Below are 72,089 nucleotides of genomic sequence, written 5' to 3'. Positions count from 1 at the left end.
AGAGGACTCAGTCCCTTCATCCAGATCATTGATAAAGACGTTAAACAAGACCAGTCCCAATACCGAGCCCTGGGGGACACCACTTGTGACAAGCCACCAGCTGGATTTCACTCCATTCGCCACAAACTCTCTGTGCTCGGCTGTCCAGCCAGTTTTTAACCCAGCTTAGAGTGCACCTGTCTAGGCCATGAGCCACCAGCTTTCTTAGGAGAATGCCATGGGAGACTGTGTCAAAGGCTTTACTAAAGTCCAGGTAGATGACATCTACAGCCTTCCCCTCATCAACTAGGCGGGTCATCTGGTCATAGAAGGAGATCAGGTTGGTTAACAGGACCTGCCTTTCATGAACCCATGCTGGCTGGGCCTGAGTCCCTGGTTGTCCTGCACGTGCCATGTGAGCACCCTCAAGATGAATTGCTGCATAATATTCCCTGGTACTGAGGTCAAGACGATGGGCCTGTAGTTCCCTGGATCCTCCTTCCAGGTGGCCCTTTTTGTAGACAGGCATCATACTAGCAAGCCTCCAGTCATCTGGGACCTCTGCTGTTGACCAGGACTTCTGATAAATGATGGAGAGTGGTTTGGCCAGCTCCTCCATCAGCTCCCTCAGTACTCTCGGGTGGATCCCATCCGGCCCAATAGACTTGTGAATGTCCAGGTGGCAAAGCAGGTCATTACCTGCTTCCTCCTGAATTACGGGGGGGGTTATTCTGCTCTCCGTCCCCATCTTCCATCTCCAGGCACTAATTACATTGCGGATTGCTTGTCTGCCCATTAAAGACTGAGGTAAATGAGGCATTAAGTACCTCAGCCTTTTCATCCTCCTTAGTGGCAATGTTCCCCCTTACATCCAATAGAGAATGGAGATTCTCCTTGCCTCTCTTTTTGTTGTTAAAGTATTTCTAAAAACATTTATTGTTGTCTCTCGACAGCGGCCAGATTGAGTTCTAGTTGGGCTTTTGCATCTCTAGTTTTCTCTCTGTATGAGCTAACGAGATCCCTGCACTCCTTTTAAGTTGCCTGCTCTTTCTTCCAAAAGTGACAAACTCTCCTTTTTCTCCTAAGTTCTGGCAAAAGCTCCCTGTTCAGCTAAGCTGGTCATCTTCCTCACCGGTTTGTCTTCTGGCACATGGGGACAAGCCTGCTCCTGCACCTTTAAGACTTCCTCCTGGAAGAGTGTCCAGCCTTCCTGGACCCTCTTGCCCTTCAGGACTATCTCCCAAGGGACTCTCTTGACCAGTGTCCTGAAGAGACCAAACTCAGCCCTCTGGAAGTCCATGGTTGCGATTTGGCTGACCCCCCTCCTTACTTGACCAAGAATAGAGAACTCTCATCATTTTGTGGCCGCTAAGACCAAGATGGCCTCTGACCACCACATTTCCCACCAGTCCTTCTCTGTTTGTAAACACCAGGTCGAGCGAGGCACCTCCCCTGGTAGGCTTCCTTACCAGCTGTGTCAGGAAGTTATCTTCCACACACTCCAGGAACCTCCTAGACTGTTTCCTCTCTGCTGTGTTCTATTTCCAGCAGACATCTGGTGAGTTGAAGTGCCCCACAACGACAAGCGATAACAATTGCAAGACTTCTGCCAGCTGCTTGTAGAATGTCTCATCTGCCTCTTCCTCCTGGTTGGGTGGTCTATAACAGACTCCCAGCAGGATATCTGCCTTGTTGGCCTTCCCCCTCATCCCTACCCACAAGCACCCGACCTTGTCATCACAATCGTTAAGCTCTACACAATCAAAACACTCCCTAACGTACAAAGCCACCCCATCGATTCTCCTTCCATGTCTATACCTTCTGAAGAGCTTATAGCCATCCATTGCAGTCCTCCAGTCATGAGAGCTGTCCCAGAGCCATCCCTGTCTTTCTCAGCTTGCGCAGGACCTCTTTCCCCAGAGCTGAGCACCATGGGAGCTGGCCCTGGGTCATGCAGGGACTCTGTCCTGATTCAAATGCCTTGCCAATGTAGATGCCAAGCCCCATGGCAGCCAGGGCAGGCAAAAGCAGCCCTGCCTGAATAGAGTAAGAACCCAAATTCACTTTTGGGTCACCAAGTACACCAGTAGGACTGGCAGGAAAAATGTATGCCTGGATTTCAGGAGAGCAAAGCTTGGCCTCTTCAAAGATCTACTTGGAAAAGTCTCATACTGAAGGGCCTGGAGGGAGGGCACAAACATCTCTGGTCTGCGTGATCCAGGATTTGGCAAAAAAACCCACCAAAACCAAAACCCAAACCAAAGCCAGACCAAAACCTAAACCCAAAAACCTCCAAACCTCCTAATGTCTAGATATCAATTTAATCATGTTTGTATATAGTTTCTTGGATAAAACAGAGAAAAAATTAATTAATATTTTCAGGTAGAAAAATTAAAATTTGTAGTAAGAAATAAATATTTTACTTTGTCCACAGTCAAATGATGCAGCTTACTAGCATGTGACATCTTTTGGATAAATAACTACATCCTTTTTCTTAAAAAGTTAGGTGTGTCTTGTGATCAGCAAGCATGTTGACCAAGGCAGATTAAGTTTTAAAAGCGTTAAAACTTCATGATAAGTCTCAAGCCAATCTCTCTAATGAGATACGATGAAATATTTGTGGGAATGAACATGCTTTCATTTCTGGTTGTTCTTATGCCTGGAAGCGTGCAGTGCTGGAATACTGGACTTACCATGATGGACAACAAAACTATTTTGGTTTTTAAGAAGTGAAGCACTCTTGCAAGAATACCATTTGTGTAAAGGAAAATCTAAACCATTAGATTAGATCTAGTTCCTGTGCTAATTACTTAATGAGATCCTACAGAACTACTAAGAAGTAGCTGTCAAAGAGTATAAAGTGATGTTACCAGATTTTTCAATTCAGGCAGTGTGAGATTCATAGAGACAGATCAAAAATGTATTCAATCCCATCTTCCTTGACCTTAGGAACAAGCCACTCTTCTGTGTTTTGAACATGTTTGATTGTAAGCAGAACAAGATGTCTGGAGATGACCAAGCTGAAAGTTTACAAGAAGAATCCATCAGCAATGCTTACTGTCTGAGAAACCATGTTAGAAAACTCAAAAGCAAAGGCACAGCTTGCACTGAAAAAACCCATGCTATGGCAGAAGCACAAATCTCAGTACTGGGTGATAGTATCTGCCATTTTAGCACTTAACATTTTTCCAATTCTTATCATCAACCAGACTCTCTTTACATTCCTCTTCTATATTTGCCTGAACAGCCTGAATTATTACAAAGCCTCACAAAATCAAGAACTGCTGTGATATTTGTACTCCATGATTGTCCTAGCAAACATACAAAGAATCATTATCTTTTACTACTTCTGTTCATGCTGTGGGGTACAAAGTCCTCAAGAACATTAGGGGCAGAGAACTTTTTGTGAGTTAGTGATTTACAAATGCTGCTAGTCTTAGAGTGGGAGTTACGTGCCCTTTACCTAGATCATAGAACTATAGAACAGTTTCAGTTGGAAGAGACCTTCAAGATCATAGAGTCCAACCCTTGTCCTAGCTCTATCAACACCACTAAACCACGTCCCTAAGTACAACATCTACCCATCTCTTAAACACCTCCAGGGATGATGACTCCACCACCTCCCTGGGCAGTCGCTCCAATGCCTGACAACCCTTTCAGTAAAGAATTTCTTCCTAATACCCAGCCTGAACCTCCCCTGGTGCAGCATAGGGCCATTTCCCCTTGTTCTATCGTTTGTTATCTTGCAGAGAAGTTGTGCTTCAGCAACTAATTGCTGGAATTAGCAAATTCCATGCTAACTTTTCTTTCTTTTTCTAACCAGAGGTATCCATTAAGAGATGTTCTTTTCTACTCATGACAAAACTGGTAAATTTATGATTCAAAGTACATTAGTCATAATATACAGTATGACATATAATAAGGGTATGTTTGAGGCACGATGAAGAGTCTCAGGAACGTCGTTTCGCCAGCTCTGAGTCAACCACCAAACTGTCAAATCAGAACCTTTGCAAAATTTTGTTTTGGTAACAACTTTCACTTGACAAACGGAAATAAATATTTTGTGCCTGAAAGTCTCAAACCAATTGTAACATGCTACTCTGGCCTGGAACTTCTTTTTTTGACTTCCTGAAGTGACTAGATTACCTAGGGTATATCCAAGTCCCTGTGAGTAAGTGCTGAGAAAATACTGAGATAACTTTGACCCCAGTGTCATAACCCTAGTCCTCAGAAACATACTTTCACATTACTCCTATAAGTCCCCAGTAAACAAAGGATTTAAGCATATGCCTCTTAAGCAAGGCATATTAAGTCAAAGGTACTTGAACTCTTATTTAGCTCTGTCAAACAAGGATCAAGAATGCAATGTTGAATTAGGGATGTACAGTCCTTCTTTGGCTGTCTCTCAGCAGTGGAACACATTTCACAGACAGAGATGAGATGACCTTCCTGTCCTACGGTCAATGGCCTGCCTTCTAAAGCTAGTGGGGAAATTGTCAAAACCCTTGACTGATCTCAGATGGCTAAATCTTTGCTGCAATAAATACTGTTGCAGGTGTGTCTTTCACAAAGTGCTGCTAGCCATTCCATGAGTACTTGGTCATGGTTTATTTAAAAGCAAGTAAAATATTTGCATAAAAATTATATATATAATTGAAATATGAGTTCAGTTCACCCATTGGAAGCTTTAATTTCTGCTGGGTAGAATTTCCTCCCTGGATCTTTTAAAGAATGTAGAAATGTAAAGAACAAGTGCTGACTCCTGGAAAGAGGCGTTATTTCCTTGTGCTGTTGACACAAATATGCAGTAAGTGTTGACCTTAAAATACCTGAGGGCAAACTCAGATACTTCCAACCCTTCATTACAGAAATACCACTGTACTCCATTGCAATAACAGACCAGATGTTATGCTAAGCAAGTAACTTCTGTAACTACATTAGCTTTCCATTCGGTGCAGCAAAAGGCTTCGGGTATGGAAACTATTACAGAAAGTTTGTTTTGTCGCTCTTACTGAAAAATAAGTGTATGGCACTTAACCTTTCAGCAGAGAGCAGCACTTTGTCATTCTGCACAGTGTCACTGAACACGGCACATGGCTGCACATACAGGAACAAGCATTGCAATGTTATTCCCTTCATAGGCTTCCTTTTCCCATGTGTCATGGCTATTTTTGTCAGGCATTGAAATGGAAGTGGTTTCTCAGTCCCTTAAGGCAGCCAGTGCACTTAAGGGAAAGACTGGATATATTTTTCAAGTCGGGAGCTTTCACATATGCTTCTACTATTCATTGACGTGCCTTGCAGAGTCAACCAGAGCCCAAAGAAATATGACAAAGTGACTCCCTGGCAGTGAAGCTAGTGACAGGGAGCAGCTTCCTTTGCCCCTGTGATCCAGACAGTAACCCACAGGGGTGGATCTGGTGCCACAGGGTGCTCCACTGATAGCAGCGGTGTCAAGACCTGCTCTTCTGCAGAGTGGACAGAAAAAGTTATACAAAAAAAATTTGTTGCAGCCATTAGACCTTTCTAGAATTTCTCAGGTTTACTGTCTTTCAAGCATTTCTAAACTACTTGTACCAATGAATGGGATGACATTCATTCTGCAAATCTTACATTTACAAGTTCAGTTTTAAGAGGTTTATTCATTGAGTTCTGAGCTTTGAGTATTCTGAACAGGCTTTAATAAAAGTTTGATTTCAAGTAAAAGTATACGGTATGCTCTAAGTACACACTTTGTTCTGTTCAAATTAGAGTGTTTGCTCCAATGCATTGTGATTGAGATTTATTTTACCTTGTTCTGCTATTTCAGTTTGTCTTTCGTGGATTTATCTGATTAAATTTTAAATCATTTATGGATAGTGCTTGCTTTCCATTTCATGAGCCCTTATGTTGGGTACATTTCACATTTAAATTTACTTCTAGCCTGGAGAGAAAAGGAATGCATGCACTTCAGAGTCATCATCTAGTGTTTTCCATACTCTAAACATTTGTGTTAGCACTTTTGTTCGTTAATTATTTTTAAAAAGAGGAATTGGATGCTTCTCCATTGTTTATTTTCTCAGTGGCAAAAGTCTCAAAAAAATTGTGGGTTTATTGCTTTTTGGAAGAGCATCTTTCAACTTTATGAACTCTGTGTCAAACCGTTCCTTTAGTACAGAAGAAAAGGACAGATTATATTAATACGAAGCCGACGACGTGCAGATACTTCTCTACTCTTTTGTTAACAGCCACATGGAAATGAACTATGCCGGCGCTTCCTAAAGGTCAAAATGTTCCAAATAGCTCAAACCAAAGCTGAGGTTTTCAGTACCGTATACAGAGGTTTCATTTACAAATGTGCATTCAGAAAGATCAATACCACTGGGTAAACTAGCAGGGACTGATTCCTAGCACCCTGATCTGTATGGGCATCCTCCTTGCCTGTTGGGGCAGCCGGAGAAGTGGTGGGGGTGCATCTGCTCCTCTGGGAAGAACCTCTTTTGCTTGTAAAGTCGCCAGGTTGTTCCAACAGCACAACTGCATTTTCAGCTGCTCTGTGTGCAGCAGTTCCTACTCCAGTTCCCAAGAGCCATCCCAGGGTAGGGTGTGTGGCACAGATCCCTCTTTTCACAGTATTTGCTGAGTCTGTACCAGAACATCTGAACTGGACAAACGGTTTTGGGAAATGTGTGTGCTTTCTGGTCACACTAGAGTCACAAGCAGTTCTTCTACCATCCCTAATGGGGAAAGAGCCGAGGAACTGAAGAAACTGAAGCTGCAGGAACTGGAGATTTTGATAGTTTAGCACACCAGGTGCACCAACCTTATCACTGCCATCTCTTTTACATGTTTTTAGTTCACACTGTGTAGGAAAAAAAACCTCTTGAAATACAGACATTTACGAATTGTCCTATGAGCTTAAGTAGTTCCCCCAATAATAACTTCTTCTTTATTACTTGAAGTGCAGTGTTTATGCGACTGGCATCAGCTATTAATTACTCGCTCGCCCTGTCATGGTGCATCAAGGAATTGGAGCCACTATTGACTCCCTGTGTTGGCTTCACTCAAACCTGACTGCAATTACAGTGCCTGCCCCAACATCTGGACAGCCAAATCATGAAGCTTTCTCCATTGATTTCAGTGAACCTTGCAGCAGATCCTTGGGGTTCTTTTCTGATAAAATAGGACTTTACCAGCACAGGGCAAGCTCCTGATTAACCAAAATGACTGGAGAGAGTAACAGGAACAAAGGCTCAAAACAACTCAAAATTAGATCCCCGCCATGCAGTTCACAGGGCTATTCTGCACACTTCTACAGACAGTTACTATTGACTGCTGCAGCAGCAGCAAACTGACCCAGTCAAAACCAGGACTACTACCACAGGGTAATAAACACTCTGCAGACAATGGGCTGTCTCACACTACAGCCCTGCAATCTGCACAAGGCAGAGTCACGCAGTTTGAGAAAGTTTCCAATGAGGCAGCCAAAGTGCTCGTATTAATACTGATCCTGGGCTGAAACCATAATTAGCAAATCATCCAGGAGAGGCTGACTTCACAGAATCATAGAATCATTCAGGTTGGAAAAGACCCTTAAGATCATCAAGTCCAACCATCAACCCTACTCCCCTAAACCATATCTCCAAGCACCGCATCCAAACGACCCTTAAACACATTAAGGGATGGTGACTCAAACACCTCCCTGGGCAGCCTGTTCCAATGTCTGACAACCCTTTCAGCGAAAAAATTTTTCCTAATGTCTAGCTGTCACGGTCCACTCAGTGGACTCACGATTGTTCGTTTGCTGTGATCTCAAAGTGCAAAATTAAGGCAACCACACCAAAGGGGTTTGCTACAATCAAACAGTGAAACTTCATTGTATGCCAGTAAAGCGGCATGCGATAAGTAAAGAGGATGAAAGGAAAGGAGAAAGTCAAGTGAAAAGAGGAAAGAGATCAATAGCTACCACCACGGGTCCAAGGCATTCCTATGGTCCCAGGTCCAGGCAGTGTCCCGCCAGTCCTAACAATCGTCGTGATCCTTGGTGGGGGAAGCTTCCGAAGTTCGGGCACTGAGGAGCCCCTTTTTATGCCAAATACCACCCCTTGTTCCTCCTCTGTATCTCCGCCTCTTCTTGGCTCCATCGATGCTGATCGATCCCTCCTGATAACAGTTCTCAGTCTTGTCCCTGGCACCGGAGAACAGCACAGTACTCTTTAGCCAAAACAGGGCCGACTTGCCTCCGCAAGGCTCCCTCCTTCGGCTGTTATCTCCCCCAACAAGATTTCTAGAAGGGAGAAGCAGATAGCAACGTCTCTTATCCTTTTGCTATTTTTGGCCAAATGAACAAATTGCTCAGTTCTCGTCCTTGCTCTGTCCAGGGCATAATGACCTCATAAGCCTGGCATTCAGGATCAGCAATTGTGTCTCAGGCAGGCTGCTGCAGACTCATGTCCAGATGTTAGCCTAACTTTCAGAGTCCATATTCCTGATGACAAGGTTGAGACAACGCTGTTTTCGGACAGACGCTTACGCTAGCCTAAACCTGCCCTGGTGCAGCTTGAGTCTTTTCCCTCTTTTTCTATCATTAACTACCTCTGAGAAGAGATCAGCACCTAGCTCTCTACAACGTCCTCTCAGGTAGTTGTAGCGAGGAATACAGTCTCCCCTCAGCCTCCTTTTCTTAAGACTAAATAGCCCGAGTTCCCTCAGTTGCTCTTCATAAGACTTGTTCTCCAGGCCTTTCACCAGCTTTGTTGCCCTTCTCTGCACTCTCTCCAGCACCTCAGTGTTTTTCTTGTATTGAGGTGCCCAGAACTGAACGCAGTACTCGAGGTGTGGCCTCACCAATGCCGAGTACAGGGCGACAATCACCTCCCTACTCCTGCTGGCCACACTATTCCTAACACAAGCCAGGATGCCCTTGGCTTTTTTGGCCACCTGGGCACACTGCTGACTCATATTCAGTTACTTGTCAATCAGTACCCCAAATTCTTATAATGATTCATCCTCACTGATCAAACTACAGGGAACAGATCAAACTACTATTGGTTGTTAAAAAAAAAAAAAAGAAAAAAAAAAGTCAAAATCCATTTGATTGTTTGCAAAGACTAAGAGTCAGTTAAAAAAACATTCATGTGTAAGTAGTACAAATTTCACCTGAGGGTAAGGGATAGGCATTTAGTTCACTTAACGAGTTAAAAATGGGAGGATGATCAGGAGTTAAGTCAGAGATCACATATGAGGAATCCTAGAAATGTTGCTGAAGTCAAGAAATAAAGCTATAGTCACAGAAGTAGATTAGAGGGGGATTTCTCAACGCAAAGAGAAGAGACACAAATAAAAAACTGGTTCAAATTTGATAGTTTTTCAAATGCAGTTTCAAGAAAACATTAAAGAAATTAAATCCCAAGCCCAGCACTTTGCTGAAAAGAACCAGTTTTAAAGAAATGTTTTAAGGTAAACAGAACACATTGGGGGGTCGGATAAGCCAGATCAGGGAAATCTTGAGAAAGGTTACCAAATGAAAAGCAAGAATCAAAAGGCAAAAAATCGAGGAGAGGATTGCAAACCAATAACCAGAGCCCTTTGCTCAGGAATGACCTTCTGGAGCTGCTGCCTCCATCTCTGCGCCCCAGAGGTCATACTACCAGATACGTGGCTAAACTCTGACTATTTTTAACAAAACAAGTACAAAGAGTCAGCAGTGTCATGGTGAAAGCTTCTCCTCTGGGCGCTTGATTTGAGCCAAAAAATCTTTTCCTTGTTCACATTAAGCTAGTCCTAACCTCAGATGCAACCTGGCCTGTCAGTAATTCACATTCAGTGCACAAGGGACTGCACAAGGCCATTACTTCAGCAGTAGTGTGATCTTCTTCGAGGAGGAAATTGTGCTGAGGAACAGAACTTGACCTAAAACTTGCACCCAGCAATATGCAAAGGGGAAAAAAAATAAGGGAATGCAAGACATGGAGTGTGGGAGGTAAAGCAGCAATGTCATTTCAATCCATTAGTCTATAAGGACAGAGGTCAGGCACTGAAACTGTTTTCTCTTTCTAAATGTGAAAATGCCTGAAAAGTTGAATAACTGATAAAGAGCTGAGAGGGAAAGGCCAGGAAATGAAAAACGCAAAAGGTTCCTGTTAGGAGTTGCTGATTCTGGCAGCCTGTCGGAGGCAAGGCTGCCATGGTTTCATACCACAGGTCCAACCAGTAGCGAGGCCAAACATGCATTCCCAGCAGATGCACACACGGAAACACATCTGTATAACATACAGATACATGCGCATGCGGCCAGATGTGCAGTTCAAGACAGAGACAAAACAGAGAAAACAGGCAGACCAAGGAACGAGGGCAGGCTCTCAGAGGGATTGTGTAGGAGCATTCCTTCATATATGGGGAAAAAAGTGCAGCCTCAGTTAAGATGCTGTCCTGGTTTGGGCTAAATCAGAACTAATTCTGTTTTAGTGCTTTAACTTTTCAGTTAAGTCTCCTCTAACTAACAGCACTTTCTGAAACAGCAGCATGTTTTTCCAGACAGTGACTGCTCCCAGCAGTGATAAGGCCTGATGTTTATAGTTCGTACCAAGGAATGGTATGCAGAGAGGCCCTTGCTTATACTTGTTCTTATGGCGACCAAGGTGACTGTTACATCTTGTACTTCGTGTTGGGGTGCCAGGAGTGAAAACGGTCGCACCTACATGGAGGAACGAACCGGACAGGTGGCCCAAACCTGACCAACAGAGTATTCCATCCCCTATACGTCATATTCAGTATAAAGCTGAGAGATCACAAGGGTCTCTCTCTCTTCTTCTACGGCCGACATCCAAGGAGGACTCTGTTCTTCTGTCGATCCCAATGCGTGTATCCCTGAATCCAGTGCCTGAATCCAGCTCCTGCATCCTGTCCCTGCCTGCTGCCAAGTCCAGCCTGGAACTGCCCCAGTGCCAGCCCTGCAGTGTGGTGGTGACGTATCATCATCAGGGTGGGGGGAGTTGGGGTCGGTATTGGTTTTGCATATATTTGTGCATATTGTATGTATTTCATTATTTCCTTAATCTTATTATCTTTTCATTATTGTTATTCTTTCATTAAAGCTGTTCTAGTTTTCTTTTCGAAACCGCAAAGTCTCTCTCCCTTGTTCTCTCTCCTTTTCCTTTTTGGGAGGGGAGAGGAGTTGACAGAGAGCGTCTGTCATTTGTTGGTGGCCGGCCCAGCCTCAAACCGCGACAGATGCTTTGCACGGTGTTTTAGGAATCAGAACCGAAGTTAGTTACATTGCCTCTCATATGCTTGCAAATCATTATCAAAGCAACAAGCCACTCATTTCTGGGTAAAAAATGTTTCCTGTGGAGTTTCTCCTCACAAATTAAAACGCTTAATCTTTATGGGACCTTGGGGTACAGGTTGTGAATATTCTATGGAAGATCACTGTGCTTGTTGATAGCACTTCTGGACAAGCTGAAGTGATACTTGCCTATTTATAGCACGCACACACACACACGATGAAATCCTATCAATTGTACAGTGCAACTTTCATCTACTTCTTAAGCCATCCTGAATATGAAGAATAGATGAGGGAACTGGGATTGTTTATCTTGGAGAAGAGGAGGCTGAGGGGAGACCTTATGACTCTCTACAACTACCTAAAAGGAGGTTGTAGTGAGGTGAGGGTGATCTCTTCTCCCAAGTAACAAACGATAGGACAAGAGGAAATGGCTTCAAGTTGCACCAGATGAGGTTTAGATTGGACAATAGGAAAAATGTCTTTACTGAAAGAGTGGTCAAGAATTCGAACAGACTGCCCAGGGAAGTGGCGGAGTCAACATCCCTGGAGGTGTTCAAAAAACGTGTAAATATGTCACTTTGGGACATGGTTTAGTGGGCATGGTATTAGGCCAACGGTTGGACTTGATGGTCTCAGAGGACTATTCCAGATTTGCCAGTCTTCTAAACACAGCCATCAAATCAGTCCCTAGTTCCATGAGATATGTATATAATGCATACAGGTGATATAGATATACGTATACGTATAGGTGTAGGCATAGGCATAGGCACAGACATTGACATAGGCATAGATATATGCACATATGGTCTGTTGCAATAGTATGCATAGGAACAAGTATTGTACCAGTAAATGGAAGGATTTGTCATAAACGCTTTCCTGAGACGGATTTAGAGCAAAGCTGGAGGTGGTTTCTTTTGCAAATGTTGCTAATTCACTATTGAAGGACAGAGCTGGAAATAAGTCAGCTGGAGCCTTCTTCCTTTGAATGTCTTCTCTTCAACTGGTGGCAGAGTGTGCCCATGTGAGACAGGGACAGCAGCCCAATCCAGCTCAGGTTTCCCTTGTAGGCAGTCCAGCTGATCCCCCCAGCACACTGGAAAAACACCTATACTCACCCTACTTGACCCCATGTGTGTGAGGGCTTCTTCCTATGAGTTTAAATGCCCAAACAGTATACAAATACTACCCAGAGTGGACAGAGATGAAGAGAAGCACTTTCTGAGGTAAGTTCCTTTTCTTTTTTGCCTCAGAAACTAAGGGAGTACTACCTACTCTTTGCAGCCCCTAAAGTCAAAGAGTTACGGCACGAGGCAAAAAAGTTAGATGCGGGTTGAGAGCGTGCACATGTGAGATCTTGTGTGAGTGTGTAGGTCTAATCCCTTTACCATCTGGTATGTCAAGATGTATGCCCAGTAGTTTAACTCTGCCTAAAGGTGGTCTGCTCTCTCCCTTGTGTCTCCCCTGGCATCACACAGTTGACTGACAGATGCACATGAAACCTTCAAGTGGAGAGACGCCTCTGTATATATGGCGAACGAGTAAGGTAAAGACCTGATTGCGGCAGGGGTCTGATTGACTAGTCAGACATAGCTGTTTTTATGTCAGTTCAAATACTGCAGTAACAGAGAACGGGAAACAAAACCCTGTGATTTGGACAACAGTCCAAACTCCACAGTTGTGCCTGATGCATTATCTCATTTTAACAGTCAGAGTAGTTAATTTCTTCAGTTTTCCTGTCAAAGGGTTTTAATTTATTTGTGAAGAGAGATGATGCTGACACAGGTGATTTTGTCATAAAAGGGGCAAGCACATGCCTCTTTTCCAATCTCTCAGTGTTACAAATTTGAGAATATAGTGCAATGAGTGAAAAAATCAATTGTATTAGCTGAGGAGGAAAGGATATTCCTTAGTCATGCTAGTCAGTATGCTTTTGCATAAGAGGCTGCGTGAGATAAAGGCAGAAGGTTGTTCTCACATTCCTGTGTGCATTAGGGCTGGAAAAAGGTATTAAGCCTAAAAAGGAAATGTGGGGTGTTCACAAGCGAAAGTCATAAGCATTTTGATTCTGTGTTTCACAGCAGGTGTGGCTCATGTTTAACAAAAGACTATGGGTTCATTTCCGTTTTAAAGATTTAAAATTATCTCTGTGGACTAGATGGAAATTTCAGTGCTTCTATGGGCAGAAGAAGTCATAGGTGATAAATGAAAGACCACTATCTCCAACCCTCAGCAAGACAAGACCTTCCGCAGGTGGGCTGACTGATTTGTGTGTGTGGACAAAGAACAATTTGGGAGCATCTGACATGGGGAAAGGCAAACAGAGAACTGAACTCCTCAGTGTGACATGCAAGGCTGTCAGGGTTGTCTGCGTCAGTGTCAACACTGGGATGACCAGCTGGTCTTTTCCTTTGTGAAGGTGCCAGGCTGCCTGGAGCTGCAACTATTGCAAATGCTGCTGGAGTCCCAGCAGACAGCCAAGGAGAACCAGACTGCAGGGGACGAGAAAGCCACTTGGTGGCATAAGGCACTGGAAAGCTTCTGCCTCTGGGCCATACCAAAGCTTCTCCTGAGAAGAAGAAAGAAATCCAAGTGGAGTTTTGCCAATCTGAAACTTCCCAGACCCCCTTGAAGAGGAAAAAGCATGGGACTTGGTGCTGGCTAGCAGCAGCTCAGTACCCTGTGGAGGAAGCCTGTTCCTTTACCGCTTGGTCCACAGGTGGACCCAAAAGGAAAACAGAAGCCTCAATTCGTGGTCAGCGAAAGGCTGTTCTGGAACTAAAGTGAGCCGATTGCTTCATTAAACATATTGTCATTGGGCAGGTTCAAGCCCTCCTTGTTCGTGTTTGTCCTTGGCAGTTCCTCCCAATCTTCACATCACTGTTAAGGCTGCACAGAGTCTTCATTCACTGGGGAGTGATGGTTATCCTAAATGGAAACCACCTGTGCCCTCTAACGAGAAGACGAGAATTACTGTCCTGCTCAAGTTTGTTTTCCTGTCTTCTTGCAGTGTGTACAAGACATTGAGTAAATTGATTTAATAAGATGAAAGATCCAGAGTTACTGCAGACTCCTGAGGTAGAGAATTACGTAATGCCTTCTCAAAAAGGTTATGCATTGTTTAAAAGTGGTAGCTAAATTTAATCCTTGTTTTAGCTTTTGGATTGCATTTAGAGTGCTGGTGGGGTTCTTTGATTGGTTGATTGGCTGGTTTTTTGTTTTCTTTTTTTTTTTTTCCCAGCTAACAAAAACATGCGTTGGGAAGCTTCCATGACATCTTCAGCTGGCCAGACTCAATGCTGAGGGGATTTTGTTCAGGACGTTGCATGTGAAACAACTTTCAGAAGGAAAATGATACCGACATTGAAAATCTGTGATACTGGCGATATTTTCAATATTTGTAGCATTTGAATAAAAAAACCCTGCTGTGGTAAACAATGCTGTTTCTCTGTGATTTCGTGCTTCTGAGATGGAAGGGTCTCACATAGACCTTGCACAGGTGGAGAAGGCTTCACAACGTGTAAGAAGACACAGGTGTGGGCTCCACAGGTAACGTTTGCAGGGGATCAGAAGTCAGAGTGGGGTCAGATTTCAGGAGGGCTCTGTTCCCACTTGCAGGCAGTCAAATTAAGGACCTTGTGTGCAAAAGAGCTCAGCATGCTGGGGCTTTCCTGGGGTTTTGACAAGAATTAAGAAACTAAAAATTCTGAGGCAGAGAGAATGGTGAAGGGGGAAAGGCACATGCAAGTAGAACAATCCAGAAAAGAAGGTTTTTCCAAGGGAATTTTTTGATTGCAAGGTATTAAAATTTTGGCATAAATTATGTCATTAAATTCTCCAAGGAGAAAAACTAAAAAAGGAAGAGCAACAAAGCCAGAAGCATTGAAACTTTTGATTTAGGGCTGAAAAAGTGCCAAGATTATTTTTTCACCCCTAATTTAAATTGGAGGGACTTTCCCTTGAAAATTTAGTTAAATTCTAATTTTCGGTCAGAGGAGGAAGTTCTGATGCAAAGCTTTTCATTGAGTTGACTGTTACACCTTGGCACAGAGGTTTCTCTCTCCCCATACACTGACTTTCAGACAGGAGCTCTGGTGCTACGTGGTCCCACCGGCCAGCACTTTCGGGACAGGCAGGCAGTTTGGTGGGCGTGCTGTGGCTTCATTCAATGTTTTGCAGGCTTGTTAGTCAGTGTGGTCTTTCCTCATTCCTCTGGAAAACCCTAGTCGTGCAGTAAGTTTTGACTTCTCTTACAGAAAAGCTGAACATCTCTCTAAAGAATTGTGACGTGTGCCCTCTCATTAGAGAGAACTCGAACAGCCTTCCAAAATGTATTGAAATTTGAAGGCACACTCTTCTTACTAAATCTATACATTGCCCAAGAGAAATAGCTGCCAAGAAAATACTGGAGATGTTGTGATAAGCAAACGTAATTTTCCCTGGGGCAGTGTGTCTTTAATAAAAGTAAACAGCAGAGTAGAAGGAGAGCTGTTTAAATGTGGTATTTTGAAGAAATGAAGAGCAGAATTTGATGCAGCAGCTGAATTGCTACTGTATTTCAAGGTACGTAACAAGAGAAGTGACAGATGGCTCATTAGCGATTTAAGAATTTGTTGAGTATTACGTCTTCTATTTTAAAAGGCATCATGTTTTCTTGAAAGTATATGATGAAATGCTGCAAATTTAAGGGGCAAGAGATCAAAGATATGATGCAGAGGAGCTATAATTAGGGAGAAGTGCTTAATGTCTCTTCCTAAGAAAAAAAAATATTTGTGAGAATGACAAGAATATACACAATTCATGCAGTACGTATTCTAAAACAGACCAGTGAATAAAAAAGTTTGAGCTTTCAGGAAGGTTGCACAGGGAATGTCTGACTAATGGAGATGAACAGGATGTTTTCTTTGTGATCTAACTACCCATCATTACTCTCTGGACACTTTTTTGCTTATCCCAGAGGAGTGTTGTACCAGTCACCACGTGAGACGAGGTACCAAAGCAGCTGGGCTGTTCACGTGACCTGGTACTGTGTAACATGACGACTTGCTGGGTGTTTAGAGTTGTCTGCCTCAATTGCCAAACAAAAAATGATCGCTTGGCCTGTTTCTCCTACCTAGCTTTGGCAAAAGTCCAGTAGAAGGGGAGAGTTCAAGCGGATTCATCAGACTGTTCTAAAACTAAGGGACAGAAAGGTTTGAGAAAGCAAGGAGATGAATCCAATCACTCAAAACCACCTTGACCAGAAACAAAAGCGAAGCAAACCATTTTGAAACAAAAATCTTAAGACTGGCCTTAGGCAGACAGCCAACTATGTATAAGCAGCCCAGGTCTTCCAGAGGAGTGTCCTGCTGCTATTCCAGTGGAGCTGAAAAGCAGTTGCAACATATTCTTTAACAAAGATGCATCTGTGTCAGGTACATTAATTAAAGCAACAGTAAAAACAAGATTTAGATACTGACAGACAGTATAAATAGAATCTCTCCTGACACTAGACAGTGATCTTGAGTACCACAGTCTTTAAATTAGAGCACTGTATAAAAGACAAGGAAAGAGAATAAAAGTCATGAGTTATAGCGGAAGAATACTAGATTCTCTCTGTTCACAAGGTAGCAGAGAGTTCAGAGGCTGTCGTACCCACGGAAACTACTTGTGGAGACCTGTAAGGAAGTTACAGCATTAATGTCCATTCATGAGTAGAGCGTATGAAGGGGAAAAAAAGCTGAAATTCAGTGTTCCTGGCCATATAAAGCCACACGAAATGGCTCTCTAAAAAGAGTCTTATGCTATTCTATCAACAAAATTGCACAGAGAGCACTCTACCGTGAGTAAATCTGTCATGTCGTTAGAATTTAAGATTCAGTACCAAAGTGGATGGACTGACACGCTCCCTGTAGGTAGAGGCTTCCACTATCTGCACAGCGCTGTTGCTTTTTCTGTAGTCTCCCACCTAATTCTGGAGCTGGGACCAAACCCTCTGCTAAAGAGGACACTCTTTACTCTGACGTACAAATAATGCAATAGCTTGGGGGAGAAATGAACCAGTTCTGCAGAGACAGAAACTTCCTCACTTGCTGCTCGGTACAGAGGTGGGAGAGTCTCGTTGCCCTGAAATCAGAAGCAGGCAACCAGCGCCAGGCTGCAGAAAGGGCTCAAACTCTCTGTGTAAAGAACCCTGTCTTTGGCCCGGTGGTCTGGCCTGGAGTCTCCAGGAAAATGATTGTCCTTTCCAGTTGTCAAAACATGTGATGGAAACAGATGGGGGCAGAAAGGGACACAACTGGTAGGGGTGGGTGGTTGCCAGCTTCAAGCGAATTATGCAAGTTTGGATTTCAATCCAGTTGTCCCAAACCTTGTGGGTGTTGGCTATTCATTCATGGCCATTGAATGTTTCATTTACTTTCCTAGGTTTGACAGTGTTTTGAAGGTGCTGTGAACTGGGTAGTGACTTGCTCCCTTTGTGTTTTGTTCTCTCCCTGTTAAAAGAATAACAGCGCAATGAAAGGTGTTGTGTAGCAGTGAGCTGTTACAGACTGAAGAGCATCAGCATAGGAAAGCTACATTTCTCATGTCATCAACTTTTCTTCTGTGTGACAAAAAGGAAGTTTCCTTGTCTTGACTTCGGGTTGTGTAACCAGTGAAGTTTGGCTGTTCTGAAGCTATTTTACGGTACATATAATTGTATGAGAGAAAATGAGCTTCGCACGAAAAAGTTTTACCTTTTTAATTTCTTCTGGTCAGCTGCTTTTCCCCTCCACATTTAAGTAATAGTAAAAGCTCACTGAAAATGAACACAGAATTCACGTACATTTGGAGAATCTAGCTTGCAGTTAGCTGAGGCTGTAATGACTGTTGCACCACTTATTCACAATTACCATGCTGCCCCATAACTTACAGGATGCCTTAACATAAATTATTGATCAAAATATCTGTCAAATCACATGGAGCTTGATGGAAATGACGGAAGGCAGTGGCAGCCTCGTGGAGTTGAGGTGACAACTAAGAAAGACACTTTTCTGTAGCTGAGCAGAAACTGACAGAAAGTAAAGGCAGAACAGAGCAAATTCTTAGTGAGGGTTACCCACACAACAGCACTGCTGAAGGCTGGTGGTGCCCACAGCTTCTTGTGGCTGACTTATTGGAAAATGCGTGACTTAATAGTTTGTAAGTTTGTCACACTGAGGACAGTAGAGCCTCCTGGTTTGGGGTTTGTGGCTGGATGTGCTACACTCCCCCAGTCAGAGCAGCACTTGCCGACCTTCGTCTCAGATAGAGTGCTGGTCAAACATGGTCCTCAAAAGAAAGGCATCTTCATGGAAATGGCCATCATCAGCTTTATTTCACAATGTCTTCATTTCAGTAGAAACACAACCATTTGATTTCAGCCCTGTCTCCCTGTTGTGGTTTCTGTTCACCTGTATTCATGTTTTTTAGCCTGTTCTTAAGAACAGCTTATTACCCTAACTCTCTTGCTGCCTAAGCTTGTCACAGGCTCTTGTGGCATTCACCAGGTGTAGCCAATTTGTGTCTCAGAGGGAAAAGACAGGATTTAATTCAATAAATTCCTCTTGTTCTATGTTTCAGTATATGTGCTGAAAAGCATTTGTCAGCTATTCCAGATTTCCCAATTGAGAGGAATATTATTTCTTCAGACGCCTACCACTACAGTGTACCTACCAGCGAGCATATCCCCACAAAACTCACGGAAGAGAGTTGAAGTGATGCCCAAAGGGGGAAGCCTTTGCAGAATTTGCTTTTTATCATTGCCTAACAGGGTTATAGGTCTTCATTCTAATAGCTCCCTTGAGCAAACCCTGGCCTAAAGAACATTCCGACCTTTAGAGGCAATTTATAAATAGCATAAAGTCCAAGAACGTATTTAGTGTAATAACTTAAACTAGAAAGGCAAAAATTGGAATAAACCCCTGCTTCATATGTTGGCTTACCTGGTATTATGTTATCAAGAAAAAACAACAAAATAAGAGGCCTCCAGGAAAGACAAAATACCATGGGAGGAGACAACTGACCCGTTTGCCCTTCCCATTTTAGAGAGGAGGAATGCTTATTGTAAAAGTTGCTTTGCTGGTGTGTCGAGTTGTCAGCACGGTCACTGGATACAGCAGAACTCCCTTTACTTAAAAGGTGACTTGGGCAATTTGTCCCTAAATCACTGTATTCAGCTTTTACTCAACGATCATTATGTGCTTAGTTTTCATGTGGTACAGCTGGCACGTGTATGCTGTCAGATCTGGTTCTCCATACAAATACTTGAGTTAGCTGTCAAGCCTATTAGGTTAGGCTCTGCTGTCAGTGTCAAGTGGCATGGAAAAATGCCTCTTTCACTTGCTGCCGGTCCTGTGCCATGGCTCGGTAGGGTACTGAGAGAAGGGAGCTCAAAATTGACTTGTGTGCCTCTCCCTGTGCATCTGCAGCGTACAGGTATCTCACATCTCTAGGGAGTAACTAGGGAGCGGAGAAAACATTCTAGAGCTTACCTACAGTATTTTTCCAGGCAAATTTTTGATTAAAAGATCTTTCGCTCTGCAGAAGCTCTTCCCTTCCAAAAGTTACAGGAGCCTAGACAAGCCAAAAAACGACCAGACAGTTTTTGATTCTGAAATGCTGTTGTGACACCCTGAAGTTTTTGGTGTTCTTTCTGATCACCCAGATCTTCTTAAGAAGCAATGGAACTGATTTTTATTTTAAAAAGAAAATGTTATGACTCATTGGTGCAATTGTTCTTCCAGAAAGCACAGCTGTTCCTCCCTGCCAGACATGCCTGGCTCAATCCAGTACACTCCGGTCCCTGATCAATCTTCCCTGACTACCTGTGAAATTTTCTGACAACTGTTTAAATTCATGGAATAGGACTGAGTGTCAACAACTGGTTAAAAGAAAATTTAAAAAAAGGCTGAGCTTCAATCTTGACCTGAAGCAGGCTTGGATGTTAAAGAAAAGGGAGCTAGCATGCGGTTGAATTGAGAATGGAGAGGAAGATAATGTCAGCACGAGAGAAGTCCATCCCAAATAAATTTTTACCAGTTCAAAGGTCATTCCTTTTTCCTGTACTTGCTGATGCACATTTCCTATTTCACAGAACTTGCATTCTTGAAGCCCATATTCAAACCTTGGTGAAAAAGCTGTGCAGCTTGCAGAGGTGACTGCAGGAACACGATCCATGCAAGAGAAGACCTGCACTTGACAGTAATATCCATTGATGGTGAAACTTTGAACTTTACCACCCATTTAAACGTAGAAGGCAGCTTGTGGTGAACTGAACTGAAGACTTCAGAGGACATTAGATGAGTAAGCTTCTAAGTTTCCTCAGAATTTAAATCACAGGCTAGTTTTCAGAAATGTCTGCACTTTACCTCTTCCTTCCCCTGCCTTTCCTCCTCCGGTGTTAGGACACCCAAATACAGGAGAGATCTAAGTTGGCAGAAGTGCTGGTGGTTTTGGTGACTAAAGACAAAGAATCTTCCACTTTGAGAGATAAGATCGCATTGTTGTTCTCACCCATGTTCTTCTGAAACATAGTGAAAGAAACTGTTCATTTACAAACATTTTTCTTCCTATTGACTGTGAAAGTAAGGAGTTGGTGGGCATTCCCAATTCAAGACTAGATCATCAGAAAAGAAAAATTAGGTAGAATCTTCTCCTGGAGTGGTGGAAAAGAGATAAATTTAAGTAGTGCAAAAAGTGCAAAGCCACACAATTAATCATCAATAGTTGGGCTCCCTGTTATAAAATGGAGACTTGTCATCTGATGTAAAAAGCAAGGAGATCTGTACTATGTGTCAATAATTTTACTGCTTAGAACTGCTGAAGCCATCCCACTGAAGACAAAACTAACACGGCTTAGTTTTCCTGTGGTACAGCTAAGATACACGGAGTGAAATACTAGCACGGAAGCGGAACACGAATATCCTTATATAAGGCACAAGTCCTGGATCTTGAAGGGTTCTGTTCTTGTGGCCTTTGAGAAAGATTCTGAACTTGAACTGCAGCAAATGTCAGGCAAGATTACTTGGATGGTGATAGAAGTGCAGTATCTGTGTTAGAAACAATTCAGAAAGTGTGGCTTGCTTCAGTCTGCTAAACAAGGGCAATAGAGTACCTTTTTTATGAATACGTTCAAGTTGGCTACACATCAAGAGAGGGTAAAAATTATCTTAAACGAACACTGGCAATACATCAAATGGTTGTAAATTGGTCATGTATAAGTTTAAGCTGGAATCTAAGAGAAATTTTCTAACCACCCAGATAGTGAATATCTGGAAAGGCCTTCAAAACAGGGCAAGGAATTCAAGTGGTTGTAAGATGGAGCTTGATAAGAAGAATTCTTGGAAGGAGCAATTAAGCTGGTGGCATGAATGCTTGAGTTTCTAAGGCGGTATAAAAGGAAAATGGGTCACTCTTTATTTATAAAATGTTTGTAGCTGCACATTCCAAGAGGGACTTACTTTCTCCTTTAAGCAAAATTTATCTCCACCTCCAACCCATCACTTTTCTTTTCATTTTCCTCTGCCTCCCACAGAGGCACTGAAGCACACTGGCAAGACCGATTTCTGATCCCAACAGCAATAGGTCTTTGGGAGCGGTTTGCTTCATATGCCCTGCTCACAGGCTTGAGCTCTGGAACTGCCAGATGCCAGTTCCATCAGGTTAGGAGGATCACGGATTGGTTGTGGCAGAGACGCATGCATGCGACTGGCTATCATCCCAGCCATACTGGCCAGGGCTCTTAGGTGGAGGGAAGCTTTGCACTAGTAGCAGAGGCCACTTTCAAGGACCACTAGAGAGTTACGCTGCTTGAAGTTGTATTTTAAAGAATATTTGGGGTATGAGTGGTGTACTGCTTGCTCCTTCTCTTTTTTCTTTTTTTTTTTTTTTCCCCAGTGGCACTTTAAGGTACCAAATGTTCCTTTTTCTTTTTTATTTTCTTTTAAGCTTGATATAACATCGATTATGAGATGATAAAAATGGTAGAGTATTTATCCACAGCTTCTGTGTAGCGTGGTGAACTGCAATACGTTTGCTGTGAGGCTTTCTAAGCCATACTTCAAAGCTACAAAATATGACCAAAATAACATGCAACGGTTCAGGGTGTAGCAGACTCCAGTCTGAAACAAGTATATTTTTGCTATCTGGGAATTAATGAAGTATTCCTTTCATAGAATAGGAGCTAAATTATTATTTCACAGATAGATTGCTTAGGAAATTATTATTATTACTACTACTAACGGTTATTTTCATTGTTGTCATCATTATTACACTTTCGTTGACATTTTCTCATTTAGAAAAAACATCTTTTATAAGGCAAGCTGTTTGTACAAATGAAGCAACGCACAAGTCAAAATTCACGCCGATTTGTCCCATGTTTCTTTAGGACACTATGATGCTATAGTCAAACTTCAGGTGGTCGTCTATCTTTAAACTATTTCTTGGCTGCTTAGCCCCCAGGTTGTTTTAGCTTTTCCTTGCCTATCAACGTGAGCAGAAGAGTATGTACTGACTCAAGTCACTACAGTCCCAAAGGGTTTAGTGTTCATCCGAGTTTGGCCTCAGTGTCGTCATATGATGAATTACCAAGAAAGCAAACCTTGTTCACGCAAAGACTGTGAATTACACATGACTGGTACACTTTAAAGGCTTTAACCCCTTATTTGGATGGGAAAACTTAGGCAAAGTAAAACCCTTGCCTCTTGCACATGCAGTGCCTCAAATAAAATATACGGGTGAAGATTAAATATATGTCAGTTTAAATTAATCCAAGGAAACCATCATATTGCAATAGTGAAGAGTTACTATAAACATCCACTGCCTACTGCTTTCTTTATAGAACTTCGATATTTCTTTAAAAGACCTCTTAGAGCCTTTCCGCTCCTCCGTTATGTTTTACTGCTTCAGGGCTCTGAAGCACACAGTGATTAAGTAGCCTGCTGAAGGCCCTTGAGTTTTCTGTAGCAGATCTGGGATGGGCTCCAAATCTAAGCTCAGGGCCAGGGCTGCAATTGTGCGATTCCTTCGCTTCTCTCCATCCACAAGGCATTGAAGGTGCACTAACTTCAAGACTCTCTTCCTCATTCAGTGATAGCTGCAGAAGAAAACTCAACCTGTCTCCTTTCCTCTGATAACACCTGCAGAACAATAGAGAGCACTGCTTGTGTTTTGGAGCATCTTTTTATTTCTCTTGGGTGTAGCTGTGTTAGTGCTGTTTACATCAGAGTATGCATTGCTGGCATAAATCATGCCCACACCCTTGCGTTTACATCTGTGGTTAGAGTCCCAGGGTAGTGAAGGCTTCAGGACAGAAAACACATCAACACTTTAGGGAAGCACCAGGTGTAAAAGGGACTCTTCCTGGAGCTGAGACAGAGCTCCAGGCTGAAAAAGACACATGGTTCCTAATTGACCGCAAGTGGTTTCACATCTTCTCCTGTGGCAGGTCCCACTGAGATGCCTGACAGCTCCAGCACTGATGCAGAGGGAAGCAAGCCTTCCACTGCTACTCAGTCACTGCCACCACTGCCTATGGCACCCGATTTCACTTGGAAATGGCCCAGAAAAGTGGCTTTGGCCCCTGAGGGCTGCTGAACCGATGGCTGATGGTGCCTGGGAGCAGCCAACGTGACAACGGGCACTGATCTTAGCACCCCTGTGTTTTCCCACTAGGTTTCTCCAGCCCTACACAAGGCTCACACTCTTCCCACCCCAGCCTCCTGCAAGAATTTCCTGCCCACAGCTTTCCTCCTCCCTGCAGCTTGCTCATGCATTGTCAAGGCTGCATTGCAGACGCTCTCCAGGTCCCTTAGTCCACAGGCTCAACCCTGTGGATGGGTGGAGCTGTCAATCCCCCAGTCATTTGCCACAGGACAGAGAAGCCAGGGGGGAGGAAGTAGGTTTCGTCGCTGCCCTGTAGCTATAACGGGGTTGGTGACACCCCATAGAGCTTTGTGCTCACAGGTAATGTGTAGTCAAACACTTGTCTGGCAGTTCAGAGTGGTGCTCTCCTACATGGAGAAAACTGGACATGCCATTTGGTTGGGTGTTTTCTGCTCTACCATGTGAGTTACAGCTTCTACTCTTCAAGTTTTATTTGCACTTAGTCAAAGGTTCTTTGGCCAGATTATTTATGGCAAAAAAAAAGGTCTGGTTATGATTCAAAACAGCCTTGGGCCAAGAGCTTGCCATTGTTTTCCAGTGGAAAACAGTAAGGTTTGTGTAGTTTCAGGGGGTTTCGTCTTATCTGTTGACTTTGTCTAATGTTCTGCGGACCTGCTGGAGGGATGAATCCTTACTTTTATCTTTCACACTCACATGGGACTTGTTTCTCATATCCATTTTTTCATTCTTACCAATTAATACTTTCCATGCTTTTTCAGTTTTTGAATTGGGAAGTTGTTTTCCCCTGGCCCTTTTACCTGTACAACATAAAGTCGTATTACAAAGCTAATAAATATAATTCAAGCGATTTATAAGCTAATATTGCCTTCTGTGGATTAGTCCTTTCTGATTATAACTCCACATAGGACAAAGTCTTGCTTTGGTGCAACTATATGAATGAGCTTTGGTACTTTGAATTATACTCCAGTGATATTATTTGGCTATTTTCTTTTCCTTTGGACTTCATGTTAGTATATATCTGACTATAAACTCTCTCTCCCCTCCCCCCCCACCCCCTTTATACTCCTGTTTCATATTTATATACTTAGCTGCCTTTAATGCGAATGTTATTTGTTGTAGGTTAATCATTCCTTAAGTGACAGTGGATTTGCTTCTATACTCACTTTTTTATTCACAAATACATATATATATATATATGCAATTTTGTATTGCTTTTATATATTATATATTTATGTAGGTCTTTCTGTATGTATACACACAACCCAAATTGCCTGTATACAAATCCCTTTGCAAATTGCCAGACTAGATTCGTGGATAATCTGCAAGAGTGTTATATTGGAGAGGTAATAATTGTCTCTTAGGTGTGACGACATACAATTTCTTCTAAGCACAAAAGGAAAATCATAGTTACCTCTAGCAGAACTTTTTCAAGTATTTCAGTGCTGTAGAAACAATCTTATAAATGAGAATCCACACATTACTCCAGATGGGTGGCAATATAAAAGAATCATATCCTCACTGTCTTTCTTATGGAGTTCAGTGCAGTTCTTTGTGTTGTTTTCTGGAGAAAAGCAATTTTTCATTCTAAACTCTTAGCTGAGAATAAACTGCTCCTATAATAAAATGGCACAGGCATTTCCTCTTCATAAGAGAAAGATTTTATGTGACGCTTTAATCCAGAGAAAATACTTTACTGAGCAAGGTTGCTTGAGGGAAAATTCTCCCACTAAATACACGTGCCATTCAAGTTGAGGTCTGATACCAGATTTCCCAGGAGAGGAATAGACACCCATGTGACACGTCCTGTTTGGGAACCTCAAAGGAAAATATTTGGTGGTGGTGACTCAGAGAGGTGGCTCTTCTCCCTCTGAGTCAGGACTGCACCAGCACCCTGGTGCACAGGGCACACAGTGCTGCTGAAGATGCTGTGATTCAGGTGAGTCACTAAAACCATGCTCTTCTGCATCCGCCCAGGCATTCTCCCTGCACTCCTGGCCAAGCATACCGTTGGGCAATTCCGCTGAAATAAATCCCCTCTCCGTTTTCGCTAGCTGTTTAATGCTTTCTTCACTTCCCACCATCAGCAACCCTGCACTCTTCCCTTCCACTGAGCATCTGTAACATCACTTTGCAGTACTCCTCAGATTTTTGGGGGGCTGATGCAGTGACTCATGCATGAAGGTCTGATCCTGCAGTCTTGCTGGGTCAAAGCTCATGTCGTAACTTTAGGTGCTATGTTTTGCATCTAACAAGATTTCAGGACTAATCATGTACAGGATTTTCCAAGAGGTCCTTTATGCCCTCAGTTCCCCATAAAACTCAATTATTCCATATTGTTGAGCCTTTTCTCCCTGATGATCTGAGATGTCACCCCCTCTAGTGATGTCAGCTCTCAGTGAAGGTACAGCTGTTATGGAAACAAGCCTACCTCTGCAAGTTGCAGCTAGCACATCTTTTGAAGCCCTGGCTAGGTGGTAGCATAGACCACAGAGTGAGCTAGCAAGCGAAAGAGAGGTTTTCGCTGTGTTATTCGCCATAGACCTAGTCCCTGCAGAGAAATGGATTTTCCTGTTCTCAAGTTCAACAATAAATGTCTTCATTATATAAATTAGTTTTATTGCTTTGCATCCTCCCTGAGTCCAAAGAGAGCAGCACTTGCACTTTCTTTGAATCTTTTATGACCAACATAGTGATTATAGCAGCACATACTGGCTTTAGCAAAACCTTATGGTATCCCCCTCCATTTTCAGACCTGAATTACTCACAAAAATTCTGGAGACATCATTTAGTACAAGAAGAGACCATTGCGAGAAACTGAATTCTTTTTCAGCAAAGAACCAAACCAGTCCTATTGTCAAACAGTTGTTGTGTGTTGTCTTCACATGTGTAACTTTTATACTGGAAACTGTGAGGTGGCATCCAGGAGTTGAGATCTCTGAGGAGAAACATTGGTTGTGACCACTCATAGCCTGAAACTGAACAGATTTGCTACTAGTTAACACGGGGCTGTCATTGTGTGAATGGCTGCTGTTCTGTTTTTCATTTTGTTATTTAAATAAGAGCATTGTAAGAGCAACCAGACCCTTTCATGTCAGGCAGCGACTCACTTCAAAATATTTGCAGTTCAAAGATGGGAAAAGGAGTGGTGATGTGATGTGGAATGGAAGCAGCACAATGAGGACAGTTGTCCAAGATCACCACACCAGTATATCAGCAGACCTGGGAACAGAGCATCAAGCTCTGGACTCCCTTGTCCTGTGTTTCACAAATGTAAGCGGGATCTGAAGTGTATGACATTTACAACACACTCGTTTGAAACTTTGGTTTTTAATGACATCTTAACGGAATGAGATGGTCTGAGAATCTGCGGAAATACTTGGCTGTAGAGGAACAAAGCCTGTGGACTGTTGGTAGAAATACACCATGTGTGCAACGGCCACGTTGTCCTGCGTTACAGGCTAGCATTGGCAAATGCATGCGGCTGTGGATGCGTCCCTTTCTCCCTCACGCGTGTCATCAACAGCCACACAGGAAACACGGCGTGGTTTTTTAAATCTTCCCCAGCTCCTTTGAAATGCTGTCTCAGAGTGCAGGCAGCTGCTGATCCAGCCTGCCTAGAGGCACCGGCTCAGCTGGCTTATCCAGAGACAGCAATGATACCGGTGTCCAGAGTCTCCACGGAGGCTGCTGGTTTGGGGTCAGCTGACCCACGCTGCAGTTTGCAGGAGGTGCTCAAAGCTGGCAGGCAGCACCAGATGGCCTCCTGCAACCTTGATTGAAAGCCAGAGCGACAAAGCCTTTGTATAACAGAGCCGGAGCATCTAAAAATGTGCATCCGGATCAAAGGCGTGTTGGCTTCAGAGCTACCCAAAACACTGGGCTTCAGAGAGTGCTTTCAGGGACGTTAACTGGCCTTGGCCTGAAAGGTAATTGTCTTCATTAATTAGTTGAGGGAATGTCTGAGGTCTAAGCAGTGAAGCAAATGGTCACCTTGACGTTTTTCTTGAGTGTATTTATGCTCCTCTCATATGTCAGTTCTGAGTACTGAATGTAATATTAACAGCCGAGCTTCCAGGAGTTTACAACCCACTTTGCCATACTAAACAAAACCACAGACATAAACAGCGCCCCCCAGCCCCAAAATACATTATTAAGCTTCAGTGATGGGTTCTTTTTCTTTTCCAGCAAAAAACCAATGTCTGTCTCTTGAAAGCTTTTGACACGAGAGCACACAACCTGTGAGAGTGTAGCAACAACATAACGTCCACACATCTGAGGATTATCAGTTTTGGAGCTGATTGAAAACTGTCAAAATACTTACTGCTACTACTACTACTACTACTAATAATAATAATAATAACAACAACAATAATAATTCTCCTTCCTTTTTTGGCATAACTGAGAACTTGAGGATATGTCCTTCCTACTGTAAGAAGCAGTAAGGAGACAGAAGGAAAGAAAGACTTTGGGATTTTTTTAATGAATAGATGTTGATTTATTTATTTTTCTTTATGAACACTCAGCTCCTGTGTGCAAGCAGTCTCAAAAGATCTTTGTAAATGCTGTGCTTGTTCTTTATTAAAAGATCATCTTTTCTTGACTTTTAAAGTAATAAAAGGATTCTTACTCATTTAGAAGCTGTTTGACTTTTCAAGCATCTCTCCTGAAGAGCACTCACCACCTGTTCAGGAAAAGAGGACTTGAATAAGATCATGAAAAGCATAGCTCTTTTGGCTACCACTGTCTGCAGGGGAGATTCATTAGTCATTGTTTTCAGGGTGTGCAAGAGATGCAGGAAGGTGCTGCCTGCTCAGAATAATGGTACAGTCAACAACTGGACGGCTACTTGCCAAAATGCTTATTTTTTTGGTTCTCTTAAAATAAGGGGGAAAAAAAAGTCCCTTGCAAACTCTTCACAGTTTACCGTATAAAGTAAGAAAGAAATTGCCTGCTCTCAGAGACTCACAACTTCTGCTTAGCTGTATTCATATTCAAATGCGTGTTATGGGTGCTTTATTTAAGAATGAGATGTGATTTTATTTCTTAAACAGTCTCTGAGTTTTTAGCCTTCTGACTTCCATGTGTATACTTCCATTTCGTTACAGTGTTTAGAGAATGAATACAGTATTAAATTGTCATGACTGGAAAATCAAGGGAAAGTCATTGTTCATTAAAAGCAGAGCACACAAAAGGTACTGAAAACTGATTAAGTAAAGTAACAATTAGATGTTAGCCTTCCCTGATGTCACCAAACAGGGCATTTTGGGGAAAAAGGAAGAAAAAAACAACCCTTTTCAGAAACTTTTTTCCATTCATCCAATTAGGCAAATATAATTATCGCTTCACTTACCTGCTATTCGTGCTAGGTGCCAGGACTGTCCTTTGAATGACTGTAGGTCTCTCCCTGACTCACGCAAAGAAAGCACAGTGTCACCTTGCTCATGTGAGCTGCATTTTGTGTTTAAGCTGTGTTACCTGTACTTCGCAGGTATGCTGAATTTGGCTTGCAGAGTCTACTTTTGTTCCTGCCCACTGATGGAACTCTTCTCTTTGATTTCAGCAGGAGGAAGTTTGTGTCTGAAGATAGTTTAATTGTCCGTTGTAAGTAATATTTGCAAGAAACAGAGCCCTTTATCTTGTGAAAAACTTTCTTGCAATCTTACCTAATTCCCGTGTTACAATTCTTCTCTCTCCGGTCAGGTTGAGGAGCATTTCCTTTGCCATCCTCTTGATTTGATGTTGTGTGGGTGCGGTGTGATCGAGAAGTGAAGGACTCAAACTTTGACTCACCAGGCGTGGGTCTCTAACTAGGTATGTGCCTTGGAACGAAGAATTTTATTTGCTTCTTGCCCTCTTCCTTCTCCCTTGGTTATCAGTCGTGACTGTCTCTCACAGCCCCCGTGCTCACCACACAGTGCCATAGGACCTGGCTGTCTCTGTGGCTGCTATGCACTCCTGTGGTGCACACAGCCTTGATGTGATCTGCCTATGTTTCTGTATAGACTACTCAAGCAGAGAGTAAGACAATGGGATACATCACGTTTGTTTTTTTTAATCAAAAACTTGGTCCTAAACATTTTTACTTAGGGATTTCTTTTAGAAAATAGGTTTGGGTTTTTTTTTTTCCAAAGTCTTTGAGTACACATGATTTCAAATCAGAGTATAAGAATCTTTGTACTTGCATTTTGTTCACACTACGTTTATTGGGTCTTTAGTAGTGGGTTGACCCTTCAGGGCTGTGTGTGTCCTGCTTCACAGTCATGAAAACAGCGATGTGGTTCAGCCTTAGCCGTGACTGAGACAACACTGAAGGACACAACCAAGGGCGAAATCAAAACATCTTCCCAAGTACACATGAAACAGAGCTTAAGGTAATAGAAATACCAAGGCAAGTGAAACCCAGGGCTGCTTTGTTGAATGTTTGCCTTATATTACAGTACATATGTGGAATTAAAGTTTGGACTTTTCAGGCTTTTTTAAGAACAGGTTTGTTTAAATACCAAATCCTGCTAACCATGTGAGAGCTTTTATTTGTACATATATCCAGAAAGTCTGAAAAGTTCATTTTGCCAAGGTATATATTGAAGTGTAATGCCACTGGTGTCACGGTCTGTGGATGGATTTTGCATACTGACTTTCAGAGTTGTTTTTTGTTCAAGTCCCCTGATGGTTTCAGTATGCTTTTCAATTATAGAGTGGCAGGAATAAATACATCATTTATGCCACATTTTAGAGCTTTCCTTTTTTTTATTGCCAATATTTGGCACCTCCTTGTCCAATATATAGAATGAAAAAGACAGATCAGGAGGAGGTTTAGCTAAAAATTAATTTTAAAAATATATAGGAATATTTATCTCTCATCTGAATCATATGATGCTGTCACTGTCTTCTGTTTCTGATCCTGAGTAACTGAAAAATACATAGCAGTATGGCAATATGATTGCTATCCATATGGATGAACAAAATTGATCTCCCATACTTTTGCTGTAGGAATTCAGGCATTCGCTGCTCTCTTCTGTGTTTTTATGTTTTGTTAACCACAGACACTTTCTGAAGGTCACAGATTTTCAGACCACGGTTTCTTCCTTTGCATCGCCTACGTACTAGCTTCTCTTTTTATGCATTGCATTTAGAGTTTCATTTGAGTGTAATGATGATTAGGAAAAAAATCAATGGGAGAGCCTACTTCTAAGTGCTTTGGCATGCAGAAAAGTACCATGAACAGGAGATAGGTAATTCAGAGCTAAATTATATCCCTTTCGGCCATCAACTCTTTAAAAAACACACTAATATTACCATATTTCCACAAAATGGTGAAAAGTATGTGTGTTCATACAAGCCAGTGGAGGTTTCAGTGTAGAAGGAGTATTCTATATGTGTAAACTGATGGAAGTGTTAGCAATATGTCTTGGTTTGAAAGACAGGTGTCTGGGGAGGAAGGCAGGAGCCTCCCTTGAAATGGAAAGTGCAACCCCCTTCCCTCCAAATTATTATAATTTTGAAATTAACAGGCCTTTAGGCAAAGATATGGGGAATAGGAATAACAGTTCTTTACTAATATATATATATATAACACAAGGCAGGGAAAAAAAAAAAAAAAAAAAACCCACAACCCACTGGTTTACACTGACAGAGTCAGAAATACAACCTGACACCCTGTTAGGGTGGCAGCAGCAGTCTGATAAGATGCTGGCTGCAGTCCTCCTGAAGCGATGGATGTAGTTCTGTGGAAGCAGCAATCAGGTAAAAGAGTCTGGTCTTCCTCCGAAGGTCCAGTGGTAAGTAGGTAGCTCTTGTCCTCTGGAACTCCAGTGCGGGGAAAAGCTCCTCTGGGAATCCAGTGGAAGAAGGCTGCTAGGGTGTTGGAGATCTCAGTTCATATTTAGCATGGACTGCTTGGCTCCTTCCCCCCGGGCGGAGCATCTCACAATGGGATGGGAAGTCGTGAGGCAGTTCCTTGATGGGCCATTAACAGGAGATAGTCCAGGAGCGACTTATCGATGGGTCAGGCGATAAGGCATTGTTGTGCCCAGTAACAGGAGATAGTCCAGAGGGGGGAGGCAGGGAGCACCGCCCCACCTGGGCTCAACAGCTCCTGAAGATGGTAATAGAATACTTTTTTTTTTTTTTCCTTTTGGTACATTTTACACTGTAACCTAGGACACAATATCTGCTACTATTTCCATATATTGCTAATACCTGAGGTATGGGTTCCAGGATCTGTTCTTAAGGTACATTCTCAGTTTCTTAGCCATAACTACTTGACTTTCTGGGAAAACAAACTACCTATCATATGGCTTTTTAAAATAAAGTAAGTTAAAGGAAAATAGAAAATAGTACCTATATTTGCAGTTTGTGATTCACGATTCACTGACTATTAGATATAATCTAGATATATATCACATGTTCAGTTAGGAATACAAGAGGACACATCTGAATGTTATAATCATTAAGTACATTGCTTGCGCAGGCAGCATGGGTGAAGATGGCCTGTCCTGACATCCCAGAGTGATGGGTTCTGTTGCCACCAAGGGATGGGCTGCGATGTCACCGAGTGAGGGATTGTGACCGGGTGCTCCTTGCTGCTGGTATCCAGGTGCTGAGTCCCACCCAGCCGGTTTCTGCCCACACTCTGGCTGAGCAGCACACGAGGCTGGAGTGCTGAGCAAGCTCTTGGTGCTGGTGTCCTGCCCGGGGAGTTGCTCCTCGCAGCTCTCCGTGCCCAACACCAGAGCCATCAGAGGATTAGCCCTGGCCCTGCCAGCTTCAGGCAGCCGGGGCACCCAGGAGGCGCGCTCGCAGCGGCAGAGGCGAGCTGGGAAGGGACACCTCACCCCGGGGAGCTGGAAGGGTGTCCTTTTTGAGGGGCCTGGGCATTTCTGCCACCCCTCCCCAGGCCAGACAATGACCGTGGCCTGTCTTCCTTTTCTAGCATGACACCGGCTGCTGCAGCGGCAGTGACAGGGAGCGGCTCAACATCCCCAGCTCCCTCCAGCCCACCACAGCGAGTGGAGAGCATGGCCACGGAGCTGGAGAACCGCTGTCCCATATGCCTGGACAGCTGGGAGGAGGCCAGCTTTGTGCCACCATGCCTCCACCAATTCTGCTACCCCTGCATCCTGCGGTGGGCTGAGAGCAAGCCCCAGTGCCCTTTTTGCAAGAGGAAGGTCACCTCCACCGTGCACTCAGTGCAGGCAGACAACAACTTTGAGGAGCACATCGTCACACCATCTGCAGCACCATCAGTCATCAGCTGCCAGGCAGGAGGAGCTCCTGGCTGTCCAGCTGCCCACAGCCCTGCAGCAACACAACCGCAGCCTGTGGAGCACCAGCTGCCCAAGGCTCCTCTGGGCGACCTCTGGCCCAGCACCTGGCTATACCTTTTCCTGGACCACTCAGCTCTCCTCCAGCCCCATCTGACCTGGGCACGTCAGGAGCCAGGACTGACCTTTGGGAGACAGCATTCACAGGCAGACATAGTGGAGGAACTGATCATTGCCCTCCAGGTCCCCTTTGGGCTGGATCAAGACATACTGGTGCAGCTGCTGGGAGCCTCCCTCCAAAACTGTGCTGCGACATTTGTGCACCAGCTTGTTGATGTCGCCGTCCAAAGGTGCAGGAGGGAGGCCCGCCGTGTGCTGGGCCTGGAGGACGGCCATGCTGCCCAGGAGCACGAGGGCAGCCCTGTGGCTGCCTGTGGCCCTTCTGCCTCCCAAGGAGGGTCTCCCACACCTGGCCTGGACCCCTCTGGCAAACTTAAAGGAATAAACATAGATAATGTCCCTGGCACCTCCGCAGCTGCCCTTTGCGAGGGTCCCAGCAGCCCTTCTTCTGCCCCCGTTCCTATCCCTGGGGAGCAAGAAGAGCCCCCAGAGGAGACCAAGGAGGCCACGGCACATTGATCTACTGCCAGCCAGGGCACAAACCCTCCCCTGGGGGTCTGCGACGACCACCAAAGAGGAAGGGGGGCAGCCCTGAGGCCTCTTCACCTCCAAACAAGCGCCGGCAGCGCTAGAAGAACGCCCCAGGCGCTGCCGAAAGCAGGGCCGGGCCAGCAGCTGGGGCATGTGCCAGCCCTCAAGGGCTCCTGGCCCTCTGAGTCTGTCAGGCAGTGAAAGAAAATAAAGGCCTGAAAACTGCAGAGGAAGTCTTGGTGTGACTAACAGTGCAGGGGGCATTGCTCTCCCCACCCGTGCTGCTTTCTCCCCCTTTTCCTGGGGTTACACCCACCATTTCTCTCCTTGTCCTTAGCAGAGCCCCATGGGGCTTCTCCCTCTGCTCTTGCTCAGCCTCCTTGCCCTGCTTTGACTGTCAGGGAGCTGGACCTGTGCTCTCTGAGGGCATCTCTCCCCAGAGCACAGCACTGTGGGGCTTGGTAATTTTACAGAGATGGCTTAGCAGCATTATTATTTCCAGTTCACAGCTGGGAAGGCTTCAGATGCCCTAGACAAGATTGGCAGCTCCCACAAGCACCAGAAAGGAGTGTTGTCTGCTGTTCTGTATGCAGTTCCGGGACCCACGATTTAAGCACGATGTGAAGGTCCTTGCATGCATCCAGATGGGTGTGGCAAAGCTGGTGGAAGAGCTGGAAGGAATGTCCTGTGAGGAGCGGCTGAGGCCTCTGGGTTTGTTTAGTTTGGAGGAAAGGAAGCTGAGTGGTGACCTCATTGCTCTCTACAGCTTCCTGAGGAGGGGAAGGGGAGAGGGAGCTTCTGATCTCCTCTCCCTGGGATCCATCGATAGGGCGCGTGGGAATCGTTCAAAGCCGTGTCAAGGGACATTCAGACTGGACATGCGGAAGCATTTCTCTACCAAGAGGGTGGTCCGACACTGGAAGAGGCTCCCTAGAGAGGTGGTCGATTCCACATGCCCGTTAGTGTTTCAGAGGCATTTGGACAATGCCCTGAATAATGGGCTTTTAATTTTGGTTAGTCCTGGAGCAGTCAGGCAGCCGGACTAGGTGATCGTTGTAGGTCCCTTCCAATTGGAACTATCCTACTCTATTCTTCACTTTTTAAGGGCTTGTTGGAGCAGCCTTTTGATTTCACCCTCTAGAAATTTCTTGGGCAGGTACTATGATTTTTTATTTATCAGCAGTAATCTATCAATTACAGGAACATCTTTCACACGTGCTTTAACCTGATCTTTTTAACTCCTCACGTCATTGTTGTGTTGAACTCACTCTGAGAATTATTGTAAAGCTTGTCTCACGTAACAGTTCTCTATTCTCTATGTGGTTGTTGTACGCAGTAAATTGCAGCAGGCCTATGTCTCCCTTCCACATTGAAAACCATTTCCCTGATAAGGATTCACATGCTTGGGGGCTACTGCAAATAGTAAACAAAACTATAGCAGTGAGGAAGGAAGGGAGGGAGGAAAGAAAATCATTCGTATTGGTCTACAAGGAGGAAACTCTTAGGCATGTTAAAACTGCCAGAGATAGCTGCTGAGCACAGAAAACTCTTGAAAGCCAAGACATACTGCCAGGGTAGGGAGAGTAGTGCAAGAAAAAATAACATTTATTCAACTACCTGACTACACAGTGTAGGGAATCCTAAAGCCCCCTCTTCTCCTACCTGCTCAGTCGCCTCTTCTTTCCATTCAGTCATTCCAAAAAGTGCAGCGATGATTACATCTTTACAACTGTAGTGCTCAGGTATTAATCTGCTATACACTCTTCTGGATAAACCGGGAGTATACAAGACCGCAGCTGCATCAGAAATTGAGGGAACGCAAGGACATATTCAACTTGCAACCTTCAGAGGAAAGAGACTGAGCTGTTCAACTATGGTACTGGATATTGTAAGATAACTTCTGTGGGAAATTTCACACAAGTGTACTCAGTATTGTCTTACTCCCAGTTATAAGTATTTTGACAAGAGTAGTTATAATTAATCCTTACCAAAAAAATGTGACACCACTATGCCCCTTCCAGACATATGCATTCTGATTTCTTTAGACATAGTCATCCCAAAGTGAAAACATTAAATAGAGCACTATACAGTCAATAATTCACTGCACAAAATCCACCTAATCACATAAAAGGTTCGATTTACTTCCAAAGATTTCATTAAAATTAACAGATGACTTTACTGAAGCATCAGTCTTTTGAGAGGTACTGTCGATGTTCTTGCATAGAAACTGATCTCGAGTCCCTTTTATTGGGGAAAATCTGGATAATGTAAGTAATTAAGCACTTTGCAGAAAATAGCTCAGACGAATAGCATTATAAATCAAAACCGAATAAAAACAGAACAAAAGAATGTTACATGTTTTCTGTGCAGACAGAAATACACTCAGCATTAATAGCAATAATGCATTAACCCATTTTTATTGCCTTCTGTAGAAAAGATTGTATCAACATAGATTTTTTATCCATTCTGGTGGAAGTTCTGAAGAGAGAAACAACAAGGTGCAAGATACATTATATATATTTTCCTAAGTGAATATAAACACAATTCTTTCAGATCTGAGACCATTTAAGGAAAAATAACACTATTTGGAGATCAGTATTTCTATGTACACAAAACCAAACGGACAGTAATTATATAGAAATTTTCAAAGCCCTTCTCATTTGTTTCCATGGCAATTTTCTATTTCTGTAAGTACTTTTGAGCTTTGAAGCCAGCTTCTATCCATTGGATGTAACAGAATTAGTCCACTACAAAACAGAATGTGAAGATACAGTAACTTTGAATAAAACACATTTTCCAAGAGAGTAACCTAAAATAATGCTTTATATCATATTTTAAAAGACAATAAGGTATATAGACAAACATTGTAATAAATAAACTTACTTGTATCACTTAAGGCTAAAGTCAAACAGATATCCAGGATATTAAAAACACTTTCTGGAAAACATATATAATACTCACAAGCCCAGCAAAATTAAAGATTCTTTTCTTTAGATTTCCCACTTGTTACCCTCCAGCTTGACAATTTGGTATTTACACAGTGAGGAGCTGGCAAGTGAATTGCAAGACAAAATTGAATGACACCTCTTCTTGGATGTATGCACCTGGCTGGGGATGACAACTCTACAGGGAAGGCATTTGGATGGCTGGAACCAACGGCTGTCATTTGTGGAGTTTAGTTTATACTTTCATTTACTTCAGCTTATTTTTCACTTAGATCTTCAGCACACTTTCCCTGGTTTCTGCATTTGTCTCCTTTTCTTTTAAAAGGTGTCAGGGACAGTAGATCAGAAATTCTTCCTTCAGAAAATCTTAGTTCACTGGAGTAGGCTTGGGAATATTTTATCCCTGCTACTGAGGAGTTAAGTGTTTTATTTATGTATTAATTAGGCAGAGAAATAGGAGTACTGCTTAAACAAAAAACCCCAAAACATAAGGTGGGGTATTTTTATCTCCAGAAGCACAAGGAAAAAAATGAATAGTGTCACTTCTAGCAGATGTAGGAGGAATAGAAGAAAGTTGTCAGGACTTTACAAGAAGGAAACGCAGGACTCGGCTGCTATGTATCTCCTGCACACCTACATGGACATTCTGCTTTTCCATCAAAATCTCAAGTCCAAAATATTTTGGTTTCTCACATACTTTATCAAGGACCGCAGGTCAACAGTAAGGCAAGGGGTTTTTTACTTTTCTCTGTAAAGAAAATAGTCCACACAACAGTCTGGTGCAATTTTGTGTGCAATTTAAACATGACATACTATACCGTTCCAGCTTGTTTCTAAGAGGAAAAAGCAGGTCATCGGTTTTCTGCATATAAGAGCAACCACAGTTGCCCAGTATCTGGAAACATGGGAATGTATGAGGATATCAGCAATTAACACTTCTCAAAGCATTTCTTTTTTCTTATATGCCTTTTCTTTCATCTCCATGGCAAAGTGTTTCCTGATACTCTGAGAACGAACTGTCTTCCAGAGCCCCAGTATATATTACAGCAAGTTCTGCATGCTGAATAAAGACATTCCAGTGGTTGAAGTCTGTCAATGCAAAACTCCTCAATGGTAATTAAACCACAAATACAAAATAATTACTGTAAATAGCTGTACTACCATTTAAAAAAAACCCAAACAACTGACAAAACAAATGAAAAATACAGAGGGCAAATTAAAAAAAATGAAACTTTGGGGGAAAAATAAGAATATCATTCAAAGGGATGATGTTTTAAACAAGACTGCTGATATACTGAATCACAAATGAGCTTTCAAGGGGAAAAATGTATTTCTGGGGAAAGTTTTCAAGATAAAGACTTTTCTGCATTTACTTAATTAGACAAAAATGTTGGTTTGCCTTTTTTTTCTTTTTTTGTAATAGCTGAAAAATTAATCTCTCCGCACAAGCATTAAAAAAAATTGACCTAAAAGGTAGAACCTAGAATACCAAACTTGTGTGTAGAGTCTCCTGTTATAACTTCAGATACATATTTCTCATTTTCATCAACATTTAGGCCTGGATGTTTGTGATTTTAGAAATGTGTTTGGCTGGGCTATATCAAGTCTATCACAGCTGAGTGTTCCTTCCTCCTTCCACAGCTCTGAAAAAGTGGCATCTATCAGTATTGCAGATAAGGACATAAGAAAGCTTCAAATATGTCCTTTCTAAATACTGGGAAGCTTTGTTCTGCAAGAACTTCCTAGGGCCTGGCAGGTCATGAATGAGATAGGATGCCGTAGGTCCAAATTATGAAGAGGCTACAGTTGCTGCAAAGGCTGCCACTGTGCAACATGGATTAAGTGGTCAGCTGGAGAGCAAGACGTGGCCCTAGGAAATCGCAATCATTGCCTCTGTCAGGTTCTTGAATCCCTTAAACAAACCAAAACGCAAAGGCTCCAAGATCGGATATTCCCAGAATCACTGAAGTACCACAGTAGTCCACAAACAGACTTATACCCTTGACCTGCTGCTGATCAGTAAGAATTAGGAACAGGAGTGGGACACCAGGAAAGCCCATATCCACTGAAGCCATCAATACAATTCTCCTTCATACATCAAAATAAACTGAGGTTTAAAAACATGCCTCTGGCAAGCTTTTCTGTGTCAAAACTGTAGCAGTAGAGGATGGCATAAGTTAAGGGGATAAACAATAAGGGTTGTCATAGTGAAGTTTTATGACAGATTGAGGAAAAAAACCTTTTGAAAAGCTCATAATTTTCTTCATTACCCAGTCTACCCCTCCACACCTTTACTCTCAAAAAATACAAGGAACTCAACTTCCCTGTGACAGTGACTGTCATAATTAATGTATTCATCCCCTTTCATTCCTTTCCCATCACCTTTATACCTTATTATTGCTGGTTTCCCCTTCCTCCCTCTGTATTCTTGTAGATCTTTTAGAAACCACACAGTCCTTAACAAACTTATCCATAGAATGAATAACCCTGCATGTGCCAACTATCCGTCTCTAGCCGTTTCTCATAATATAACAAAGGAGTCACAATCACTTTTTTACCAAAAAAATTATGCTCAAAATAAAGAAAAACAAAATAAAAGACTTAGATATGTTTTACAGTAATAAGCTTCAGGACAAAATGCCCTGCTAGCACTATGAAGAAGGTAGAGAGAATAGCAAAGCACTGCCGTCTGGCTTCATGTTTGGAACTGGATTCAATACGAAGTGCTGCAGGTACCCAGGAGCACCTTGGGGAATATGGGACAACTATTAAGCCACATACAGTACGAAACCACTTTCTGACCTGACTATCACTACATTTAAATTTAAATTATTTTTCCTGTCTTCTTTCCAAGGCATCACAGGAGGCACTGTGTCATTCCATGCCTGCTTGAGAATTTTGGCAAATAGCAGTTAATAAGCCCAGAGGACATAAAAACATTTTAATGAGATCATCTACTTGGAAGGGGAAGGACAATCTGTAATACTGTAATCATACTTAAAAGTGATGCTTTCATGATCCACTATAAAACTGAATCATTAAAAAATTAATTTTCCCTGTGATACCAAAAAGCATTGGTTTTGTATTTGAATTTGGGATATAAGGAAGAAAAACATCTTTAGTTACCATCTCTGCGTTTTCAAACCAGAGCATGTTTCCCTCATTTTCACTGCTTCAGGCATGACAGAGGTATCTTATTACACTGCCATAGCTTAAGGGATGGAGGGTGATATTTGTACCAGCCCTACACAGTCTACATTTGCAGCAAAGATGATGCGTCCATCACATCTGTCCATCAGAGAAACTTAAGAACACAAACCCCAACTCTTACATTTGCATTTTAGTCTGTAAAACACCAGCTACTAAAAACTAAACAGCAAGGCATATCTGTTCCCAAACAAAACACAGCCCATGAAATGCAGTTCGGTCACAAGCCGTAGTCTACTAACAAGCACAACAGAGCTGCTATCTTGTCAAGTTATGAGCTTAGGACGGACTAAACCTGTTGGATATGTGAGGGCTGAGAGAGAAAACCTCTAGCCTTACCCATTCTTCCTACTCTTGCAGTAGTTTTCTGCTAAGTAAATAAAGAGGGAGGAATGAAAAGCTGTTTGATGAGGAAGATGAAAATGACCACCACTGTACCTCTCAACACCTTCCAGCAACTTCAGTCAGATACAGAGGAAACAGGAAGATCTACAGCAATATGCAGGAATGTGACAGCCTGTTCTTTCTCACCCTCCCACTTCTCCATTAGTCCCTTTGGAAACTGTGGTGACTGCAGCACCAGCCTCCAAAGCCCCGGGCTTCTCAGCTCCAGCACTGCCCATGCTCAACCCAAGGCTTCGATACAAGCCCCAAAAGGTCACAAATGGACTTATGGTGTGGTCACTGCCAGGCTGCTACCACCACACAGCCGCACAAGTAGATGCTTCCCACAGAAGAGGGCAGGGGTCTGTGACAGGCTACAGAGAGGGGAGGATCACCCCTGCCACTCCACTAACAAACCAAAGCTTGACTGCAGCTACTACAATGCTACACAAAAACTGGTCCTGCTTAATGCAATCTTTTTGATACCAAAGGTAAAGAAAAAGAACTCACTCCTGTAAAAGGAATGCAGACTAGCTGCTCGTTGTTTTGAACAGGCTTCCATTTCAAAGGACTCTGTTGAAAGCCAAAGAAAACAGAAAAAGAGAGAAAAAAACAGAAGATAAGCAAAGGCCAGCCACTCAGGAAGGAAGGAATGGGCACTCTGTATCATTTGCTTAAAGAGAAGACTTTACACATTGTTTCAGTAACCCTTACCTTCGAAACCAACACTAAAATATTAATATTAAAAAATACACTGTGCTTATAAGCAGCAAATTACACAACAATCAAAAATTACTTAAACCACCTTTAAAACCTGCTGACTGTATCCAGAAAATTGTTAAGACATTCCCAAGCAGTTTCCCAAACTAGGATCCAATGGCACCGTCCCAAACTAATTAAATAGTACAAAATTCTGTTTCCCTTACACAAGTTACCAGTTTAGTACTCTGACTATCACAGGTTAGGAAAGTTAATGAACAAATCAAAACCTTTTGTTATTTCAGCAAGAGAAACTACTACCAGCAAAGGCATGCTTCACATCTGATGAGTAATTTCTTAACAACAGGGAGCTCTGGCACACGAACAGAAAAACACAGAAAAGTCAAAATTAAATTTAGTAAAGCATATAATGGGATGTGCTGTATGTTTAAGAACTTTCTTCAAATATCGTAGTCCTTTAAATACCAGCTCTTGACAGTAGTGAATTGTTCAGTTCATTACATGTTTTAGTGGTACGCTTTGCTTCTGAAATTCAAGGACTTCAGGTGAACAGAATTTATGTGCAGAAGTTTGTTGTTGAGTTTGAAAGTGAATTCATTCATTAATATTTCAGAAATATTTTATACTGGAAAATAGTGTCTAGTCAGAGAAAGCACAACTATTAGTGACAAAGTATTTTAGACATACATTATCAGTGTCGCACATGTTCTTCAGATGTATTAAAAAAAACATTCAACATAAAAGTCATCTTCAGCTGAACTTAAAAACTACACATCAGTCTTCTGCATCAAGTAAAAAAAATAATATTTTGCATACTATCGTTTAAGAGTCAGCATAGAAAAACTTCAAAACTTCTGCAAGCCGCACATTATCCTACCGCACACATGAGAAGCGGCAAGGAAACAAGGATTGCAACATAAAAGATTTATACCTGCATGTAAAGTCTACAGACCCTTGAGGGGAACACAGATTAGCAAAATCTTACTACTCAGAAAGCATTCAGTTATATACAATCTTTTTGTTCGAAAACAATAATCTGTGTGTGTGTCTAATCATGGAAAAAGTCTAGACAAAACAGGTAGGAAGTTCAAGTCACTATGATAATATGAAGGTTTAAACTTCTGCAGAAATTTAAAACATACATTGCTCAACACTCCTTATTGACAAGGCTGTTATTCAAAGGTAATTGAACAATAAGTTTATTTCACAAAACAATCAGCTTTTACAGGTCTTAATCCTACAAACACTGCTATTCTTGTCAACACATTGCCATATCAAGAACAGATGATCTTTTATATCATGACTAACTTTATACTGCTTTTTCTGTTCAACTGTAATGAGGAGCACTGCTTACTTGACGACTTTGTTAGCTTCATCAAATTAAATATGATGTATTTGGTTAAAACATAGCCTTAATTCCTAAACCTAACATGTGGCTAAAAAACGTTCCTAAGGAACACACTTGGTGATGCTGAGCTGTTATCTAGAAAACTCTTTAACAGTTTTTGAGGACTCAGCAAATGAACAATGGGACAATTAACATCTTTCATGCTGTTAAATTTAGCTAATAATTACACCATGTTCTTCAGCATCAAGTATCTCCCATGTTTCTGCACCTTATGAAAACAAGAAGCCATGGGATTATAAGAAAGGCTCATTTAGTATGTTTTAGAGAGATTTTGCTAACAAGAACACTAGTAACTAGAAGATCTCCAAATCATGAGCATTATCCATTTCAATATTATCTTCAGGTTCCATCTTTGCTTCATGATGCCCCTCCTGCAGATCATCCAGTGAAGCCAGAGCCTCATTTGTATCACTAGCGAAAGTCTCACGAGATGCATCATCATATTCTTGCAGGTTAAGCCCTTTAATGGCTTTTTTCATCTTCTTTCCCAGAACTTGTATTCTCCTCTTCTTAGCAGCTTTTTTGTTTTCATACTCCTTTTGGTTTTCCACATAGAATATTTCCTTGAAAGAAAACAAAAAAAAGTTTGGCATATTCATTTTAGTAGTGCTTCCTAAAGAAAACATAAAGTAGTAATTTTTTTTTTTTTATTGTAAGTACTATTCAATAAAATTTAACTAAGATACATATTATTGACAGAAGTATGAGGACAGACTGCACTTAAGGAAAACGCCCCATAAATAATTTTATTACATAATTTCTTAGAGATGTCAAAGTTCATGTAAGTATCACTAAGCTTTCATTTCAAGTTTGTTGATGATATAAAACCAGGAACACCCAGAATGTTGTGCTGCCATACAGAGGGACCTGTAGAGAAAATACAACCAAAGGTTCTACGATAGCTTGAGAAAATTCTCTTCCACAATTGAAACTCAAGTCCAGGTCTCATGATCTTTACTGTCAAACATTTGTGAACTCCATTAACATCCTTTTTACTGCCAGATATGACTTACAAATTTCCTCCATATTTCAAGAGGGAGAATATTATGTAGCAGAGCTACATGCTGCTACATGCCTTTTTTTCCCTGCTTATTTTTAAAAAACCAAGTTGCATACAGAAAACATTAAATTTTTTTTCTTCCCAAAAGCTGCATGTCAAGTGCTAAGGATATGCAAATCTGTGACTTGTATACATGGCAACCACTATGACAACAAGATTATGCAGTATTCCCGCGGGGCTATATGACAAATGATGTCTCATACTATCAATCAAGTTCCTAGAGTGAAAACTGCTGCCTCATTAAACACTTGCCAGTATCAGCGAGAGAAGAATGAGACATAGGGCATGGAAGAGGGGTAGAAGAGCAATTTTTTGGAAGAGGTGTAAAAAAGCAAATCTTTTTTTGTAATGAGGTAAAGTGATCCAACTTGCAACTTCTTGTGACCACTGTAAGCTATGAAAGGTTGGTTTGTGGTTGGGGTTTTTTTTAAACATAAAACACAGTTGATTTGTTTCTCAGTTCCCAGTAGAGGATTCTAGGATGGTTTGCAGAGTGAGCTGTAGCCACCTACAAGCAAAATAAACGAGTCTTTCTTTTAACAAAAGCTTTAATACAGTGGCAAATATCATTAAAAAAAAAAGTTTTAATTGAATGAAGAAAATACCACCTCAGCCTATTTCATACCCTAAAAGGAAAAGCCATAATACTTAAAACCTGATAAAACTAATTTGGCGAGCACCACACATGAGACCAGCGAGGAATTCAGACTAGGTTCAGACCAGTTTCTGACTTAATAGGAAAACTGCATGGTGCTACAGCTGGACCTATATAGGACAAAAATGCTCTATAAGAGAATGCCATTCAATCCATGGACAATGACACAGAGCTCCAAAGGGAGAAATGCAACTGCAGATACGATTGCTGGAAGGCATATACAAATTAAGGAAAATTCAATGTTTATCTCTTCAGACTCTATACGGTCTCCTCATCCTCAACAGGTTTTTGTGACTAGCAATACACAAAAGATGTTCCCTCTGCCTAGTGTGAATGGCAATTCATCAATTTTTCTGTGGGTTTTTTTTTTTCCTTATATTTTGAATGTGAAAAGCTGGTTTCTTTGGAATATAGAGTTAAACTTGCTAGAAGTTATGAGAGAGATTCGATCATAATATAGTTAGCAGAAAAAAACCACAAGATTTACTTTGGACAATCATTTGCACTCTTGACAATTTTACCTTGATTTGTTCTTCTTTGATGCTAGGTGTGTTCTTCAGCAGGTTTAAATAAACGCCCCCTGGTGTTCTTCTTCTTGTACCGTTCTTAATAGGAACGAGCAAATTAGTAACAGCAAGCTTAATATCTAAGCGTTGATATAAAAACAGCATCTAAGACAATGCTTTGTATTGAGACAGAATAAAAAGAGTTAAGGTCTGCTGTATTGCCTAAAAACAACCCTGGCTATGTTTTATTTGTGATTGAAGTAGTCATAAGAAGGTCAATAACCACCTTGCTACATTTGAACAGGTAAACTAAACATTACCAAAAATTTGCTTTAGAGCACAATACCAAAGTGTTCAACTATACACTAAATCTCATTTTGGCAGTGCAGGAACAAAACGTGAATAGTATTCTAACTACTCTTACATCTGCAATATTGTATACAGTAGGTTAAATATTCAGAACATTCCTAACACATAAACCCAGTAAAATGACAAAAATTAATTTCATAAAATTATGTAGAACTTGGGGGGTTTTAAATTGCCCTCAGCAATTCTACAACATATCTGCATGTCTGCAGGATTTCACATTTCTGCCTAAGGCATATGAAACACAACACGTACTTTAAAGTTTCTCCCCACAACATTAGTTCTATGCGTCAACAGTTTTCCGTGTAACAGCAGTGGTGCAATGTGCCATACTGAAGCACAAACAGACTGAGCTTTGAAACCCCTGTAAATTCTAAGCACTAATTGTCATACTATTATTCAATTACCATTCATAGTACATAAAGTTGAACTGTTACTCCAGTGCTCTGATACAGTATTAGATGTGATACTCTCCGGCTAAATAACAAATAAAAATACAGTAAGTTCTACAAACAGAGAAGTTAAATTTTAAAGTATGTTCTTGAAGCAGCAGATGCCACATACTTTTATGATCCTACCAGCACAAAATTCTAACCAAGAAAACCAGTATGATCTGCCTTTCAAACAGTGTACGCTTGATCTGCAGCCAAAGGAACCTGTGTCACCAGGAGTTGTGTCCTTTCATGTCCTTGGTAAACTGTTGTTAATAAGTACTTTTAATCTTTCCAGACAACAGACTGCTTCTAAGACAGGTTGCTAATTAGAAAGTTCTTGCTTTGGGGGGGCTGGGGTGCTGGGTGACATTGGCGGTGGTTTCTTCTTTGTTTTGGAGGGGTTTTTTAAATTTTTTTTTTTCTTCTTTTTTTTTTTTTTTCCTCCTCTCCATCTGATGATGGAACTTAGAAGATGGAAATTATAACCAAAGGTCTGAAAGTACTTACTAGTTCCCTCCCACTTTTGCACTGAGGCTCATTATTTAATAAAAACAAAAACATATTGAGAAACTGATAACCTAACCATTAAGTATATGATTTTAACCATGATTTGTAACAGAAATTTGCTCTGCTGATACACCAGCCAATGGTCTCTAATAAAGCTAACAGATTCCCTTTTGAAAGATGCTCTTCAAATGTTACATTAGAAATGTTCACCACTGAGTATGCTGACCTCTGATGGCATGCTGATTAACCCAGTAGATACACGTCAGTGCCGCCAAACATTCACCTGACTTACTGAAGCAATGTGCCAGGGGCTTCACCTGTGTCCTAACATGACAAGCTTTTATTCAGGCTTCAGAATCCTTCACTCTCAAGTCTGTCACGGACAGATCTTAAGTGGGAGGCAGAGTAACAGACACAATGTTATCACTGCAAATCAGATACTAATGTCAGTACAAAAAATTGGGCAATTAATTTCCAGGTTCACTTATCTCACTGTTTACTCAAATCCTGCTGGAAGGTTACATTAGTCTTTATTAAGGCAAGTTTCACAGTGAGGGAAGGCCATGAAACGCTGGGAGAACCTGTCCAACAGGAAAGCTGTGCAATAGTACCCCATAAAGTTTCTACAAGCAAAAAGTTGTGTGTGCCCCCCCCGCCCCCACCAACCCACAATATCACATTTTTCTTACCACTATGAACAGTCCACCATTTTGTTCCACTTCGGCTGTTTCCATAAGCAGTTCGATAGCTTTTCTTTTCCCAATTATTTTCACTACTCGGGCAATTAAATCTTTCTTTGGCTCACAAAGCCTGAGAAGAGGGGAAAGAGAGGCATGTTTACTGTCAGTATAATTTCTAGAGTAAAACTGACCATGGAACTTCCATAAGGAATAATGCATTCTGTGGGACATAAAATTGTGATAAAATTAAAGAGTCATTACATTTAAATGTGTTTTAATGGCTTCTTGAATGCAACACTCACCTTCTGAGGGATAGTATTTTCTAAAGCATGCATTTTAAAAATGTTTCAATGAAAATGTGTTCACTGATTATTTTTCTTCTATTGATGTGTGAAAGATTAAACCCAATAAGAAACTGCAAAGACCTGTATAAATCTCTGAAATTAAAGTATAAAAGTCTGTTGCACATTTAACAGTTAAAATCACCGCACCTTTTACAGTTAAATCAACAATTAACCAGAGACAACAGTTAGGTGTAAAAGTTCCCTCGTATCATGTGCCATTCACACAAACCTACACAATAAAAAAAGAAATCTGTTGACTAATCTATTATAACCTATAAAATGCAAACAAGGAAAAAAAAATTGCAATATTACTGAGTTAAATCATCTTTTTTTGTTAGCAGCCATGTCCTCATACAGAAATCTTCATTGTCAATCTGCAGGAAAAGAGTGACTTACATAGCATCAATTCACTGTGCCAAAGTACATACTCCCACTGGAAAGCACCGCAAGACCACAAATCAATACCACTTGTTCAGAGCAAGACTTCATACTCAAAATTCTCATTTTTTAAGTGGTAAAGCTTCTCACTGAGCACAGTACCAAGTACTACAGCCAAGTGGTTTTACACTTTGGGGACCAACAGACCACCATCATGACAAAAATTTCTTGAAGACCACTGTCTAGCCTAATTGCTTCAAGTGAAATTACTATGCTATAAATTTGGGTATGTTAAAACAGCTGCATAACAGAACGTGTCTGACCAGTCGTGAACAACTATTTAGAACAGGCTAGCTTCAACTGCTTCAACTGTATGACTGAAGTTACCTGAAATTAAATGTTAAAACTCACATTTTAGTGACAATTGTCCTAATCATGAAAAGGATTACCCAACACACTTAACTTTATACTTTGTTTAATTTCACTGAGTTCAATGAATGATAAAACACCAGAAGGTAAATGCTTTCTTAGAACTCAGTCCTACAAACATTTAAATCGTGAATTATTGGAAGAGACAGAGAAGTTTCTCACAAGATGCAGAGAACTAAGATAACCAGGATTCCTTACACAGCTGGTTAAATAGACCTCCTGTCAGTCTCAGTGGCAGCTTAAACAGTCAAATCCCCACCTAGTGTTCATTCTGGCCCTACACAATCCTCATGTATGCTTGCTTTCACAAGCAGCTGTGCACTGCAACAGGAACTGAACAAGGTAAAGGGCAAAACATGTCACAAGATGGTCAGAAAAACTCTTTGTTGTGTGGACCAGCACAACAAAAGGTTATGAATCCAGGCACAGATAGCACAGCACAGATCAAACAACAGCGCTGTGATGTGTATAACCACAATCCTACTGGTGCAGTTCGGTGCCACTACTACCATAAACAATTAGAAAAAAGGGACTTCTGCTCTATTTTGATGAAGCTCAATATAACAAAGAAAAGTTTACTAAGAGAGACATGCTCAAAGTTTCCAAATTCATAAATGAGAAGCTACCAAGAACCAGTGACAGTATTAATAATTGTCTAACTGCTATATCTCAGCATCTGGCAAGACTAAGTATGACATGTAAGAAATCAATAATGATCAATAAACCCAGGTTTTATTTAAACATCAGGCTGTCAGTAAATCTTGTAACTTGTTTCCTGTTTACCATCATTTTCTTCCCTTGCACCACTGAAAAAGGTCAAGGCGCAGCTGAAGCTGAACTTGGCAAGGGATGCAAAGAATAATAAAAAGCCAGAAAAGGAAGGTTACAGAAAGTGTATGCCTCCCGATGAACATGACTGGCAAGCTGGTAACAACAGATGAGGAGAAGGCTGAAGCACTCCATAACTTTTTTGCCTTAGTCTTCAGCAGCAACTATTCTTCCCACTTCTCGAGTGTATGGGCCACAAGATAGGGACTCGGGGAGCAAAGTTGCTCCCACTATAAAAAAAAGATCAGGTTCGTGACCATCTAAGGAACCTGAACATTCATAAGTCCATGGGACCTGACAAGATGCATCCCAGAGTCCTGAGGGAATTGGCTGATGTAGTTGCCAAGTCACTCTCCATGACATTTGAAAAGCCATGGCAGTCAGGTGAAGTCCCTGGTGACTGGAAAAAAGAAACAGAGCACCCATTTTTACAAAGGGTAGAAAGGAGGACCCTGGGAACTACCAACCTGTCAGCCTCACCTCTGTGACTGGGAAGATCATGGAGCAGATCCTCCTAGAAGCAATGCTAAGGCACATGGAGGACAGGGAGGTGATTCAAGACAGCCAGCATGGCTTCACCAAAGGCAAGTCCTGCCTGACCAACCTGGTGGCCTTCCGTGATGGATCGACAGAACCACACAGAAAGAGGTAAGGCTTGATTTCAGTGCTGGTGTCTAACCTTGGTCTTCAGACAAGCATGTATCATGTAAAAAGCACGTGTATTTCAGAAGCTGTGCTCTCCAAAACACTACACAGTCCCAGTAATCTACAGTTTCAAAGATTTACAACTTTGCCAGATTCCCATGGTGTCCACAGCAGGTGTTTTGTGGTGTCCAACTCCAAACACACATCTCTACCCATGGGGTATTTCCTAAAAAAGCCATTACTTAATCTGTACCATGAGAAACAATATTTTTCCTTGCCATTGTTCCCAAATAACAAGCAATTTCAGTGGACCTTTAAAAAAAAAAAAAAAAAAAAAAAAAAAAAAAGAGTTAAATAGTTAGGCAGTATCACTGGATGCTTCTACAACATACCAGCCATAATGCTGCATTTTAATCCCAGGATTCTGGAAACACACACAAGGCACTCATGCTTTTTGTAATCTGGTATGACATTTTACAAATTTAGCAATAACAAAGCTTTTTTCTCCCCCCCCTCTTTTCCATCAACAGTTTACCAATACTTACAGAAGTGAAAATAATACTGTTATTAAACTCACCGATAAGCAATTTCATCTGCCACTTTTTCCTCCGAATCTTCTTCTGTTATCTCATACCTTCCTTTATATTTCATTTCTTGTCTTTCACCCAGTCTATCTTTTACAGGCCGCTTCCGTTTGAGAAAGCCTTGCCCATTTTCTTCTTCTGATGGCAATGTTTTTTTGTCGTCATACATGTATTCATCTAGTTCTTTATCTAAAGTCTCTGCCTCCTTTTGCTGAGCTTCCTTCCTCAGCTTTTTAGCCAATAAATAATTGTAAGTCTCAGACTGCCTGCTTCTGTCAATACTACCATCCATGCCTAGAATCCCAAGTTCAGTAGCTACCGCATCCTGATTTTGCTCCTGGAGTACCACACCCCAAATGTTGTTGACCTTCTTGACACCTAGAGCAGTTTGGTTTTGGTGGCTCTGGCTAAACTGAAAAGGCTCAGATTTCACAGAAGGAGAGTTGAAACATTTCTGTCGTTTTCGTTTCCACAGACAGCTGTCATCATCAGATTCAGAAAAGCTTTCATCACTTGAATCCACACTTTTGGTTGTCCGATAAGGAACATTTGGTGCACACGATGAAATGCTGCTCTGGAACGGTCTGCCTGAATCATTGCCATCATGGGATTTCTGAAGTGAAAAAGTAAACGTCCATTAATTTAATTAGTCTTGTAAATTAAAAGAGCTATCAAATCACTCTGAAGATTTGATTAGCTAGCAAACTTAATTCTGACTCACGTGACTGTTTGGGTAGTTCTCTGTGAGCACCTTTTGAACTACAGTTGACAGGAGCATCCTATGAAACTTCTGTATTTTGAATGCTTGTATATGAAAGACAGCATGTCTGCTACAGCAAACACATACCAGGAGTCGCTAATCCTCTTAATGTAATCTTTGTTGAATTATTACGAGACTATTAAAATTCCCAAATTGGACAAAGACACAATATGCACAGCAGTTCTAAGAAAGATTAAAAAAAACAAACCACCATAGCAACTTACCAGAGGCGTTTTAGGTTGGGTTTTTTTTAACAGCATAGAAATTAATATTCTCTACAGAGCCTGAAAGGTGTCAAGGCTAATGATCTGCAACCACAATAGTGCTCCCAGAGACTCAAGTGACAACAAAAAATGATGAAAACAATGAAAACCAAACCCACAAAACTTGGATGCTGCTCAGACTTCGAGAAGCTAACAGTGTTTTGTGATTCTGGTTCAATCGGGACAGCACATGACCAGCTGGGGACAGTAGTACCTTACAGTAGAACAGGAGTTTTCTTCCGTTAAACCAGAAAGATATCACAGACTCACTATGGCTTCTTATTAATTAGGTCAAAAATCCCTAAAGGTTTCAACATACTCCACAAGAAAAGTCCCATTGATATAAAAATATTCAAGAAATGCTGTTTCTCTATACACCTGAGAGATAAACTAAAATATGAAAGCCAAATGTGCATAACCTGTGAAAACACCATGGGTACCGCAACCAAGAATTATTATTACCAATTGCTGGAAACTTTTGGACATGGTGTCTGTGCTACTCTGCGGCAAGCATTTTCCTTACTCATAACTCCAGTTTTTCCCTAACTGATTTCCTACCATATAGTCATGTGCTATCCTGCAATCTTTAAAAAGATGACCTCTTCCTTCAGTTCCAGATGAAATAAAAATCCTTCTTTAACCTTACTGCTTTCAACAACATTATGGCACCATTTCTTTTTCCTCCTACTAGCAAACAGAAAACAAGAAGTCTTCAACTTAGTTTATGTTATGAAATACAAACCTTTAATGTCAAACGTATTCCATAATGCAAAACACTAATGACTCCATAAATTAAGAAACATCCCACATACATAATAATTTATTTCGTGCTACACATCCCAGAACTATATTGCAAATAAATCAAATAACTAAAGAAAAAATCCTTACACATACAGCGTCATACACTGCTTCATCTTATTTTGAAATTTTTTCCTGCCCACACACCATCAGAAATTCCTCATAAAGTTCATAACAGACTCTAACTTGAAAACAGCATGAGGCACTTGGAAGTGACAACCCTTCAGCAACTGACAGACGTAAAAGAGCCGTAGAGTCAAAGGAAGCTGTATTCGCCACTCACGGCTGTCACGCGTTTTTACAACGGCTTGTTTCTATTGTTCTTGAAGCGGCCAACGGTACCGGTGAGCATTCTCCTTCGCTCAGCAAACACCGTGCCCAGCAACAACAAAGGCCTCCCGCGCCCCGCGACAGCACGCGGTTCTCCCAAACAAGCGGGCACCGGAGGAACGAGCCGGCTCCTGGGCCCAGGAGGAGCGGTCACTCCCGGGAAAGGCCCCCTGGCGCCGCCGCCCGGGCCGTATCGGGGCCTACTCTCCCGCAGGCGCCGAGCACCGCCCCGGTTCGGCCGCCCCCGCTCCCCAGCGGGCCCCTCCAGCGCCTCCCGCCCTCCGGCTGGCAGCGGAGCATCACGGCCGCCGGCAGGGCCGCGGCGGCCCTCTCGCTGCGTTCTCCTGGACTGGGCCTCCCGCGGCCCGCCGCCAAGGGTAGCGCGGCCCCGGCTAGAGCCCGGGCCTCGCCGCCTGCCACCTCCCCTTCCGCACCTGCTGCGGGTCCCCGGGGGAGCCGGCGCCGGGCATGTCGGAGTCCGAGCCGGAGAGCTCGCCATCCTCCACGTCACCCTCCATCCTCGGCACCTCCATCGCCATCGCGATGCCGTAGCGCAGCGCCTCCCCGGAACGGAACGGAACGGAACGAAGCCGAGCCGAGCCGAGCTGAGCCCAGCGCGCCGGAGCGGAGCGGAACGGGGCGAAACGGAGCTGGGGCGGGCACAGCCGCGGCGCGCGGCGACCCCCTCTCACCAATAGAGAGAGCGGGCGGCTGTGACGAAGTGCGCGGTGCGCGTCGGGAACGCCGGCAAGCGGGCGGGAAGGCGGGGAGTCTGTGATCCGCTGCGGTGCGCTCCGCCGCTTCTTGCCCGCGGTGTGAGGGGCGGTGCTGTTGTGGCAGTGTTTCGCCCCGCCCCGCGCGTTGCCCTGTCGTTGGAGTTGTGGAAATGGCCGGTGCTGTACAAAGAAAGAGGTTTGGGTGAAAATCCGTCCCGATCGGCTTTACCGGGTGCCCGAGGCTGCTGGCAGGGCCGTGCGCACCCGCCGCCTCAGCGACCGCGGGGCCGCCCAGCGCCCTGGGCACCGGCCGCGGCGGGCGGATCCTCAACACAAGGGGCAATGACAACAACGACAAGCAGCTCTTGTATTAGCGAGGTAGTTAGGTGGCCCGTTTTGATGCCTGCAGCAGGTTCTTGAGGTGTTTCTTAACAAATGCTGGAAGAAAAGCGCTTGCTGCTTACATGGTGTCGCTCAAAAATCCCGTGAAGCCCGGAGAGAGGTCGGTTCCTGCTACTCAGCGGGAACTAAGTGACCTCCCAGGGTCTGTTTCGACCTAAATTAACTCTGTAGTCCTATGCGTTAATTTACGTACGACTCAAGCAGTTATTTGTGCACCGTAAAGCTAAAATGTCGCTCTCTGAGGGTGTATCTGTTGGTTGTAACACAGGGCACCGAATATTAGGTAATGGTTCGATTAAGGATGGGCAATCTGAAATTGAGCTATTTTTATTTACTGGAGCAGTCCAATCCCGTTCAAATCAGGCAGGCAAAGTTGAATCAGAGAAAGGACTTCCCTGCCCCGCACCCCCCACACACACACCACCCACCCACCCCCCTCCGCCCCCCCCAAAAAATAATAATCTCGGACTGCCTGACGCACGAGACAGAAAAGTCCTGCCATAACTTCTAGGGCTGTTCAGAATCTGTGTTAAGCAACTAGAGGAAGTCTGTGGAGTTCAAGCTCTCTGCTTACTTTCCATGAGTAACAACACATAAATGTGACAGTGTTTGGTGAGACAAGAATAAAATAGTGGAGATGTGAGAAAGTGTTGAACGAACATACACAGCATTGGACAGATAGACCAAATGTCCAGTATCCTCAGCAGCTATAAACAGATGAATATTAGATAATTTCATCTGAGGACACATCTGCAGAAATTCAAATACACTGCACATTTTGCAGTATTACATCTCTGCTTGCAGAGAAAATGAAGTGTTATGCTCACTTTTATCAGGGAAAAAAAAATCCATTTGTTTGTAATTTCTTCACATATTTTCATGGATACTGATTCTTCAATAAAGGGAAAGAAACCATGCTGCCATATTTTGTCTAAGAACAGATGTTTTTCACAGCTGCTGGGCTACATGAATGGAAGGTGTTAAGAGATTGCTGGTAGACATCCTTCAAACTGAACTTGAGAAAATGAGCATTTACTTCACTGATAGACTGCGATGGTCAGTGGTCAATGGTCCACATCTTCCCATTTGGCTATGCAAATTACGAATTCAAAGGAGGTCCTTCTGTTTGTTTTAGGTCTGATTAATGCCAGATAGATAAATTTATCTGAAAATTGGTGTGGAGGACAAGTGTACCACCATTTCCATGAATAGTGTTAGTAGAATGGATTTATCTTCTACCCCAGGATCTTCTGCTTCAGTGAGACATACAGGGATATGTAAAGCAGCTCAGGTGATTAGCCTGGAATCATGTCTTCAGTCCCACTGTTCAAATTTTGCATAAATCTATTTGAAAAAAAAAGGTGAATCATGACAGACTCTGTCTCCATGTCAGATACAGCATTTAACTTAGTGGTCTGGAAGAGGTGGCAAAGTTTGTAGATGACACTAAATCATAGCAGAATAGTAAGGTAAGAGCTAGTTGTGAATAACTGAGGAAGGTCCTCCTAAGACTTGTGTTTTAAGGAACAGGTCAGGAAGCTCAGTGTAGATAAATGAGGAGGGGTGCATGTGGGAAAAGAGACACACACAACGACATACACAACAGGGGATGCTGAGATGATCATTATAATAGCTAGTCCCAAGAAAACACAGTTGAGTGCTCAGATAGAGTTCGAAAACAAATGCAGTGTTAGGAACTATTAGGAAAAGAATGTATCACAGGAAACAAATTTGTCACACTGTAGAAGTCCATAATACATCTGCAGTTTGAATACTGAGTACTGCTTTGATTCCTCTCCTTTCAAAATGTAGAGAAGCAGGAAAAGATAAAGGATGACAACAATGTAAAGCCTTTAGGAAAAACATTGAAAGACAACTGAGTAAGTGTATGGAAGAGATCTGTAGAATAGTGGTTGGAGTGGGAAAGATGTTTTGGGGATATTTGTTCACCATCTTATCTTACAGAGGGAACATTTGTCTAGTGTGTGGCAGATTCAAAACAAAGAAAAGGTGGTGGTGGTAACCCACAGCTACATTGCCATTCCACAAGGTGCTATGACTGTCAGAGAATTTATTTACATCAGTTCGAAACGGTTTCAAAACACCAGGGGGAAAAAAAAAAAAAAAAAAAAAAAAAGCTATTGTCAATTCAAAGATACCTTATTATCCATTCAAAGATACTTTGACTGGGCAAAGATCTGAGCACAGAATCTGAGCATAGATCACACACTATGATAAGGACTAGGAAAGCTTTCTTTATCCATCCAGTTCTTAAACACTTTCATAGACAGCCACTCTTCACTATTTTGGCTAGAAGTCAGCCTGCTCTAGCATGGCCTTATGTTGTCCTATGTATGAGAACATATGTAGGCTCTCATATGTATGAATGGGAGAAAGAAGGCCTTTTGTCTTAAAAGCAGCTATTTAAACCACTTTTAGAAGACTTTTACAACACCAGTGTTCATTACATTTTGAAAAGATTGGGAGAGATAGGCAGTTGTTAGTTTAGATAATGAAAATGTAAAAATGGTCAGTGAAAACACAGTTTTGGTCACATTTCATTTTACTCCAGAGCTCTTTTCATTCTTTAGGAGGCTTTAACACCTAAATTCCACCTTGGGGCTTGGAACTAGACGATCTTCGAGGTCCCTTCCAACACAAACCATTCTATGATATGTAAAATCTTCAGAAAAACTCAGTGTGCTATATCAAGTAACTATTTTTTCAAGCTAGACAAATGCTTGTCTCCTCTTCATGTTAAATAGGTACATTGCTAGCTATGTTTAAGCATATTATCTTTAAGGAATCACTTTAATTTTGCCTGTGTCTGTGTAGCCTGGCTCTTTCACTAAAAACCAAGGAGGATTTATGTTTTTTGTGGGTTTTTTTCCTAGCAACAAACCAGATGCTTTGAACTTACAGTGCTGAATAAAAGTAGTCTTGACTAGACTTGAAAGTCAAGTATTAACAAGCTGTATATTCAAATTAAACTTGTCCTTTCTTCAATTTCCTTGGTTTCTGAAGCTTTCTTTCAAGCACTGTTGTGTCACCTTTATTGTCTTGTGTTTCAGGGGAAATGACTGCTCTGTAAGGTTTATTTGTATTTCTGTTGTAGTTAGTGGGAATTTTGACATTATTTTCAACAGCAAGAGCAGCTAAACTAATTTCTTTTTTTATTATTATTTTCTCTTTTGCTGTAATGTTTTGATTTTGATGCATCTTCAAGAATGGGATTTATCTTCTTGAAAGCTAATTGCCTCCAATCCTAAGCCTTTGCAACTCACAAAAGTTCCACGCTCCAGAAGGGAGCAGAACTGTCCACCTCAGAGGCTATTCAGTCTTATAAAGGACTATACACAAATCCTTATTATTTAGTAAGCGGATAAAATAGATGCAGAGGTTGCTGATGATTAACACACTGTTACACCACCTTTGAACAAACTGAAGATGCAGTAGAGGATGGAAGACAATGAAAGATCAGTTCTTTAACCTTTGCATTTCCTGGATTCCTTTGTTTTAATTCCACAGCCTTAGTATCTTATTTATGCATTTTCTGCTTTGTTTATCTATAGATATACTTGTCCCTGAAGAAGTTACTCAAGGTTATCCTTGGAACTGTTTTCTTTAATTTCTCAATTGTTTTCAAAACTGCAAAAACTAATGAAAACAAAGTAGATGGCTGGAATTTTTCAGCCGCTCAGAATCTGCTTTTGAGAAAGCAACCAACATTAAACACTGAACCAGTGAGAAGTGTCGTTCATACGAAACTATTGTTGTTAGCATCACTCCTAGCCTTGTGAATTATTCTGCAAGATATGCCGAACCCCTCCCTCCCCCATTTCACAAAACCAGATCTTAGCAGTTGATTTTGCTCTTCATTATTTCTATTTCTTCACATTTCAAGGAGCTTGCTTAAGTGCATCAAATAGAAGTTGCATTTACCGAGAGTGTGGTTGGCTGTATCACTAATGAAAGCAAGAAAATTACCTGAATGAACTCTGAGGGGGAACTTGAGGGCTGCTTTCTTTAGCCCATCCAAAAAGTCCTCTTTTTCTGTTCTGACTTAGAAAACTGACCTCCAAGTTCAAGGGTTGTGACTTATTCCCAGGGTGCTCAATAACCTGCTACCAAACTGTTACCAAAATATAATCAGAAGCTTTCGTAATGCAGGGTCTAGTTTAATAAATATGCATCTCCCCGCCAGGAGAGACAGACACAGAAATTTTTCACAGAAACCATCTTGAGCTATCCCAAACTCAGAAGACAGTTCGCAAAAGAGAATATGAACAGGCAACGAGTACAGCAAAAAGTTTGTAAATGTTGTGTTGGTTTACACAACCCCAAATTTCTTCTGTTGGTGAAAGAAATGTGTGACTGTATTAAGAAACCTTCTAAAGCCCTGTGTCTTGACAACTTTTTTCCGTATTACACAGTAAACTCACAAAGCAGAAGCTCTAGAAAAATAGTATGCTTATGTTTGTTATGAGGGCACCATGACTAGCCTGGAGCAAGGAGATTGTATATCTCATGAAGAAGTGATGTGAAGATCGCACTTCTTAGAAAAAGCATGCTAGAGTGGCAAGAAGGCAAGACAACAATGTGACTTACTGGGGTTTTTTTCGTTTGTTTTTTTTTTACTTTAAAGGTTAAATTGCACATCTGTGTCTTCTGGGGGAGCAAGAAGTATGTTATTTGATCCAGAAGTTTATTGCACAGAGCTGGACTGTCAGCTGCCAACTTCATATGTCCTGTGCCCAGGCTGAGGCTGTGATTCTCAAACCTAATTGAGGGGGTTCACCCCCATCTCCAAGGACCACAGCAGGGAGAGATGCTGCTTGTTCAGAGGAGGCACCAGCAATCACAGGGATGTATAAGCCTGACTGCAGGGTCCAGTGGCAGAAGTGGGGCTTGGAGTTATCTCCCTGAGAAGAAAATGTACTGTAATGCATGATACCTGTTCACAGTATCTTGCAAGAGTTTGCTTTCTCTCTCTGCACTGTGCCAAAAGGGCTTTGGCTGAAAGAAAAAATGTAAGCACTGCTTTTAAGTTTCTCCCTTCTCCACTGTCCTGTACATCCTGTATTATGGCATCTGCTTTTACATGCCTGTGCTTTCCATGAAAACAATCTCAGCAGTTACTCTAGAGAATGGCTTTTACACCTAAGCAACCCATCCCAATCCCACCCCTGCCCCCACCCCCCCAACTAGAACCCACCACGAAGTCGCTCAAGTGCTCCAAGAAGGGGAATATCTGCCTGCATTTGTACTCCTTATGAATAAACCACCATGACAGAAATGGTGGGTGTAACCCCAGGAAAAGGGGGAGAAAGCAGCACGGGTGGGGAGAGCAATGCCCCCTGCACTGTTAGTCACACCAAGACTTCCTCTGCAGTTTTCAGGCCTTTATTTTCTTTCACTGCCTGACAGACTCAGAGGGCCAGGAGCCCTTGAGGGCTGGCACATGCCCCAGCTGCTGGCCTGGCCCTGCTTTCGGCAGCGCCTGGGACGTTCTTCTAGCGCTGCCGGCGGGGTGGCCTCTTGTTTGGAGGTGAAGAGGCCTCAGGGCTGCCGGCCGTCCTCTTTGGGGATCCAGGCACATGCAGCAAAAGGGTTCACTGGTGGATAACACCTCATGGCTTCCCTGGGGTGATGAGTGGTGGGGCAAAGGCAGGCCCTGGAAACCGGCGGGCTGGAAACGTGTGTCCTGGGACCAGCTGTAGAAGTGCAGGCCTGGAGCTGGGCAGCACTGGCCTGTGGGCAATTTATTTGCTTTGACAGACCTAGACTGCTGAGAGCCTTCTGAACGACTTGTGGGCCAGCACGTGCCCCAGCTGCTGGCCCGGCCCTGGTCTTGGCAGCTCCTGGGGCCTGGCTCTAGTTTTGCCGGCGGGGTGGCCTCTTGGGTGGCTGGGAAGAGTCCTGGCAGCTGCTGGCCCTCCTCTTTGGGGGTCACCGTGGCCCCCCAGGGGAGCGGTCCCTGCCCCGTCTGGGGGCAGAGGGATCTGCCACAGCCTCCCGTGAATCTTCCTGCAACCCGTCCTGCTCCCCGTGAGTGGGAACGGGGGCATTGGGGGGGTAGCTGGGACCTTCATGAAGAGCAGCAGTTGAGGTGCCGGGGCGCTCCTCTTCATCACCTCCAGCAGGGCTGCCGGCAGGGTCTGGGCCAGGGGCAGGAGACCCTCTTCGGGAGACAGAAGGATGGGGGGCAGGCGCGGGGCTGGCCTTGCGCTCCTGGGCACCATGGCCCTGCTCCAGGCCCAGCAGACGGTGAGCCTCCCCACTGCAGCGCTGCACGGCAACATGGATGAACTGCTGCACGAATGTCACCGCGCGATCCTGGAGGGCGGCCTGCAGCAGTTGGACCAGGACGTCTTCATCCAGCCCAAACAAGCCCAGGACAGACTGGATGAGGTCCTCAAACACGACGGCCACTGAAGGCTCCTCTGCAAAGATGAGCCAGCCGCAACTGCTGTTGCAGACAGGGCAGAAAGCGTTGGAGGAGAGCAGGGTGGTCATCAAAAAGAGACGCCCAGGCGTCGGGCTGGAGGCCGCCCAGAGGAGCCCTGGGCACTGACTCCCCTGCCAGCAGCCAGGGTGTTACAGGGCGAGGGGGCCGGTGGGTGGCTGGGTGCCTGGGCACTCCTCCTGCCTGGCAGGTGCCGGCCGCAGCTGATGCCAACCCCGATGGTCTGATGACAACTTCTTCAAAGTCATCGTCTGCCCGCAGTGAGTGCACGATGGACTGCACTCTCCTCTTGCAGAGGGGGCACTGGGGCTTGCTCTCAGCCCACCGCAGGATGCAGGGGTAGCAGAATTGGTGGAGGCACGGCAGCACAAATCTGGCCTCCTCCCAGCTGTCCAGGCATATGGGACAGCGATTCTCCAGCTCCATGGCCATGCTCTCCACTCGCTGTGGTGGGCTGGAGGGAGCTGGGGATGTTGAGCCGCTCCCTGTCACTGCCGCTGCAGCAGCCAATGTGACGCTAGAAAAGGAAGACAGGCCACGGTCATTGTCTGGCCTGGGGAGGGGTGGCAGAAATGCCCAGGCCCCTCAAAAAGGACACCCTTCCAGCTCCCCATGGTGAGGTGTCCCTTCCCAGCTCACCTCTGCTGCTGCGAGCGCGCCTCCTGGGTGCCCCGGCTGCCTGAAGCTGGCAGGGCCAGGGCTAATCCTCTGATGGCTCTGGTGTTGGGCACGGAGAGCTGCGAGGAGCAACTCCCCGGGCAGGACACCAGCACCAAGATTTTGCTCAGCACTCCAGCCTCGTGTGCTGCTCAGCCAGAGTGTGGGCAGAAACCAGCTGGGTGGGACTCAGCACCTGGATACCAGCAGCGAGGAGCGCCTGGTCACAATCCCTCACTCGGTGACATCGCAGTCCATGCCTTGGTGGCAACAGAACTCATGGGCCATCCTCACCCATGGGGCTCGCCCCAGGAGCACTGCGGCCCCAGCACACGCGTCTGAGGTTACCCCAACGCCACTGCCCCCTCCATCCCCCCATCTCTTGCCTCGTGCTCTGCATTGGTGTTTAACACCGGTCACCGAGGACTCGGCCGTGTCTTCCCAGCGCCCGTCAGGTCACTCTGGCCATGGCAGACCTCTCCAGGCACATGCAGCAAGAGGGTTCATTGGATAAGACCTCGTGCCTCCCTGGGAGGCTGCAGGATGAGGTCCCACAGGCTCTCCCTGCACCCCAGCACTGCTGGCCAGCCCTCTGGACTCCCCTGCTTCCTCCCAGGGGGGGTCACTGGCAGCACTTGCCTTGCTCTCACAGGTTTTCTCCTCTTTTCTTCCCTAGTCAGAGGGCACAAGCGTGATCCTCTCTGCTTAGTACCCATCAGTCCTCATCTGGGCACTATGTCTTCTCTGGGGACCCAGAGAGAGGCCGACAAACCAGAGGGGCTCAGGGGAGGCAAGGAGGGCCTGCAGGGCTGGTGCTGGTTCAGCATGGAGCAGAGAAGGCATCGGGGCACCTCACAGCACACCCCGGTGCCTGTGGGGAAGGCATCAAGGAGATGGGGACAGGCTCTTCCCAGCACTGCCCTGTGGGAGGGTGAGAGGCGGTGGCATCTCCCGAAACTAGAGAGGTTCAGGCTGGCAGTAAGGACTCAAACCCAAAATCCCTGTGGATCCTGAAGCACTGGAGTGGGTTGCCCAGAGAGATTGTGGGATCCCTGAGCCTGGAGGTCAGCCTTCAAGGCCGGAGTGGCCACAACCCAGAGCACAACTGACACAAGCCTGTGAAGGGATGCTCGCTCAAGTCCCAGAAGGGAAAGCATTGCCCATGTGAAGTGTAGCAGAGGCTTCTAAAGGTGCAAGAGCTTCCAGAAGCTGCAATGTCAGAAGAGCCCCTTCTGGTTTATTTTGGTTCAGCAGCTTTCACAGACATCGAGGAATAGAATAGAATAGAATAGAATAGCATAGAATAGTTCCAGTTGGAAGGGACCTACAACGATCAGCTAGTCCGGCTGCCTGACCGCTCCAGGGCTGACCACAATTAAAAGCCCGTTATTCAGGGCATTGTCCAAATGCCTCTGAAACACTGACAGGCACGCGGCATCGACCACCTCTCTAGGGAGCCTCTTCCAGTGTCGGACCACCCTCTCAGTAAATAAATGCTTCCGCGTGTCCAGTCTGAACATCCCTTGACACGGCTTTGAACGATTCCCACGCGTCCTATCGATGGATCCCAGGGAGAGGAGATCAGCAGCTCCCTCTCCCCTTCCCCTCCTCAGGAAGCTGTAGAGAGCAATGAGGTCACCACTCAGCCTCCTTTCCTCCAAACTAGACAAACCCAGAGGCCTCAGCCGCTCCTCACAGGACATTCCTTCCAGCTCTTCCACCAGCTTTGTCACCCCCCTCTGGATTCATGCAAGGACCTTCACATCGTGCTTAAATCGTGAGTCCCGGAACTGCATACAGAACAGCAGACAACACTCCTTTCTGGTGCTTGTGGGAGCTGCCAATTTTGTCTAGGGAATCTGCAAAAGCAGAGGGTTCTTCCCTGAAGATGTAAGTAATTACATGTAATTTCAAAACTGCCACATATTCACCATGGTTCAGAAACTCCTAAAAATTGCTAAATGTTGATAGGTATGTCTTAACATTTCACATCAAAATAAAGTGATTAGATATTAACAGTTCAACCAGAAATACTTTTAGCCTTTTAATTGAGAACACTATGTAGTATGATTAAATGAAGCTCTTTCAAAGCATGTATACTAGTCTGCAAGCCAGATTCTGCAAGGGAGTATGTAGTAGTGACCTGAGAAAGATAGTCATCACTGTGTACATACCAGGTCATATTGCAGGAAGCAAGGCTGCTCCTACTGCTTTAATTTATTTATTCCTGGTTTATCTTGCACTTGGCAGAAAAGAGAAAAAATTTAAAGCGTAACAAAATTAGATGACTAAACAGTGGTTTACTACTATGCTTTCTGTTCTTGTTCAGAAGAATTATGGAGTTAAAAATGTTTGCATTTGTGAAGCTGTATTTAGGCTGTTTGAGAAATCTGTTTCCAGAAAAATTTGGATTTCATTTTTTCTTTAACCCAGTGATTGACCCTCCTTATCCATAGAGTTGTGTTGGGAAGAGTAATTTTCTTTGAGACATTTCACAGCTACTGTGGGGAGGGGAAGAGGTCTTCAAGAGCAATATGTGAGAAAATGTCACCTGTATGTTACCTGATCCACTTGTATGGCTGTTCCTGCATTCCTGCATGCTTACGACTTTCTCAAGAATATTGCTATTCATGGAGCACTGCGACTGGCTGTCATTGCTCTTCCCCACGCAAGTACAACCCAGTGTTTGCCCCATTTGTCTCTAAAGGTGATCGGACTTCACCTGCAGAATGCAGACTGCTTGGACATCTTCAAATGTTTCAAATCTACCAGAGCAATAGTTTCTACCCTGTTTATCATGGAGTATTTTGGAGAAAGAGTTAGCCCTTCAAGGATGTGGAGCTCACCCTCACCTGGGGGTGAGCTTACTCCCGCTTGCTGGAGAAAAGTAAAAATATTAAGGGTCACAGGGCTAAGAGTATTTGAAACCTGCAGGGGGTCATTCAGGAGGCCTGAGAGAAAATGGTTGTATTTTGTTAAAGTAAAAATACATATAGGAAAGAGTTAGGTTCAGTGACTCTGGAGTTTCACACTGAAGACACAGCAATGAGACCCAAGTCAGCAGTTACATCTCAGAAGAAAATCCTCTCCAGATGCTGGTTAACATCTCTGAATCAAGAATGTGAGACAGCTAGGAGGAAGTCTGGATCTGATATGTGCTGGGTGGAAGCTTCTCCAGAGGAAGAACAATTGACGAAACAGCACTCTCTTGTCTAAAATCTCTTAAGGATCCGTTAGCAGCAGGGCCTGGAGCCAAAATCAGTATCCCTGTTTTAAAGTGATGCTGAGGGCTCACTGAAATCCAAATACAGGCATTCACCATAGCCTTTGCTCAGCATCATCAAGAAAATGAAAAAAAAAAAAAAAAAAGTATATCTATCTATCTATCTATCTATCTATCTCCAAAAATAACTTAAAAATAAGTTGACCAAGTGTGTCATCTCTCCTGTCCTTTAAGTGTCGCTTCTGCCCCAAGCATTTCCTAGCAAAGGACGAGATGGAAACAGCATTTTCTGAAAAGGTGCTGACCGTGGGGTTAAGTTTGTGCAGGTTACATGTGCTTGTCAGAGACCAACAGTAATCCTATTTACTTTAAAAATAAATAAATAAATAAATAAGGTAACATGTTAATATTGCTTTGTGATTCCAAGCCAGTTCTTTGAAAGCAGTTTTATGATATTTGCCCGTAGAGATACGTTTTTTAACCTTTAAAGCTTAGTCAGGTAATGACTGATGAAAGAATTACCAAGGGAGGGGTAAGGAATAATGAGTTTTCTGTGCTAAAGAACACAGGTGGTGCTTTCAAGTTTAAAGATTTAAAAAAAAAAAAAATAATTAAAAAAAAAATTTAAAAGTAGCAATTTGTTAGATTTTTAAGATATCTCTGTTTACAGTAGTCTCTTTCTGATGCTTGGCAGTCGATTCAAAGTGAAGCATGAATTTTATTCCGCATGCCGAAGCAAAAATAAATTACTTCCTTACTCCCTTTTGGTTGTTACTATACACCATATTTCTCTAGTGTATTATTCCTAGATATCGGTATACAGAAGAGAAGGTGGTATTTTGCAGTGGCATATTTAGTTGAAAGCACAGGCAAGAAAAATAAGTTACATCCTGAAAAGAAAGGCAGGGGAGAAAGCAACAGATTTTGTTGCTCTAGGTCTCTAGCCCAGAACTTTGGAGAGGATATCTTGCAGGTTATTATTATCTAATTGTATGCATATTTTCAGAACTAAGTCATCTCTGCAAGATATTGAAGCAATTTTTGGCACAAGGACTGAAAGAATTATTCAGATGTCTTTGAACTTTTTGAACCAATTGAGCAACTATATGAGCCTTCAAGAAGACTGGAAGATGAACATATTCTTAAGAGTTTGCAAATGTAGTTTTAGAAAGGTGTGGGAGTTTTCTTTTGCAGCCAGCATACCAATATCTTAGCAATTTCCTTATTTGTATTATACTACTTTCTTTATAAGAATCTATAGGAAGTACACTATTTTTAAAAAAGGTTTTGTTAAGAAAAAATGGTTTTCCCACTCACAGGCCACTACAAAGCATATCACCTTTTATTCACGTGAAAAGATTTCTGTCTACTAAGTTTAAAATATTTTTTTATCAGTAAGAATATTAACTCAAGTTCTTTTTTGGTACTCTTGTCCTCTTTGCAGTGATTAACATTGTTTTATTTTCAACAATGCTTCAGGAGAACAATACGGTATTTACTTTTGCGAACGGGTGCAGAATCAAATAAGAGCCTTTTATAAAATCCTGTCCTCTGCTGAGCAGTCATTTATCCCTGGATGGAATTTGGCCCTTTGTGAGATAACATTTGGAATTAATACCCAAATCTCTTAAACCATGAGGAAGTAAGCTTTAGGATTCAAAAAATTCTTCTTGTGCAAGGCAGCCAATGATGAGTGTAAAACAATTTTACCATGATCCAAGTAAAAATATTGCCCAGGAGAAAACTTGAAACTTACGAAAGTGTGACTTAAAGACACTGATTACCTCCCTGTCTTAACTTGCAGAAATTTCTAAAGGTAATGTAAATGTAATTTCCACTAGTTAATCAGGAAGCACTGTAGTGGTACATGTTGGGCTTTTACACGCAGCTAGGAACGTTGTCCCACATCTGAGTTCTTTACCCAGTGTGCAAAGCTGACCCACATACAGAGTGGAGATACTTACTACGGTCCTGCAGATGCAGGTGCTAGGCGACAAACCACAGAACAGCCACACCATTAATTCAAACAACAGCAGTTTATATTCTTTACAATAACAAAGAAACAATACCTAATTGGTTACATGATTTTACATAATGAAAATCTTTATATGCATGTTTCACAGATTACTTAATTCATTATACTAAGGTGGTCATACATTTACATACTCATTATGCACAGGTAGGTGTAATTTTAAGGATTAAAATCAATATAGGTTATGTGGGGACACTTTGATTTTGACCCTTGTCCAAAACCACCCTTAATTTATAGTAGCAAACCATAGAAGGCCAAGGTTGACAGGATGCTGTTGTCTTCAGGTCCTGTTCTTAATTCTGTACCCTATGTCTTGGTTATTATTTGACCTTTTGAGTTAACCTTCAGGGTAGCCCATTCTTTGATCTCCGGGCTTCCTATCTTCTAATTTTTTTCTGCTCCTGACATCACAAACCACATGTACACTCTGTACCAGTGCAAAAATGAAACTGATTTGGGGAAATAGTGCAAACAGTGCCTACACATTTAGGACCACTAAGGTCTAAATTCCCAATGAGACACTGTCCTGGTTTGGGCTAAAACACAACTAATTCTGTTTCAGTGCTTTTACTTTTCAGTTAAGTCTCTTCTAAGTAACTGCATTTTCTGAAACAGCAGCATGTATTTCCAGACAGTGACTGCTTCTAGCAGTGATAAGGCCTGATGTTTATAGTTAGTACCAAGGAATGGTGTGCAGAGAGGCCCTTGCTCATACATGCTTTTAGAGCAACCAAGGTCACTGCTAAATCTTGTACTCCGTGTTGGGGTGCCGGGAGTGAAAAGAGTCGCAAGCACGTAAAAGGTCACACCTGCAGGGAGGAGTGAACCAGACAGGCGACTCAAAACTGACCAACAGAGTATTCCATCCCATATACGTCCTCTTCAGTATAAAGCTGAGGGATCACAAGGGTCCCTCTCTCTTCAATGGCTGACATCCAAGGAGGACTCTGTCTGTTCTTCTATCTTCGATCACGATCCTTGCATCCCTGAATCCAGTACCTAAGTCCAGCTCCTGCGTCCTGTTCCTGACTGCTGATAAGTCCAGCGTGGGACTGCCCCAGTGCCAGCCCTGCAGTGTCGGTGGTGATGTATCGTCATCAGGGTGGGGGGTGTTGGGTTCAGTATTGGTTTTTTATTGGTTTTGTATATATTTGTATATATTTCATTATTTTCCTATTTCTATAATTATCTTTTCTTTTATTGTTATTGTTTCATTAAAGCTGATTTAGTTTTCTTTTCCAAAACATTAAGGTTCTCTCCTTTATGCTCTCTCCCTTCCCCTGCTGGGAGGGGAGAGGGGTTGATAGAGAGCAACTGTCATCCGTTAGTGGCTGGACCAGCCTCAACCCTTGACAGACACACATACAGATCACAACAGTCATAAATTCAGTCTTATTAGACAGAAACAAAATAAAGGAGCATGAATCTACAAACACACATATAGGGCTCCTTGAAAACAGTTGCTGGTGAAAAAATACATTTCCCATTACAGAACAAATAATCCTATCTTTAGTCAGTCCTTCGTTAATTTAGCAGCTGAGGGGAGTGGTAAATGACTGTTTCTTCTGGGAAAAAAATGGAGGTTCCACCTGGAAATCCCACCCTGAATACAATCATCAAGAGCTAACAGCTCTTCCTAGCTCACCTCTAGGCACTGGGAGTTGTCCAAAGCGCAGACTGTATGACCACACCTGGAAGCAGAACTGCATAAAGATGCCTTCTCCTCCCATGCCCACTGTTGGTACTGTGATCCGTGAGTTAGCACAGGAAGGTGTCCAGTTTATTCAGAAACATATGAGATTGACTGTCGACCAAGCCCATCCACGCTTCTTTCTTGCTAACAGCTCCTGCCTGACTGCCATTAGGCATGGCTGCACAAACCTTACTGTTTAATCCTTCTGGCTTTGGATATGACCTTCTGCTTCAGCCAAGCACGGCTGTGTGCCAAGCCAATTGTCTGGGCACAAGCTGGGAGCTCTGCCTTACAGCAGGATACAGCCCCTGGGAGGGGGACACACACGTGCACAGGAAGTTTGGATTTGTATTGTTGATTGGTTTATTTCATCTTAATTTCACATTCGTGCTGGGGTAGTGAGCTGATTTTTTAGAGAACTTGCTTGCTGGGTGCTAGAGGCAAGAACAAAACATGATTTCAGTCGCTGAGGCCAAAGGAAATAAACAATTCTTAATTTTCTGTAGTTAACTTTAGGCATTCTTTCATCGTTTAGTGTGGATATCAATGAAGGAAAAACTTCAAGAATGGTTATTTTATGAGCATTATTATTCTGTGAAAGGCAGTTATTAATAAAAAATATAGGGTCAGATCACTTTTACTGACTTAGAGGATCTGTACAATAAAGCTCTGCATCCTAGTATAGGTCCTGCTTTCTGAATAATTTGTCCTGTACATACCAATGCAAGCAAAGAAGTGCATGTGGTTCTAGGAATTTTCATCAGGAAGACATTGCTGGTAAGAGACTCCTTATGCCCTCTTACTTTCTGCTGGCAGACAAAAGAAGAATGTTTATAATGATGTTACTGGTAATTTAAAAGGTAAGAACCTGCTAGTAATTTCAGCACCTAATTCAAGTTCTAATTCTATGCCCCTTAAATGCATAAAATAATTCTTAGTTTATAGTGAATTCTTGACCAGAAAAGTATATTAGCCATGTACACTTCAATATTAACTTTCTCAGCCAACAAATACTGATATATCCTCACATACAACAGTAGCTATTCATTGCAACGTATTTTTTGGAGTACAACTCTTTGTATGCATGTGGTGACAGATGTATGTAGGGATTCTATGACTGCTGAAACCTCTACTAGCAATCCATTGGCTCACAATAACGATTTCAGAGTGAGAGGGCCTATGTGGACTCTGCTCCCATGCTTTTGGGAAGATTGCCTCTTACGACTGCTTCAGTACAGGTAATGAAATCCACTGCGAACGGCTTCATACCCTGGTGAGGCACACCACCTCTATGCCATTTAGAACCCACAAATCTGTGGATTAAAGGGTTTTCTGGAGTGCTGAGTTTGGCTTTGTTGTGTCAGCAACAGCACTCCTGCACTGCAAGTCCTCTGCTCACAGACATGTGCGGTCTTCACCATTCGGACCTCTACATGCAGCTTAGCTGAGCGATATAAGATGCATAGTCTTCTGTGTCACTTCTCCACCAACCTTCATGCAGAGGGTTAGAATTTGCATGCAGTTTGAGGGATTTATTAGAATATAGCTCTGCCTATTTACTACCACTATGAGCCAGGTGCAATTAAACAATACTTCAAGTACTGGCAGAGCCTGCTTAGTAGATTCAACAGTTCACTTTTAAAGAACAATGAATAACAAAATAGTAAAATCTGGGAATATTTGTATCTGCATTGCTTTCAGGAAGTAAGAAGCAGCATGCCAAAATTAAATACAGCCATAGTAAAAAAATAAAACCCTCTTAAACTTGCAGAGCTGAAATTCTTCTATACTCACTTGTAGTTACAGTGTGGTATTCATAGAGTTCCAGAACTAGAAACTTAGTAGTCAAAAACATGCTGCAACTTCCTTCTGAAGTATTGGTAAATAATTTCTTTTGTTCTTAAAAGATTTTTTTCTTTAAATAGCTACTTGAGTGGTCGTAGCTTTCTTAGCATCCATAACGCCTTCTGCCTTGTAACTCAGGGCTACAAATAGCTGGGCTGTGACATAGACACTGCTATGACAGTTTTGAAGATTGCAATTTTTTCCTCTGCCAAGCAAGACAGGGGACAATTCAACAGATATAGCTAAAAGAACACTTTAAAATGGAAGAAGTTATCATTATCAGCTTGACGAGTCTGAAGCAAATCTCCTTTTTTCTGAATTTTCAGAAGTATTGAAAACGCATATTAAATTTCCATTAGAGAGAGTACACTATCAGACAATATCACAAGCTAAGAAATTATGTTTATTCTGGATTCTGCTAGCTGCAATTACACTACTGCAAGAAATCATAACTGGCAGAAGAATACTACTGCTGTTGTTGGATATATGTTTATGTGTATATCTCAAAGTCTTATATCAATATCAGATAGGAAATACATAGTACTTCTCTGCACCTCCATGTATGCTAAAAATATGGAACTTAAGATGAAATATTGAAAATTGTATTTTCTAGCATATTTTAAATATGTGATTATCCAAGTGTAAGACAGTTTTAACATCATAATTTCCTGTCCTATGATTTGAAATACTTTATTAGACTTTTGCCTAATACCAGGTTTTAATAGTCAGTCAATTAAATCTCAGACCTGCGGTTTTCTGGCCTTGTAAGCAAAACGAACTCAGACGGTGATCTTTTTTTCCGTATTTTAATAATAATGTTATTGCAGCTTATAATGGTAATTCAGCTGAGATTGTATCAACACATTAATCACACAAACCCTAATAAAGCAAATCCTAAAACATTTCTGGGATAAGATTGTGACAGGCCAATGCAACCTCTTTGTTATCCTGTTGGTCATCCGGATCCTGCTGCTGTTGAATATACTGGCTTCAGCTGAAGCAGAGTTGGGCTCTGGGGAAGAATGAACTTACTACCTGATTTTATTTTCAGTGAATATCAAGGTTTCTTGGGGGATTTATTTCCTTACAGAAAAAATGCAAAATGCTTAGGTGGAAGACTAGCCTTAACTGCATTGAAATTGTCTTGCAGTTCACTGTATCATACCTATGCCAATACTCAATATTAGACATCCCTTGACATGTTGAGTTAATCACAGTTCTTAACCCTGAAACATAGTACAGTTTTTATAAGCCTTCTTTATGTGTAAGACTTTTAAAGAATAACTCTGCAACCTAGATGCCAAACTTTAAAATCATTACTACCTTGCTCATTTATTTTAAAAATTCATAAGGCTTTCATATAGAAACATAGAATCACAGAATCATTCAGGTTGGAAAAGACCTTTGAGATCATCAAGTCCAACCATCAACCCTACTCTGCCAAGTACACCCCTAAACTATATCTCCAAGCACCACATCTAAATGACCTTTAAACACATTAAGAGATGGTGACTCAACCACTTCCCTGGGCAGCCTATTGCAATGTCTGACAACCCTTTCAGTGAAAAAATTTTTCCTAATGTCTAGCCTAAACCTGCCCTGGTGCAGCTTGAGTCCATTCCCTCTTGTTCTATCATTAATTTTCTGTGAGAAGAGACAAGCACCTACCTCTCTACAATGTCCTCTCAGGTAGCTGTAGAGAGCAACAAGGTCTCCCCTCAGCCTCCTTTTCTTAAGGCTAAATAGCCCCAGTTCCCTCAGCTGCTCTTCATAAGACTTGTTCTCTAGGCCTTTCACCAGTTTTGTTGCCCTTCTCTGCACTCTCTCCAGCACCTCAGTGACCTTCTTGTAGAGAGGGGCCCAAAACTGGACACAGTACTTGAGGTGTGGCCTCACCAATGCTGAGTACAGGGCGACAATCACCTCCCTACTCCTGCTGGCCACACTATTGCTAATACAAGCCAGGATGCCATTGGCTTTTTTGGCCACCTGGGCACACTGCTGACTCATGTTCAACCGCTTGTCAATCAGCACCCCCAGGTCCTTTTCTGCCGGGCAGCTTTCCAGCCACTCCTCCCCAAGCCTGTAGCGCTGCACGGGGTTGTTGTGGCCCAAGTGCAGGACCTGGCACTTCGCCTTGTTGAAGCTCATCCAGTTGGCCTTGGCCCATTGATCCAGCCTATCTAGATCCCTCTGTAGAGCCTCCCTAACCTCAAGCAGATCAACACTCCCAACCAACTTGGAGTTGTCTGCAAACTTACTGAGGGTGCATTCTATCCCTTCGTCAAGATAATTGATAAATATGTTAAAGTAAAATAGAAGCGTCCTTAGTGCTGACCCCTGCAGAACACCACTTGTGACCAGCCACCAGCTGGATTTAACTCCATTGATCACCACTCTCTGGGCCTGGCCATCCAGCCAGTGTTTCACCCAGCAGAGCGTGTGCTCATCCAAGCCCTGAGCAGGCAGTTTCTTCACTAGAAACAGTGTCGAAGGCTTTACAGAGGTCAAGGTAAACAATATCCACAGCCCTTCCCTCATCCGTCACGCAGGTCATCTTGTCATCAAAGCAGATAAGTTTCGTTAAGCAGGACCTGCCTTTCATAAACCCATGCTGATTGGGCCTGATCCCCTGGTTGTTCTGTAGATGACTTGTGATGGCACTCAGGATGATCTGCTCCGTGACCTTCCCTGGCACCAAAGACAGACTGACAGGTCTGTAGTTTCCCAGATCCTCCTTTCAGCCTTTCTTATAGGTGGGTGTCACATTTGCTGTTCTCCAGTCCACTGGGACCCCCCCAGTTAGCCAGGACTTCTGGTAGATGATGGAGAGCACATCCACCAACTCTTTCAGTACTCTTGGATGTAGCCCATCTGGCTCCATAGACTTGTGTGCATCTAAGTGGGTAATAAGTCACTGACCACTTCTACTTCAGTTGTGAAGACCACATTCTGCACAGCACAACCCCCCCCCCCCCCCCCCCCCGTCTTCCAGCTTGAGGGGCTGGATGTCTAGGGAACAACTAGTTCTACTACTAAAGACT

At 42.8% G+C, this 72,089-nt stretch overlaps 2 protein-coding genes across 2 annotated transcripts; both read right to left on the bottom strand.

Moving 5' to 3' along the window:
• Positions 1 to 41,424: 41,424 nt before the first annotated feature.
• On the bottom strand, positions 41,425 to 52,550 carry PHAX (phosphorylated adaptor for RNA export). Its single transcript, XM_086479590.1, has 5 exons — positions 52,446 to 52,550; positions 49,854 to 50,473; positions 46,662 to 46,782; positions 44,681 to 44,764; positions 41,425 to 43,007 (listed from the first exon to the last, which is right to left on the bottom strand). Exons 1-5 carry the CDS (start codon positions 52,548 to 52,550, stop codon positions 42,738 to 42,740), a joined length of 1,200 nt encoding a protein of 399 aa, XP_086335716.1. The 3' UTR covers positions 41,425 to 42,737.
• A 6,528-nt stretch (positions 52,551 to 59,078) lies between these two features.
• LOC147413277 (E3 ubiquitin-protein ligase Topors-like) lies at positions 59,079 to 60,027 on the bottom strand. Its single transcript, XM_086480095.1, is given in 2 exon segments — positions 59,079 to 59,588; positions 59,590 to 60,027. Coding segments are annotated over 2 exon segments (948 nt in total).
• Positions 60,028 to 72,089: the final 12,062 nt, after the last annotated feature.

The sequence above is a fragment of the Leptosomus discolor genome, chromosome Z (assembly GCF_034619465.1).
Source record: "Leptosomus discolor isolate bLepDis1 chromosome Z, bLepDis1.hap2, whole genome shotgun sequence".
NCBI lineage: Eukaryota > Metazoa > Chordata > Aves > Leptosomiformes > Leptosomidae > Leptosomus > Leptosomus discolor.
The sequence above is the reverse complement of the archived record's forward strand: the minus strand, read 5'-3'. Positions and strand labels throughout refer to the sequence as shown.

Excerpts from the sequence above, each read along its gene's own strand:
- PHAX (XM_086479590.1), bottom strand. The coding sequence starts at position 52,550 with ATGGCGATGGAGGTGCCGAGGATGGAGGGTGACGTGGAGGATGGCGAG. Across the intron at positions 50,474-52,445 it reads CCCCCGGGGACCCGCAGCAG|AAATCCCATGATGGCAATGA; the intron begins GTGCGGAAGGGG and ends TTTTCACTTCAG. Across the intron at positions 43,008-44,680 it reads TCAAAGAAGAACAAATCAAG|GAAATATTCTATGTGGAAAA; the intron begins GTAAAATTGTCA and ends TTTTCTTTCAAG.